The sequence below is a fragment of the Schistocerca cancellata genome, chromosome 11 (genome assembly GCF_023864275.1).
Source record: "Schistocerca cancellata isolate TAMUIC-IGC-003103 chromosome 11, iqSchCanc2.1, whole genome shotgun sequence".
Lineage (NCBI taxonomy): Eukaryota > Metazoa > Arthropoda > Insecta > Orthoptera > Acrididae > Schistocerca > Schistocerca cancellata.
In genome coordinates this window covers 98,220,554-98,292,642 of record NC_064636.1, presented here as the reverse complement: position 1 = coordinate 98,292,642, position 72,089 = coordinate 98,220,554, and the positions used below count along the sequence as shown (strand labels likewise).

At 44.5% G+C, this 72,089-nt stretch overlaps 1 protein-coding gene across 1 annotated transcript; it reads left to right on the top strand.

The window, feature by feature from the left end:
- Positions 1-42,675: 42,675 nt before the first annotated feature.
- On the top strand, positions 42,676-62,994 carry LOC126108259 (speckle-type POZ protein-like). Its single transcript, XM_049913487.1, has 2 exons — positions 42,676-43,241; positions 62,610-62,994. Exons 1-2 carry the CDS (start codon positions 42,676-42,678, stop codon positions 62,992-62,994), a joined length of 951 nt encoding a protein of 316 aa, XP_049769444.1.
- Positions 62,995-72,089: the final 9,095 nt, after the last annotated feature.

The window sequence follows — 72,089 nt, the reverse complement described above, 5'->3', positions numbered from 1 at the left end:
GTAAAATTTTTATTAATTTGTGCTGTGTAAAAGAAGTATTAAAAATACAACAAAGTTTATTTTAAACAGTGTAAGTCCTATAACCAGAGATAGCCCTGCGGCAAGTCGGTGCTAATTATATCCTACGAAATAATTATTTCTTAATTCTGAAACTTGTATAGAGGGAGAGAAATATTAAGTGTTCCTTAAATGAGAATTAATTAAGAAGTGACTTTTTACTAAATAGGCTGCGAGAATTTTAAAAGTGATTTTAATCAGAAATTTTTAGAGTGAACAGTTTGCTACGAACCACAAAGATATTAACAGTGTCAGTCGTATGTTATCTTTAAACTTCAATAGGACGCAGAGAATAAAATATCCGGTCTAGCCGGAACTTTTTCTTGTAATTAGTTAAATCGCATTTTTGGACCCTGCATGTTAGGAAAGATTAGAAAGTTTAACATAACAAAATTATTTAACTGTACCTTAACACAGGTCGTCTTAAATAATCGATGTAGTCCGTTACATAGCGTGTGAATAAACAGTGCATTATTTACGTATCCCACGCAGTGTGTATTAAAAGCTATTTAAAAAATATATAATACGGAACTGTATTGCTCTGGGGCAGATTGTGTATCTTGTCAATGTCTAAATACGACCAGAGACAAATATTTCCAAGACAGCATCGTCGTTACCAAGTGGGTCGTAAGCCAGGGGGCAGGCATAGTACGGGGGCCGCGCAGGCTGGGACCCGGCTGCCGAACGCCACCCCCACTACATGGCCAGTCCGACCCTGATTATGCACATACGTACATTGCTTCTGTCCCTCGTTGCCTTCGGCTATGCATGAGTGTCCCATAGAAGTGCACCAAGATTTCAGTTATTCGAAATGTAGCTACAAACAAAACGATTTCTCAAGTTCTCCAGTACAACGAAGAGGTGCTGGAACTTGAGGGATTATTACACTATGTCATCGCAATTAAGCGGACACCTGGCTGAAAGTGACTTGTAAGTTCGTGGCGCCCTCCATTGGTAATGCTGGCATTCAGTACGGTGTTGGCCCACCCTTAGCCTTGATGAGAGCTACCACTCTTCCAGGCATACTTTCAGTTAGGTGCTGGAACGTTTTTTGGCGAATGGTACCCCATTCTTCACGGAGTGCTCCACTGAAGGGAGGTGTCGATGTCGGTCGGTGAGGCCTGGCACGAAGTCGGCGTTTCAGAACATCCCAAAGCTGCTGTTGGTGCAGGCCAGTCCATTATAGGGATGTTATGGTCGTGTATCCACTCCGCCACAGGCCGTGCATTATGAAAATGTGATCGATCGTGTTGAAAGATGCATTCGCCATCCCCAAATTGCTCTTCAACAGTGGGATGCAAGAAGGTGCTTAAAACATCAATGTAGGCTTGTGATAATGCCCCGAAAAACAAGGGTTGCAAGCCCCCTCCATGAAAAACACGACCACACCGCAACACCACCGCCTCCGAATTTTACTGTTGCCACTACAGACGCTCTCAGATGACGTTCTCCGGGCATTCGCCATACCTACACCCAGCCATCGGATCGTCATGCTGTGTACCATGATTCGTCGCTCCACACAACGTTTCTCCACCGTTCAGTCGTCCAACGTCTACGCTCCTTACACTGAGCGAAGCGTCATTTGGCATTTAATAGTGTGATGTGTGGCTCAGGAGCAGCTGCTCGACCATGAAATCCAAGTTCTCTCACCTCCCGCCTAACTGTCATAGTACTTGCAGAGTTTGGAATCGCTGTGAGATGGCCTGGATTCATGTCTGCCTGTTACAGATTACGATGCTCTTAGTTGGCGGTGTCTGTCAGTCAACAAACGACGTCGGCCTGTATGCTTTTGTGCTGTACGTGTCCGTTCACTTTTCCACTTCACTGTCACATCGGAAACAATGGACCTAGGGATGTTTATGAGTGGGAAAATCTCGCGTACCGACGCATTACACAAGTGACACCGAATCACCTGACCACGTTCGAAGTCCGTTAGTTCCGCGGAGCGCCCCATTCTGCTCTCTCACGATGTCTGATGACTACTGAGGTCGCTGACATGGAGTACCTGGCAGTAGGTGGCAGCACAATGGACCTAATATGAAAAACCGTATGTTCTTGGGGATGTGCAGATACTTTTGTTCACATAGTGTACATCGATCATATATAGTGCGGGAATATGAAAAGATTTTGAAAGGTTGTTGGTTGTGATTAACTACAATGGTGAATATCGATGCAGAAAAAATAAAATCGTTCTCGTCTCTCTGAAATGAAACAAAAGACCCATTTTCTTCCTGTACCGTTTTCGTTGCTTGCAAGACATCGAAGTATGTGAATTATCTTTCATTAGTTCTGCCGATAGTTGGATATAGAGATGGTTTTGCACGAGACTTTTGTTTCCTATTACGTGATTTACATATGCAACCTTATACTAATGGCGTTCGCTTTGTGCTATTAAAACACAATGCAAGCGTCCCTTTAGCGGGACTTATGAAGTCCACAGCCTGGCAAAATCACTGCAGCCGATTTCTTTATTGTGGCCGTCATTCGCTGCTGATGAATATAAAGTGTAGTAGTTTATATGGTGTTTTTCGTTGTTACATACTGCTTATAGACTTAAAACAGCTCACGGAAATTTTTCTGCTGAGCGAGTGTTTTGTAAGTCACCTTTCTCGTGGGTGAATTATCTTTTCTCCTTATTTTTCTCCCACTCAGTCTGGTAACTGTTTTCGCCGCAGACTCTTTTATGTCGTCATTCCATCAGAGATTTATCCGGACGGCGACTCCAGGCTACAGATAAGACTTGGGACAGCGTGCTGGACAGCGGTCAGTCGGTGAGCGCGAGGGGCGCCGTCTGCGTCAGTGTCGTTACTGCCGGTGGGCAACACGTCGCCTCTGCCGCCGACACGCCTCGCTCACAGTCGCGTGAGACTGACTGCTCTGGCCAGTTCACTTAATAGCTGTGCAACAGTTTCAAATGAATTGTGTGTACGATTTTGGTATTTATTCCCCACTCGTAATTCATGTACTTTGTGCCAGTTGTTAACTCCGTTCATTTGTGTTTGTACGACGTTGAGAAGAAAATTCAGGTGAAAGGGGGAGGGTGTGACTGGTTTGGACGCCAGCAAGTAGCGTAGAGTTGTTCCACTGGGACGTCGTACCTCGGTGACGATGCGGGAACACAATCTGAATGGGCATTATTCGTGCACTCACTTCAAAATTTTCGCATCTTGCCCGGAACTAAGGGAAACTGGCCAGCTCGAAGGCCAGTTCCCGTCAATGTTCTGGTAGCACAACCTGAATCGGCGTTATTCGTGCAGTCCACTTCAAATTCTTCTCAGCGCAAGCAGAGCTCTTCTTAGGCGACACTCCTCACAACACAGTGTCAGAGGGCGGTCACGGGTCAAGCCGGAGGGAAGCTGAGGCAGATAAGAAGTGGCCCAGCTGGATAATGACATGAGTGAGGCTCGGGGATTTGCCCAGTTGGAACATAATGACCTAGTGATTTTCTATTAACGGAGTGTGAAGCCTCATCCATCCTGCTCACTTTAATATTTCATAAAGAAGGCCAAATATTATTCTAGAGCACTACTCCTCAGATCTGGACGTCTAAAGACAGCTGGCAGATCAGTTCATACAAATGTTTTGGTAACGGAGTCTGAATGGGAATTACTCGAGCTACCCACTTCAGTACTCCCACAACACGCCCAGAGGTCATCTTAGGCCACGTCGCGTTCAACATGATACCAGAAGGTGGCCTCGCATGTCACTACAGGGGACCTGCGGAAGATAAGGAATGGCTGAACTGAATAACTGCTTAAGGAACGGGTCCCTGTCCAGCTACAAGATTATGACCTAAAAATGTTCTGTACTGTGTGAACGAAACACAAACAAGACTTAATCGTGCTACTCACATTAATGTTCCCTTAAAAATCCCATATGTTATTTTACAGCACTTCCCTCTCAAAATAATACCACAAGGCCACCTTCTATGTGACTCTACGTAGCCTCTGAAAGCTAAGGAATGGCCCTGCTAAATGTGTCCGTAAGTTAGAGAAGTGATTTTGTCTACCTCTTATACTGCGTCTGATAACGTGTAGGAACGGAATCTGAATAAGCGTTATTCAGGCTGCTCACTTCAATGTTACCTTGCAATATCCAAGTAAACATTTACACATTGGCCGGCCGAAGTGGCCGAGCGGTTAAAGGCGATACAGTCTGGAACCGCACGACCGCGACGGTCGCAGGTTCGAATCCTGCCTCGGGCATGGATGTGTGTGATGTCCTTAGGTTAGTTAGGTTTAAGTAGTTCTAAGTTCTAGGGGACTTATGACCACAGCAGTTGAGTCCCATAGTGCTCAGAGCCATTCAAACATTTTACACTACCATTACTTACAACATGATTCAGAAAGGAGATCCAGTATATCACCCCTAGAGAACTGAAGAACACAGGGAAATGATCAGGTGGGTAGCGTAGTAGGGGAGGAAGAATGTGTTCTGCAGCTGGAAAACCGATTCCCACTGATGTCGTAGGAGTGACATCACTCATGCTGTCCACATCAATATTCTCTCAACACATCCAGATCATTCTTGGCCACTTTACTTACAACATGATCCCAGAAAGTGACCTTCCGTTTTACTGCAGATAAGCAGAAGATAAGCTGAAGGGGATGCGGAATGAGTGAGCTCAATCAATTTTTCTCGACTCCTTGTGTTGCCATTGTCCGGTATCTACGCGGGGTCGGCGCGGTTATTCTTGGGGAGCGGCCTTGTTGATCTGACTGGTGGCCGGATGCCTTTGCTGTCGCCACCTCGTTCTCCCCCCCAAAGGGGCATCTGCGTACCCAGCTGCCTGCACGAGGTGCTACTCACGTTAGAAAGTAAACGAATGTTCCTTACATAGCGTTAACTTGGGTACCGTCCTGGCATTCACCCAGTCGGATGTGGAAAACCGCCTAAAAACTATATCCAGGCTGGCCAGAAAGCCGACCCCCTTCGTTAATCCTCCAGGCTGATTCGAACTGGGGCCAATGCGCACTGCATCCTGGAAGCGGTCACAGCTATTTGGGCAGGCAACGGTTGAGGTGAATAAAACTTACAAAACGCTTTGGGTAACATCCGGCTGGAAGATCACGTCTCGGTAATATTATAGGAATGGAATCTCAATGGGCCATTCTCCACGCTGCAGTTTTCAACGTTCTCCCAACAACCCCAGAAGTTATTAGGTTGGTGCGTCGGTTCGTAGTGTTTTTGTTTTGCATGTTTGTATTCCAGTTGCTATGGGCTTATTTCACGATTTGCAGCTTTTATTTGTAGTTCACTTTTGGTATTCGAATTTACATACTGCCATTTTTTGTAATTTGGAGATAGTGACTGGAGCTGTGGGCGCTACGGAATATAAAGTGGAGTGGAGAAATCGGAACATATCGGACATATTCTTCTGTTTGAGTCCAACAGAAGAGTGAGGGCAGGGGAGGCGGCCAGAAACATTTGCGCCGTGTCTGCGGATGGCGATACCGGACAGAGCGCGCCAATAAAATGGTTGTCTCGCTCCGAGGAGGATCGTTTCGACATTAGTGACACTCCATATCCAGGAAGATCTTCGGGGTTTGATGAAAATAGTTTAAACGCATTAATCCAAATGGTCAATGCCATTGCACTCGAGAACTGGTTGTTTTGACTTTCCTGACTGCTAAACCAGTCATTCCGACAATTGTATTGTTTCCGATTTCTTTGCACATTTTCATAGTCATTTAGTCTTGGTTTCTTTGCGCTTCCTATGTACTGCATTCCGAAACGACTTCTATTGCCGTATTCCTGTCCTTTCCTGAACAGTTTTGTAGTTTCTTCTTTCGTCGCTCATTAGAAATAATTCTTGTATTTCATGCCTTTATACATAAAGAGCCATGATTACGTCTGTCGCCTTTACTTTAGGCACAGAAAGTCTCCAGAGGCACCACCCATATATCAAGTAACAGTTTAGTGTTGTATTTACTAGCGTGGTCCTACTATTTGCTTTATTTGCAAATAGTATTTGTTTTTGGTTTAAGTTAGTATCGAAAACCTTGGATTACTGATTTGTTATGTCACCTTGACAGGGTGTGGGGGGCATGTGGGGCGTGGGGGGCGTGGGGGGCATGGGGGCGTGGGGGCGTGGGGGCCGTGAGGGATGTGGGGAGCGTGGGGGGCGTGGGGGGCATGTGGGGCGTGGGGGGCATGGGGGCGTGGGGGGCGTGGGGGGCGCGGGGGGCGTGGGGGCCGTGTGGGGCGCCGCCCCTGGACTGACCCCCATCCTGATGCCTTCCTCCCGGATTTTGCCCCGACACCGAAATTAACGAGACTGGCTAAGGAGTCCAGAAAGTTACCTGGGTGAGCCCATTCCTGTTCTGAACAAGAAATAAACTTTCTTTTAGTACCTTATAATTGAAAGGCCCCCAAAGAATGGCCACACAGCCTCTGTCCTGTCTAGCTCCCTTCTCCATCGGTACTGAATTAACTTCATCTTTATTTTGAAGTAGCACTGAATTACTGGATACGTGCTATTCAGTTTCGTGTCGTTCGTACATCTTTGTGATATGCTTCTCAGTTTTTTACCACTGTCCAAGATGTTCCTCAGCTTTTATGGTTCTGATGTACAATACTAAGATATGTCTTTACCATGTTATGGTGAATGTGAGACCATGCATGATACACTCAAGCCATTTCGGTATTGTTCTGACGACATTATCAGCACATATCTTCCAGTAGGACAACGCTCTGTTACTGCGCCATTAGGCTCCTCTCCTCCTTTTCTTTTACAGTGGCGCACTGGAACAGCTTCAGTTATGGTATGGTGGCGAACTGAATTGTAAAATAAACAGTGTGTGCCGAGTAGGTGGTTATGGCAGACTCGTGGCTGTAGGGAACGCGTTCCCCGTTCTGCAGCCGACCCGTCGTAAGGGCGGGATTTCTTTGAAAAGGACATGGCCTCACTCGTCACTGCAGCACTGCTTCCTGGGGCGCTCGCGCAGAAACTTTGCGTCTGCTGGACAGGGTAACCGTGCTGAGCTGCCACAGCAGTGTCCGGGGGTCGTCCAACACGGTCTGCCACCTCGTGTACAGCGCGACAGGTGTTGGACCTCAGGGTGGAGGCAGAGTGTCGTTACTCACCACGAGTGTTACACAGCTCCATCCCTCCATGAGGAGCCCGACTTCGTTATCAGCAGCATACTGAACGTTATCCATTTTGTCGTTCATGTTTAGGATAAACTGAAATGTTGAGGAGGAACCCAACCCAGTCTCCTATTGCCTCTGCAACTCTGTAATTACTTTACGTACCAGAAAGACCACGTGCATCACGCCCACTGCCTCATACAGCTCCACTACCGCTGACGTACCTCACCTCACCTCACCTGGCCATGACACACAGGGGCACACTCCTATGTCACGTTGTGTCAAACTGCAGCCCAAGATACCCGCACCCGTTTCGTAACGGAGCAATAAAACGTGCTAGATAATTCACCTGGAAAGTGCCTGGCAGAGGGTTCATAGAACCACATTCACACTAATCCTCTATTACTCGACTCTCGAACAGAGTGCCAAAAAAACTATCACTTATATCTCTCCGTGCGATCTCTGATTTCCCTTATTTTATTGTGATGATCGTTTCTCCCTAAGTAGGTCGGCGTCAACAGAATATTTTCGTATTCGGCGTAGAAAATTGGCGAATGAAATTTCGTGAGAAGGTCTCGCCGCAACGAGAAACACACTTTGTTTTAATGACGTCCACTCCAAATCCTGTGTCACTTGCACGACACTCTTTGCCCTTTCTCTCGGCAGTACAAAACGTGCTTCTCTTCTTTGAACTTTCTCTACGTCCTCCGTTAATCCTACCTGGTAACGGTCCCACACTGTGCACCAGTACTCCAAAAGAGGACGCACAACCGTAGTGTGGGCAGTCTCTTTAGTAGATCTGTTGCATCTTCCAAGTTTTCTGCCAATAAAACACACTCTTTGGTTTGCCTTCCCCGCAGCGTTTTATGTGTGTTCTTTCCAATTTAAGTTGTTCGTAATTGTAATTCCTCCGTATTTAGTTGAATTTACGGCCTTTACATCTCACACTGGAGTCCGTGCTAAATTTCGAGCTTGTGCAAAATATCGCCAATCTTGGCAATTTTGCGTTCGTTTAAATTTGGTCTGCTTTTTTCGTTGTTTCTGCGACAGTCTTCCGAACTGTTTTGCGATCCCAGTTCCGCCTCTTGTTAATTTATTTGCTATAAATTTCTCAATTTCTGTCGACACTATTTATTTGAATCAAGTCAAATGTGGTGGTCATTTGCAGTATTAATTTGAAAGGGTGGAGATTGTCTCTGAGAAAGGCGTCAAGGAAATTTTTATCTGCTGCTTTGAATAGATAAGTTTTCCGTTTATTTTGGGGGATTTCGGAGCTACGACAACCTTCTGTTACCTAATCCGTGTATCGGTTTTGACGCTCATTAATGTAATTATTTGTTGCTAAGAGGTCAAGTGTGTTTTCACAACTGTTTGCCATTCGAATGCGCGTATGAACTAATTGTTCGAAATAATTTTAAGACAACGCGATTAGCACAATATGGGTGATGCTCTGTGTTTACCTCCGGATTTAAACATGTAGTTTCGTCAACATATCGAGGATAAATTGAAGTCACTACCAACTATAGTCGTGTGAGTCGGGTACGTGTTTTCCAGTAGAACACTGCTCCTTTATTCACTTTCCTCGTTAAACATCATGAAGTGCCCAGACGTTGCTCAGCTTGCAGAGCAGTGACAGCACCGACGCACAGTCTTAACCTAAACGTTACTGCCCTCGGGGAACTGTACAGTGAGTAGAATACACCCACTTCTTCTGAGGCCGCCAGCACTTCATTAACTCGGCGTGTTCTCCCAGGTGGACACGCCCAGTTTGTCTCTGGCCGGGTTACACAGCGCCACACTCTTACGCACGCCCCAGTTCTCCTGTGCAGCGACAAGCATCAGCAGTTGGGTACCATGTTTCGGCGAAACGTAAGCTATGGAAACATCTGGTGTTTGATGAGGCAACGGTGAACCGTGGAAAATTAATCCTGCTGTTTCTGCCGCACTTCTCAGAAGTTCAATGGGACATTTTCTTCTGTTCTTCCAGCACAGCAATGCACCTTAATTCATTACTGTGTCACACAGATGCTGAAACCCAGAAGCACTTCAGCGGCATAAACTGCCGACATAGGACATCACGTCGTGGGGAACCGCACACTCTGTTTTTCATTGTTAGCACACCCTCAGAGGAGCCCCTCTCAGAGATCCAAATGCAGAACTAATGTGGAACTATTTGCCGACACAGATATCGGCATGACGCTTTTTCAATTATTCGTTCTTTGTTCGGAGGGCGCCAGTGTCTTATCTCTGCTGACAGTAAAAGCGGTAAGCGGTGCGACATTTGCAGTTTAAAGGCTCGCACTGTTTTCTTGCACACCACTGGACCACCTCTACTGTTCTAGTGCCTCTCGCAAGAGGGGTGTTGGGTGGTGTTTCGTACGCAGCATCTTCGTGTTTCAGAAGACTACCTCAGCAAGATCGCTTCGGATGTGGCCACACCCTGAATTCACGTCATCGTCCTGCAGTGTGTTTTGTGTTAAGAAATGTGTCATATTTCTGCTGTACGTGAACAAGTAAACAAGATATAAAATCCATCAGTATGAAGATCCATAGCGATTAACACTTTGATGTCGGGCCTGACATGTTATCGTTTAGTACTCGAGATACAAGATCAAACTGAAACACAGTTGGGTAATCAGTTATGGCGAGGTGGTGCAGTTGGGAGGGTGCTGTTGACGCAGCCACGTTGCAATAGCAGCGTCGATTCATTTATTCTCATTTCGTGTAAACATCCCCTCGACTCCAGAGCGGCAGAGAGCCTTCGCCACCGCGAGCTGCTGGATGCCTTCCTGGACACAGCCACAGGGCAGAGGGGCGCAGCCTAGGTGGGCACGTAGTGTGCGTACAGGGAGAAAGAACCACCTGGCACTGAACCACGTACACTGTCTTCAGCTCCAAATAAAGGCATTCCTTCCAGTTTTGTCCGATAACGTTCATCATAAAAATTCTGCAACTAGCATCACTCCGTAAACTCCAAAACATGACCGAATAGTTGTTTTCATCTTACAAATACTCAGCCCAGTGGCACGGTAAGGTGAGTAAGCCCCTGGACACAGTAGTTTGGTTTCTGCAGCTCTCAGAAGATGGCGTCAGCACTAAATGTGAAGGCCTTGTCATGCAGAAGACAGTACATTCACGTCACGGGGTAGGAGTCTTCACCTTGTTCGTGGATGTCACGCTCTCAACAGCGAACTTCTGGAAGCGGTTTAGGTCACTTCATGAAGCTGGCGGCATGTCGACCAGAATGATTCCCGTCAAACCAGTAAGGAGACACTCCTCAGTGCTGTGTAGGCCGTGCTCTCCGAAACAACTTTATTTAACGCCGAATAGCATCATCATTTGTTAAGCCACCTTCAAATGTCACAACAAGTGTCATGGCTAAAATTATTTGATGGATATAAACAGTCTTAGAAATAAACCTCGAAAACACAATGTATTCTTTGGGCTAATGAAATCTTCTGTTAGTAAGGATGGCCACGCTTTCGTCTCAAGTTTACATAAATGCTTATATTTCCAGACATATCCTACGACGATTTTTACTGCGGATTTGTTCATACAAAATAGCAATTTGTATGGCGGTAGCATTTGGTACTGTTTCCTCCTGTTTTCCACTGTCAAAAATGTTTCAAATGGCTCTGAGCACAATGGGACTTAACATCTGAGGTAATCACTCCCCTAGAACTTAGAACTAGTTAAACCTAACCTAAGGACATCACACACATCCTTGCCCGAGGCAGGATTCGAACCTGCGACCGTAGCGGTCGCGCGGTTCCAGACTGAAGCGCCTAGAACCGCACGGCCACAGTGCAACTGTGAAATCTTCTAGCGGAGCGTCAGTTTGTCGCTGTGGCCGTACAGCTCACACAGTTCGTAGTTTCTCTCGTAATGCTTACACTCGTACGGTACTGGTCAGATGAGACGTGGCCACTGCAGACTATCGACAAAACGCGAGCGTCATATTTGGCCAGCCCTACTGTCCAGTCTCCAACTCCCTCTCAGCAGGCGTCGGCCACCTGCCACCAGACTTCAGAGTACCCGTGGTACAGCAGCACAGCTGTGCGGCAGTCTGTCGCCGCAGTTCTCCGTTTGTCCATTCAGCACGTCGTGAAACCGCCTGCTCTGGTTCGTAATCTTTAATTCGTCCTACATCTGCTCCCTCCACCTGTTACGTCGCACCCTTGAATCTGTCAAAGTTTTTTTCGATGGCTGAGAAAGGACAGCCTGTTGTGTATGTGTGTTTAGCGACGTATGACTTGTCACAGTTACAGAGCTCCTTGAAGCTTGTCGTGCATGTTTCAAAAGGTTCTCCCAGGCTCTGGAACGTACTCAGCATCGAATTTTAATATTACTGCCATTTAAAAAAAATGTAATATTAAATTTATTGCTTTTACTGGTGGCAAGCTTCTAAAATGATAAAATGGTGCATAGAAAATTTTTACTTGTGGATAACGGAATTATACATTCCACCAACCAGCATCAGGCCGACGAGAACGTAGGCCGACGGCATTGTTTAGAGGCCAGTGATCGATCTAAAAATTAGGCAGTTTGCGTAATTACGCTGCTCGGATACTGATAGGAAAGACTGGTAAAATAGATCTCAGGGACGCTGAAATAAAAATTTTCGGAAATAGTTGCCGACTGAACACAGATTTCTAAAATGTGGCATAATAATTTGATATGTGGAATTAATTATAAAGGAAAGTACAGTCTTAATTAAAACACGGCTTTTGAAATTAAATTAGCGTAATTATTTGCCAAACGCTACAGAGCGACACTTACATTTTCGAAACAGCCGTCGAAAGCATACGAGAGAGAGAGAGAGAGAGAGGGCTCACAGATCCTGCTTTTATGCTCAAATGTGTGTGAAATCTTATGGGACTTAATTGCTAAGGTCATCTGTCCCTAAGCTTACACACTACTTAACCTAAATGATCCTAAGGACAAACACACACACCCATGCCCGGGGGAGGACTCGAACCTCCTCCGGGACCAGCCGCACAGTCCACGGTTGCAGCGCCTGAGACCGTTCGGCTAATCCCGCGCGGCCCTGCTTTTATGTGATCCAAAAACCAATTACGGTGAGTGCCTTCAACTTGCTTTACAGTTTCGATAGATAAACATTTCTCTGGAACTTTGTCTACCAGAACAGCAAAAAAAATACATTCCTTACATTAAATCGTGACCATTTTTTTTTCCTTTCCACATTTACTTACACAGAAAAAATAAATTCTTAGTGTATTTTAGCCTTAATTAAAAAATTGGGGCATAGTCTATTAAATATTCCAAAAAGCAACATTTCAGAAAGCTCAACATCAAGTCTGGTATACCCGTCATTCATTAAAGTTGTTGCTTCTGTAAGATATTCGATCGAAAGGCCACCTTAACCATACATGACTTAAGATTATCAGCAGTGTTCTGCGATATGTTTTTTTCCGAATCCCGGAATCGTAAGCAGGTTAACTTCGCGACACGAATGACGCTCCCCTCCCTTCCCTTCTCTGCCTTCACTGCACGCCGCCCGCAGTGGAGTGCGCCTCCCGCAGCCGCTGCCTCTCGCCGCCCTCCAGGTTACACTCGCCCCCATCTTGCTGTGCCCGTCGACCACGGCTATACAGTCATCCCAGCACTAAAGGCACTAAAAATTGTCTCCCTGTGGCAGAATTCTTTAGGCTTCACTACGTTCACTACAGTTGTCGCTGTTCTCCACACACTGAAGCCCCGGCCACTATCTTGCTCTCCAGTGTTTAGACGACACAGCCAGCGACATTACTAATCTCGTCCTGGACTGGAAATTCTCTCTCCAGTGCGACGCGCCGCATTACTTAACGACATTATGTTGTCATCGGCCGCATGTAATAACAACGTATTTTCGTTCACATAACTAATTTATTCATTAGGCTGAATCTAAGTGCAAATAACTTTCCTCCATCCCATAAACTCACATCTGTATAACCCTCAATATATTGGACCACATGGACAATCCCCTCATTTAAATTTGTAATCAGCTATTACAAGCAATTCATTAAAATTTATAACTACCTCTAGCACCTCGGCAAATCTGGTGGTTTCACACAAGTTCGAGAAAGTTTACTTTTTTAATTTCATTCCTTTCTGTGTGAAGCAAGTATTACGTCCCACGGTAGGGCTTCAGTTATGTTCATGAGTATTATTTCATAGCATCCACTGTTATAAAACCTTCTCAGGGTCGGAAAGTAAAACTTGTACGTCGCTAACGTCAGATCAAGAAATACCGTACCGTTATTGCCACACAATCATCGCAATGCAACCTCACTTAGTGGTGCACAGACTGTTATACGGTAATGTAGTCTTGTTTACTGCGTGGCGCACTGCAGTTACCACAATATTAGCTCTGCATTGCTCCATAATGACCTACAGACCACATTTAGATCTTTCTTTTTCTCTTGTTGGTCATCACATCCTGCGCTGGAAGGACCCGGGTGATTCCCCGCAAGCCTGGGATAAGGGTAGGTGCGATACTATGGGATAATAATAACATGAGCAAAATATTAACTTTCAGTGGTTTATATGTATTATTAGGTAAATTTAGTTCAAACTACTTGTATCAACTCAAAAGCTAGCCAATGAAAAATAATTTCTTTAAAAGAGCAGAAGTTTCACCTAAGCTGTCAACAACTCGATCCTGAAAGATTCGATTCCCATTATCCTTGATTAGATCTAATTCTGTGTTTCAAATAATCAACGAATCCAACACTTCTTGCCCCAGTAAAGACCTAAATCTTGTCTTAAAGCGCTTCGGTGCACTGAAAATCGACTTTCAGAAGTCACTTGCGTCAACGAAATTGTCAGCATTACACAGTAAAGCAACGTACAGGTTGGACAACGTACCGCTGTGCTGTGTCATACTGTGGCAAAAGTTTACATGCACGTCGTACGCAACTTCGCCAGGCGTCAGAACCTCTTCGGGAAAAGCAAATGGCGTCCTTTCCAGTTTGGTCCAAGCCTTGTTCCTCTGAGAATATGAACCATTGTTGCAAGGGCGGAACGTGTTGACCCCAAAGAGTTTGTGAGGGTTCATTAAAACTTTTGGCGAAATATTATAATTCTTTTCACAGAAATTCTCGATCGGCATTTGCAGCTGATGCGAGAGACTTTAATGCGGCATTAGGAAACCCATTTTTGTTAATTTCATCGAAGTTTTTTGGGTACAAAAATGCGAGCGTCTTCATTAAATGTTAGTTGCAACTGAACTTTGCATCTGATTTAACTAAATCTGCGTTAATGATGACTCTGTAGACGGAAACGGAATAGAATCTCTTTGGGTCCGCAGACAGTAATGCCACTTCGTCCTGGCATAACTCACCGTGGTTTCTGATTTTTTAAGATATTCTTCGTAATGGCAGCGTGCGCCGTTTGTCGATATCAATATTTTTGGCTTGCATTAATCCTTGAACTTGGGATCTAAACAGTGTTGGAGCTCTGGAAACGTCGTCAATAATACCTAATTGGGTTCTTTAAACTTATCTCCAAACATTTGATAAGACCCCAAGCTTTAAGATAGTGTACTGTTGCGGTTTGAGGATACTGGCTTACCGGGGTTCGTATGTGAAAAATTTTGTTGAATGTAAAGGTTGTCAGGATGGTTTCCGATTTCAAAAATGAATCCATCAGTGCCTACGCTTGCAACGACGTCTTTAACTAGAACTCCATTCTCGAAGATATGACACTTAAAAGTTTTTTGATCAACGCGACGTGTCGAGTTTTCTCCGCAATAGTGGTCAAGGCTCTGTATTGAGCCGACAGTCCCATTTTCCGATGTTCTGTAATCGTCTCAGTTTTTGTTGACCAGTTGTTAATTCCAAAATTTTGTCCAGCCATACAGATGTGCGCTTAAATAATTGGTGCATAAATAGACTGGTAGACTCCAAGGACCGAAACACACTCTTTGCTTCAGCGCAGCTTTCAGTCACGCCTCCCAGCACTAAATTTAAAACATGCGCGTAACAAGGCGCGAAAATTAATTCCGGTACTGCTCCCTTCAGTGCCGCTGGAGACCAGCATACTTGGCGCCATGTTTCCAGGGCCATCAAAAGATACGCTAATTAGATCTGGCAAATGTAAGCCCAACTGGGCTGATTCGTAAGTTACAAGAACTCGGTAAGCTTCTGCTATCGATTTCCAAACAGGAACCACACTGATGTCCCGTTCTTGTGCGACTGAATTATTAACACAGCGCACGCAGGTTACAGACTGATCAACAACGCCAACGTCTTGGCAAGAACCCGCATTGAAGCCGAAAGATTTTGCTGTCTGGATTTCCTTCACGATCTATTCTTTAACTTGAAGTGGATATATATTTATTAATTTATTTATAATGAGTTTTGACCAAATGGTAATAAGACTATCTCTACCCTTACCTTTTGCTGACTTTTTTTTTTAACTTTCAATAACTGCGTCCAGTATGTGGTCTTTTGCCACTGGATCTTAGTTCAATAACACGACGACTACATTTAGAAAGTCACAAAGAAATTGCAGATATTGTCTGCGAGTGGGCATTGATGAACATCAACGTGGAATATTGTAAATTTGTGCCTGACCGAGATTCGAACCCAAGTCTCCTGCTTGCCAGGACATATCGTCCATAAGAACAGACACCACATGTACGCAGTTAAGGCGAAAACGGCCATTGATCATTTCGAATGCACACCCGGCTCGAACGAAATCTGCAAAATGAGTAGCTCCTCTCGCAATTTCCGTCAGTTGTAGGTGACATTTTTTAATCTGCCTTTATTGCTTTTTTAGTAATTGAATTAAACATTTAGGTGCAATATTATTATTCATACACAAAATGATCTCTAAGAGTAGCAAGCAAAGGAATAAAAGAATGTTGTGCTGTAGATTGTTTCGGTATATACTGTCTACTACACGACATTGTTAGCTCTCTTTTGTTTCTCGCTTGCTGATTGCTGCTTTCGTTGCTAATTTAAGGTTACTGATTTCATTTCTGGCGTTTTCACTGAAACTGCAGTTAAAGTTTTATTTATTTGTGCTGTGTAAAGAAAGTATTAAAAATACAACGAAGTTTATTTTAAACAGTGTAAGTCCTTTAACCAGAGATATTCCTGGTCAAGTCGGCGATAACTACATCCTACGAAATAATTACTTCTCGAGGCTGAAACTGTTTATGACCAGCGCTGCCCTGCACTGTCTAACACTGCCCTCCAGCAAGACGGCTGCCGCCCTTTTATAGTCCCGCTTCGATCCTCCGTGAAAAGTTCAACTTGTACATCACGTAACGAGTTTCGCACTCTCGCCAGCCTAACTTACGTCTTTTGATACTTAAATAACGCTGCAGATCTGACTACGTCATTCTCATCCTCTTCGTGCCGTCAAATATTACAACAATTGCAGATACATACGCCTGTGCAGTTAGGAAGAGCGAATGTTCCTTCGGAGATGCACGTACGTCGAAAAGAACGTTGCACCGTTCTCCTCGAAAACACAGCCGCTGCAGGATCGCATTCACACGCCAACACCAGTCAGCGACTTTCGATTATAACGTGCCTCTCCCCTGCTGTATGGGAAACTTATGTAACGTGTCTACCAGCACAGGTTGTGGCGCAGGAACGACGACGTGTGATACGGAAGTTCGGGTGTGGCCGTGGGCAGCGCACGGGCGGCCAAAGCGGCGGCGCTGGTGTAAAGCTGGGGACCCGGGTTCGAGTCCCGGCGCTGCAGATATCCTCACTGTCGTCAGTCTATTACACAGCTCACGAGTGTTCCGTACCGGCAGCTGCGAGTACACTCCGCGTATCTCATTGCGCCTCCGCTGTGGCCGTTCGTCTGCAGTCGCGCGCATCTCCGAAGGAATGTCGCGTCACACGTCTCAACAGCACTGTGGTGTCGAACCTTGTGTTTCAGGAAGAGAACGAGGTAATCGAAGCAGCACCGCGAATTACAACAGCTTAACGAATACAGCCACATAGTAATCAGCAAAATATAACAAAATCAAAAGCGTAACATTCTGTGCGTTGGCAGGGTCAGTATATGCGGTGCGTATTTGGCATTCTAAACTAAACATGCACAAATATGTCAGAGCAATATCTTAAAACTACGTCGAACAGCATATTTACGAATTAAAGACATAATAAACAGACCACTTTCGCGTCTCAGATTGAAGTAGTCTTTTGAAGTACTCCACAATTCGTACTCGTTCATCGATTCAGTTAAACTGAATGCACATTTCCACACCACACCATGATATCAAGTGCCACCCCCATCTTCGGTGAAATAATCCATAGAATTGATTTCAGTAAAATTTCACATAATAAGCACACGTACGAATAAAACCTTCAGCAACTTCTACCCATATACGGACTGGCTACCAGCTTCTCACCAGTGAATCTTTCAAACGCATGTGCTTCTTATTTGCGCCAGCATTCAATACCTGCAACGGTCGTTACCCCAATCTTCATCCTTCCACAAACGTAGCAGCGGGCCTTGACTTTTCGTGGTGTTTCTTCAACGGACATATCATTTCTTTTGTATCTGAAAAACCTTAAGGATTCCTTTTAACTCCTAGGTAGGCATGTTTTTTTTTTGGCTCTTGAGGGTAGATGGAGCTCCAGTAATCGCAAACTCAGAGGTTTTCAGAATTCTTAGTGACACCTGGACGTGGAAAACTGTATGTGATCTGGCCACTGATTCCTGCTGTGTTCAATATCTGGAAAAAAAATGAGGGCCATCTTCTGGTTCTTCTGGAAACGGAATAACTGCTGGCTAAATGGACAACTGTGTCCACGGCACCTTTGGCGGAATTATAATAGGTTGTTAAGTCCGACTTCTGTGTGTTTCTAGATCGACAGTTTCATCATTATACATTGTTGATAGCACCAAAACGCATTCCCCATTCTTTAGTGCATGGGATACAACAGCAATAACATTTCGAAATCCAAAAGCAGAGACCCGGACAGCTTTTCAATGTACTGAGCTGACTGTATACGCAATAGCTTCCCACGTCACCTCTCTAAAAGGTTTTTGCGTCACAGAAAGCGAACATCTTCAGGTCACACTTGGCGGGCAAGTTCGGCCAGTACTGAATGAACCCAGAGTTTTCTCTGAACTTCACTTAGACGATATGATTCTTTGCAGTTCTTCACAAACTGGTCGACAACAAATCGAAGTGCTGCTAGTTCGCCAGAAAATTTTCTGCCATTTCCCGTTCCATTGTCATCAAATCTGGTGCAGGTCACAATAAATAGAAGAAATCGTGTAACTCATACAAGCTCGAAATATTTCTATTCCAGTGCCACAAGTGGCCCGTAGCTCGACCAAGTGTTGCGTTTTTGCCTGTGTTCAGCACTTGGCTCGTTTAAAGTACAACAAATACGACGCTCTTCCCAGGACTTCCCACGCATTTACCTAGTACACGTCACATCTCTGGAGTGTTTGTACGTGACTTGTATCAGCTCTCTGTGGCAATGAAAACAAGTGCTCGCTAACTTTATCGAGCCATCGATCAAGTATGTCGAGTACCAGGAAGGTGGAATTTTATCTTACGGGACCTTTGCTCGCGCCACAAGGACAGCAGTACGTGGAAAAGTGTCCCGAAGCTTCTGTGCGCTGTAAACTCTTTAGCTGTGTAAGCGTGTTTGATTGTAAATTTTTTTTTTTGTGTAGCAAATGACGTTGAATGAGCATGAGGCGCGATTTTAAACAAATCAAAATCAAAAGAAAAACTAAAATTTTTAAAGTCGTGAATTAAGTCGTTGAAGTGTCAGTACTAGCTCTTTGAAGTTAATATGCCTCCTACGTTCTTTGAAGTTAATATGCCTCCTACGTGTAACTGGAAGAAACGGGAAAAAGAATAACGAGGTAACAAGTGGCCACAGTGGGATTCAAACCGGGGACCGCTCCCTGAGAAGCGACCGCACCTCACAGCCACTGGCCGTTTGCCGCTTCTGTAACCAGCAGCCGGCAGGTCCCTGCTGATAAATGGCGCAGGTGGTTTTATCGGAACCAAAGTCGGGGTCGGAGGTTGCTTAATAGTTCTGATGGAAAGAAGTTTACGTAATTATCACTTATGATTAACGAGGCCCAGTATATGAAATACTCTGGTTATTTATTTGAATATAAATTTGGTTTTATTCTAAGCTATTTATGTAACTGACGACTGTAAGGTATAATGCAAAACAAAAACGAATGGCTTACTGCAAAGTGATAGCATGGCATCTTTAATTCTATTAAGCGTTACAATCTGACATCTTTCGCAAAATTAATGACAGTCAGTTGAGCAATAAGGTAGTCAATATCTTTTGATTTACGGTCATCGTATACTGCTATTCGTTTCTTACCGAAAAATGTAATCAAATTACCAGTTCTTTAGTTTCCCGTAGCGTAGCTGAGCTGGAGGACGGGGAAGCGTGACTTCATGCTTGAGCTGTCTGGTTCTTCACGTCCAGCAGTGTGTACAGATTTTACGTGGCGTGTCAAAGTAGTAGTTGTACTTCCTGTAGCTGAATAGATTCTTTGGAGAATTTTACACTTTTTCAGTATTGCCGTGACCTTGACTCGAGTGTTTCCAAATGACACTCGCCGTATAGTTGGCCGCTGCGCTCACTTTGCAGCCTGGGCAGCGGCTGCCGAGCCGCAGGCAGCCTGGCACACAGGGTGCAGCTGAGCGACATGGGTGAGGGGGAGGGGGAGGTGGGGGGCCGTGGGGGGCCGCCCCCTGCGCGCCCCACGGGGGGACTCTCCTGGCCCACAGCCGCCACCCCTCAGCTCTCAGCTGGGCCGCTCACAGTTCCCACTCGCCGAACGCTCTTCTCCGTTGCAGGCGGTACGCACACACTGGGACGGGTATATATATATATATATACGGTGTTACGAAAAGGTACGGCCAAACTTTCGGGAAACATTCCTCACACACAAAGAAAGAAAATATGTTATGTGGACATGTGTCCGGAAACGCTTACTTTCCATGTTAGAGCTCATTTTATTACCTCTCTCCAAATTACATTAATCGATCAATGGAAACACTCAGCAACAGAACGTACCAGCGTGACATCAAACACTTTGTTACAGGAAATGTTCAAAATGTTCTCCGTTAGCGAGGATACGTGCATCCACCCTCTGTCGCAAGGAATCCCTGATGCGCCGACGCAGCCCTGGAGAATGGCGTATTGTATCACAGCCGTCCACAATACGAGCACCAAGAGTCTCTACATTTGGTACCGGGGTTGCGTAGACGAGAGCTTTGAAATGCCGCCATAAATGAAAGTCGAGAGGGTTGAGGTCAGGAGAGCGTGGAGGCCACGGAATTGGTCCGCCTCTACCAATCCGTCGGTCACCGAATCTGTTGTTCAGAAGCGTACGAACACTTCGACTGAAGTGTGCAGGAGCTCCATCGTGCATGAACCACATGTTGTGTCGTACTTGTAAAGGCACATGTTCTAGCAGCACAGGTAGAGTATCCCGTATGAAATCGTGATAACGTGCTCCATTGAGCGTAGGTGGAAGAACATTGGGCCCAATCGAGACATCACCAACAATGCCTGCCCAAACGTTCACAGAAAATCTGTGTCGATGACGTGGTTGCACAATTGCGTGCGGATTCTCGTCAGCCCACACATGTTGATTGTAAATTTTCACAATTTGATCACGTCGGAATGAAGCCCCATCCGTAAAGAGAACAATTGCACTGAAATGAGGATTGACACATTTTTGGATGAACCATTCGCAGAAGTGTACCCGTGGAGGCCAATCAGCTGCTGATAGTGCCTGCGCACTCTGTACATGGTACGGAAACAATTGGTTCTCCCGTAGCACTCTCCATACAGTGACGTGGTCGACGTTACCTTGTACAGCAGCAACTTCTCTGACGCTGGCATTAGGGTTATCGTCACCTGCACGAAGAATTGCCTCGTCCATTGCAGGTGTCCTCGTCTTTCCAGGTTTTCCCCAGTCGCGAGTCGTAGGCTTGAATGTTCCGTGCTCCCTACGACGCCGATCAATTGCTTCGAACGTCTTCCTGTCGGGACACCTTCGTTCTGGAAATCTCTCTCGATACAAACGTACCGCGCCACAGCTATTGCCCCGTGCTAATCCATACATCAAATGGGCATCTGCCAACTCCGCATTTGTAAACATTGCACTGACTTCAAAACCACGTTCGTAATGAACACTAACCTGTTGATGCTACGTACTGATGTGCTCGGTGCTAGTACAGTAGAGCAATGAGTCGCATGTCAACACAAGCACCGAAGTCAACATTACCTTCCTTCAATTGGGACAACTGGCGGTGAATCGAGGAAGTAGAGTACATACTGACGAAACTAAAATGAGCTCTAACATGGAAATTAAGCGTTTCCGGACACATGTCCATATAATATCTTTTCTTTATTTGTGTGTGAGGAATGTTTCCTGAAAGTTTGGCCGTACCTTTTTGTAACACCCTATATATATATATATATATATATATATATATATATATATATATATATATATATATATATATATATATATATACATTTCTGAGAACGCATGATGTTACAGCTTGATTACTTTTAAATACCACATTAATGCAATAAATTCTCAAAATGATGTCCGTCAACCTCAATGCATTTGGCAATACGTGTAATGACATTCCTCGCAACAGCGAGCAGTTCCCCTTCCGTAATGTTCGCACATGCATTGACAATGCCCTGACACATGTTGCCAGACGTTTTCGGTGGATCACGATAGCAAATGTCCTTCAGCTTCCCCCATAGAAAGAAATCCGGGGACGTCAGATCCGGTGAACGTGCGGGCTATGGTATTGTGCTTCGACGACCAATCCACCTGTCATGAAATATGCTATTCAGTACCGCTTCAACCGCACGCGAGTTATGTGCCGGACGTACATCAAGTTGGAAGTACATCGCCATTCTGTCACACAGTGAAACATCTTGTAGTAACATCGGTAGAACATTACATAGGAAATCAGCATACCATGCACCATTTAGATTGCCATCGATAAAAAGGGGGCCAATTATCCTTCCTCCCATAATGACGCACCATACATTAACCCGCCAAGGTCACTGATGTTCCACTTGTCGCAGCCATCGTGGAATTTCCGTTGCCCAGTAGTGCATATTATGCCGGTTTACGTTACCGCTGTTGGTGAACGACGCTTCGTCGCTAAACAGAACGCGTGCAAAAAATCTGTCATCGTCCCGTAATTTCTGTTGTCCCCAGTGGCAGAACTGTACACGACGTTCAAAGTCGTCACCATGCCATTCCTGGTGCATAGAAATATGGTACGGGTGCAATCGATGTTGATGTAGCATTCTAACGCCGACGTTTTTGAGATTCCCGATTCTCGCGCAATTTGTCTGCTATTGATGTGCGGATTAGCCGCGACAGCAGCTAAAACAACTACTTGGGCATCATCATTTGTTCCAGGTGATGGTTCACGTTTCACACGTGGCTGAACACTTCCTGTTTCCTTAAATATGTAAGTAGGCTGTTTATGTTTTGTTTATGTAAGTAGGCTGTTTAGATTTTCTTATTGGCAACGTTACGTAGCGCTCTGTATGAAAATCACTGGCTGTGCTGTGTGCAGCCTGTGGCTAGTTTGCATTGTTGTCTGCCATTGTAGTGTTAGGCAGCGGCAGCTGGATGTGAACAGTTGCGCAGTTGGAGGTGAGCCGCCAGCAGTGGTGGATGTGGGGAGAGAGATGGCGGAGTTTTGTAATTTGTCATGAACTGCTATATATATTATGAATATTAAGGTAAATACATTGTTTGTTCTCTGTTAATATCTTTCATTTGCTAACTATCCCTATCAGTAGTTAGTGCCTTCAGTAGTTTGAATCTTTTATTTAGCTGGCAGTAGTGTTGCTCGCTGTATTGCAGTAGTTCCAGTAACGAAGATTTTTGTGAGGTAAGTGATTTGTGAAAGGTATAGGTTAAAGTTAGTCAGGGCCATTGTTTTGTAGGGATTATTGAAAGTCAGATTGCGTTACGCTAAAAATATTGTGTGTCACTTTAGTGAATGTTTGAGTACGTTCAGTTTTGCTCAGCTGTTTGAAAAGCAAATAGTGTAAGAGGTTTATCAGCACAGTCGTGTATAATTGTTCTAAGGGGACGTTTCATAAATAACGTAACTATCCGGTGAAATGGTCCGGACACTTGGATGATGTCGTCCAGGATACCGAGCAGCATACATAGCACACGCCTGTTGGGCATTTTGCTCACAATAGCCATACATCAACACCGTATTACCCTTTTCCGCAATTCGTAAACGGTCAATTTTGACAAGTGTAATGTATGACGAACCAAATAACGTCCGCACTGGCGGAATGTTACGTGATACCACGTACTTATACGTTTGTGACTATTAGAGCGCCACCTGAGCGAAAAAAGTGGTCCAAGTAAAACATTCATATTTCTTTACGTACTACACGAAGATGTAATAAAAAAGGGGGTTCCTATTTTAAAAAACGCAGTTGATATCCGTTTGACCTATGGCAGCGCCATCTAGCGGGCCAACCATAGCACCAACTGGTTTCCGCCTTCAAACTAGACGAGTTTCCTTCTTTGTAGCTTTTTCGTTTGATGCATATTTCGTGAGATATTTGGCGCGGTCACTATCATTGGACCACCCTGTATACTTACGCGAAATTTCTCGAAATGCTCTAATCTGTAATAAATGTACAGCCCGCTGAGGTACGTTTGTATTTGACAGTTGTTGCATGATATATACAAGTGTGTGCTGCCTCGCACGGCTGTTTCATTCGGCGCGCCGCGTCGAAAGCATCGAAACCCAGACTCGCGGCCTGTGCAGTTACTGTGAAGACGTCAGAAAAGAAGACAAAAACCCTCTGTCCGGGTTTTCGCGACTGGATTTTGAGACGTGAAGACTTCAGTACCCACAGTCAATGTCGCAAACAGGACGCTGGTGCGACCTTCACTTGAGTCCTGTTGGAGGCTTTGGGATCCGTACCAGGTCGGACTGAAAGAAGACATGGAAGCAATTCAGAGGCGGGCTGCTAGGTTTGTTACCGCTAGGTTCGAACTACACGTGTTACGGAGATGCTCCGGGGACACAAGTGGGAATCCCAGGAGGGAAAGCGACGTTATTTCGAGAAATACTATTTGGAGAATCGGTATTTGAAGCTGACTGCCTATCGATTCTGGAGCCACCAGTACACACTGCACGTAAGGGCAACAAAGATAAATTACGAGACGTCAGGGCTCACACGGAGGCATACAGGCAGTCGTGTTTCCCTCGCTCTCTTTGCGAGTGGAACTGGAAAGGAAACGACAAGTAGTGGCCTCTCGATCACTTCGAGGAGCGAATTTAAAGTTATTAGAAAAAATGGCTCAAATGGCTGTGAGCACCATGGGACTTAACTTCTGAGGTCATCATTCCCCTAGAACTTAGAACTAGTTAAACCTAACTAACCTAAGGACATCACACACGTCCATGCCCGAGGCAGGATTCGAACTTGCGACCTTAGCGGTCTCGCGGTTCCAGACTGTAGCGCCTAGAACCACTCGGCCAGTCCGGCCGCGTGTTCAGTCTCGCACCTGCAACGTGGGAACGGCCAGTGAAAGCCTTCCGACATTTCGCATTCCTAGAAACGAGAGGTGCTCTAGGGTTGCGATACGTGGGTGGGATGGCATGTGACAATAAATTGGTAAATACTTAAGATTTCGAACTTTATGTATAAATAATGTAGAACGTTTTCACATTAAGAGAGACACATTCTTTGCAGGTCGCAGAGACCTTGATCTCAAGCTGATAGGCCGGCACTCATCTGGAAACGTGAGTGGGCACCTGGCAGTCAACACTCCAGACCTGTGATAAGCTGATAAGCGAGTCGCCGTTATCGGATGTCGACACTTCCGCAATGGGGCCGGTAATCTGCGATTCTGCGCCGTTCGGAAATAGTGAGGGACCAACTGGAGAGAAACGACTCCATTTCGGGCGGTTTGGGAGACGGAGCAGCTGAGGGGTGTGTGCGTGCAGGAGGGCTGCGTGTGGAGCAGCCTGGCTTTGGGGGGTGGCAGGGGGTGGGATATGGGGGAGGGGGACTGGGGGCGGGGGGAGGCTCTGCAGGGGGGTCTGCAGTCTGACGTGGAGACCCTCCGACGGGACTAAATCCCTCTCTGAGACACGGCAAACGTCAACAGAGTAACAGTCACGTGAGACATCGTCCCCTTGTACCACACACGACGGGTGGCTAATGACACACGAAGGTCAACGTGTACACCTTGTTACACTACAGAACTGTATTAGCTAGGGTAGCTCATTGTAGGTTGTTTGTTATCAGAAAGTAATACGGTGTATCCTCTCAGGCATGGGCCTGGCTCAGAGAATTTTCGACTTGCTGAACACAGCACGATGTGCTGAAGGCGAAAACTCTATAGAAACTATAGTGTCCACGGGTCCTCCCCGAGAAGGCACAATAGGTTGCTGATATCCTCGACACACTAAACACTCTAGCGGAGAACACCGGCTGCATTCTCAGACGATGAAGTGACCTACAGGAAAGGGCAACTTCAGGATGACTGCAAGGAAACCTGGAACAAATCTGACGGTATTTTTTTGCTTCATTTGCAAACAGAAACCTCTCTTTACATAGGTATCAATGCAATAATAATATCTAGTAGTTAGATAAAGAGTGTCATGTTAGCCTGTTGATGAATTCCACGTTTGCATGAGATGCGATAGTATGTGTAGAGATACGTTATAAAACTACGCGTACATCACTAGTTGGCAAGCCACGTGACTCCATGCGCTGGAGAGAGTTTCTGGGCGCGCGAACTGACCCGCCCCTCCCCTCTTCCAGTCGCGGATGACGCATGGGAAGAGCGGTCGTGGCTGAGACACGCACTGGATCTGATTTCCAGAATTTTCGCGCGCGCTGATATCGCGAGATGTACGTGACAGGCAGTGAGGCGTTGTCCGACTCTTCGCAGAAACTACTCTCTCGACATGTCAGTAGTAAACCTCTGCAAGATCGACAACACCTCTCCTGTAGCGTCTGCCCCTGGAGTCTGCTGTTGATATCTGTAGCTCTCTGGCGCCGACTAAACGATCAGGTGACGAAACACACCGCTGTTCGTTGCATACTCTCTCTCTCGTCTCTCAGACCTACCTCGTAAGCGTAGCAGACTAACAACACTCAACAATGGGCCAAACAAGCGCCTTATAAGCCTGGTTCTTCGTGTATGCGTTACACTTCCTTAAGATTCTTCCTCTCAATCTGGCGTCTGCTGTTCAAAAGATGTTCAAATTTGTGTGAAATCTTATGTGACTTAACTGCTAAAGTCATCAGTCGCTAAGCTTACACTCTACTTAACCTAAATTATCCTAAGGCCAAACACACACACCCATGCCCGAGGGAGGACTCGAACCTCCGCCGGGGCCAGCTGCACAGTCCTTGACTGCAACGCCTCAGACCGCTCGGCTAATCCCGCGCGGCTTGGCGTCTGCTTTTCCTGCTATTTGTTTCGTGAGGTCGTTCCAAAAAAAATGGTTCAAATGGCTCTGAGCACTATGGGACTTAACATCTATGGTCATCAGTCCCCTAGAACTTCGAACAACATAAACCTAACTAACCTAAAGACATCACACACATCCGTGCCCGAGGCAAGATTCGAACCTGCGACTGTAGCCGTCGCGCGGTTCCAGACTGTAGCGCCTAGAACCGCTCGGCCACCAAGGCCACTATGGAGTACTATACGCCGATTTTTTTTATCACAGTGTATATATATATATATATATATATATATATATATATATATATGTAGTGTTGTTATTGTTGGAGGATTCTCTTCAGAAGTGGAAAACGTTGAGCAAATAACTCGATCAATTATTCTTTGAGTTCTTCTTGTTCTTCCAATATGCATTCATTCTTTCCGAAAAGACGTGTTTACGCTCATCCGATCCCTTTGGTCTGTATTATTTTTCTTTTGGTTCCTCTGATGTAACTTCCTGTTTGTCTTCTTTGTGTCTGAAAGTGTCTCTTTCTTGAAGTCAGCTAGTCTTATGTTTCCATTATTTAGGTCCTTTGGAATTTCATCTAGCCAAGGTGCGGAATTCTTGTGTGGATACATAATCTATTATTCTCTTCGTCAATCGATTTTCTGGTAGTTGGCTGAGATGACCAAAAAATTTCATTCGCCTTCTGCTAATATCATTTTCGATGTTTGAAAACTTTTCTGTTGTATTAATCGATTGTAGCATGTAACCGCCTTTGTTACGTCTTCCTGGTAGAATTTTGCTGATTATCTTTCTCTTTTCTTTTCTGATGTCCTCAAGTTGTTGTTTCCTGTTAAGAGTTAGTGTTTCGCTTGCATAGCGGATTGCTGGTTTTATGACAGTATTGTAGTGTCGAATTTTTCTCCCTCTTGGCATTGATTTTTAGTTGCAGAGGTTTTGGATTAACCCTAATCCTTTTTTAATTTTGTTGAGGCGATGTTGATGTGAACTGTTTCAACACCTGTCAGTTCAATGAATTCTCTAAGGTATTTAAAATGTCGGGCTCTCTTAATTTTACAGAATTTTGTTTTCATGCTTGCAATTTCTGTTTTTCAACAAAAGAATTCAGTTTTCTCAAATGAAACTTGTAAACCTACTTTTTCTGCACATTCTTTGAGTATTTCCAGCTGTTTCACTGCACTCTGCTCATTCTCTGTTAGTGTTGCCAGCTATTCCGCAGATGCGAGATCTGGTATGTAGACATTGTCCTTGGCAACGCCCAGTCGTATTGGCTTCGAAACCCCACATTTCTTGAGTTCTTTCTCGCATTCTTCCATAACTTTGTCCAGAACTACGTTGAACACCTGTTTGAATGTCGAAGGGTTCTGAGATCTCCCCCATATACGTTACTTTAGATTTCGTGCCAATGAGTGCTTGTTTTATGATTTCTCGTGTTTTGGGATCTAATCGCCTCTCTTGTAAAATCTGGAGTAGTGAGGGCGTGTCTCCTGAATTGTATGCTGTTTGAAATGTACAAATGTGCTTACTACACTTTTTGTCTGAGACCTCGCTTTTTGAGTATGGTTTTGAGGTTGAAAATTTGCTCCAGACATGATCTGTTTGATCTGAATCCTGCTTGATATTCTGCTACTTTGGGTTGTAATTGCTGTTGTGTTCTGTTCAAGAGACAAAGGATCGACACTTGCTTGCAGGGAGTGGCCATTGACCCTCAAGATAAGCAGATGTAATTTATTACGCATAAATAGGCATAATGGCTGACTACTGCATGATTGTAGGATTGCAGAACGACCAGTGCAAGCAATTACATCCATAAAATATCTACATGTATGTGTACAGAGCGATCTGAAACTAATTGCAGGTAAACTTAAAAGCCATACAAGATAATTGGAAGGACTGCTTGGAAGTGTAGTCCACCCACAAAAGAGGCAGCTCACAAAACACTCGTTCGACCAATACTTGACTATTGCTCGTCAGTCTGGCATCCGGAGCAGATAGGATTGATAGAGGAATTAACGGAGATCCAAAGAAGAGCAGCGCGTTCCGTTACGCAAGCTTCACGGAGACGCTCAGGCAGGTGTGCTGGCAGACGCTGCAAGAGACGCACTCCACAGCACTGTGTGGTTTACTGTTGAAGTCTCTAGAATGTACAAACAGTCATCTCGCAAAAGACTGTGAAGGCAGAATTGGAGAGAGTCGAACACGCATGGAGGCCTACTCACAGCCATTCCTCCCTTGAAGCATTCTCGAGTGGAACAGGAAGAGGGGAATGGTCAGTGATTGACAATGTATCGTCCACCAGGTACCATAAGGTTGCTCTGAGGCTGGGACGCCACCACCTGGCAGCCACTGCGGCGGCCTCTGGCTCACAGCTGAAGCACCGTGGAGGCACGTGCTCCACCTGTCGCCTGAGCTGGGTTCAGCTTGCTGGCCAGCCGCAGTTGAGTAGAGCGACTGCTGACGGCAGAGGTGGCAGCTCCGTGTACTGAATGTGGCGCCCTGTACACCGCAAATCACCTACAAAATTTAATCGTGTATCCTCGTTATTACGCAGTAGATCCACAAGAAGTGTCCTTAATCGCTGTTCTTCCAGCTGTAGAAATTCCATCAGCAGGCAGTGTCAAAGTATTCAATCTTATGTAAAAAAAAAAAAAAACTATAATATATTTGAGGAGTCCGTTTCGTGGCATGATACTCACTGGAATCAGACAGAACTGACTCACAATCATTTGTGATACAATCGCGGCCATTCTACATCTAGCCTCCGGCCGGAATGGCTGAGCGGTTCTAGACGCTACAGTCAGGAACTGCGCGACTCCTCCGGTCGCAGGTTCGAATCCTGCCTCGGGCATGGATGTGTGTGATGTCCTTAGGTCGGTTAGGTTTAAGTAGTCCTAAGTTCTAGTGGACTGATGACCACAGAAGTTAAGTCCCATACTGCTCAGAGCCATTTGAAACATTTTCTACATCGAGTGCCAAAAGGTTCTGTTTGACGTCGTTCAAACTGAAACAGAAACAAAATTTTCAATCTCGAGGATGTCGAGTTTAATACAGTTATCGAGTGTATTGCGACATATCACACCCCGTGGGAATGGAACGTGCCTCTGTGATCCGAAGGGCGGATTGCGCAAGCGTGCTCACGCGGCAGATAAGCCGGCCGGCGTGACGTCACGCGGCAGGTGTATAAAGAGCGGCTGCCGCCAGCTGCGCTGCCTCGCCTCGCGTCGCTCTGCTCCGCTCCGCCTGCAGGGTGAGTAGCGCTGCTGCTGCCGCCTGCCAGCCGGTCGCGCGTCTGCAAAAATGTCCAAATGTGTATCAAATCTTACGGGACTTAACGGCTACGGTCGTCAGTCCATAAGCTTACACTCTACTTCACCTAAATCATCCTAAGGACAAACACACACACCCACGCCCGAGGGAGAATTCGAACATCCGCCGGCACCAGCCGCACAGTCCACGACTGCAGCGTCTTAGACCGATCGGCTAACCCCGCGCGGCGGTGCGCCTGCCGGTGTGCGGACATTTGCCACGAGTTTACCTGCTCCGAAGGTTTTGGTCCCTTGTCTCCCCCTCCTCCTCCTCCCCATCGCTTACTGACCCTTTCCGCTGGTTTACTTTCCACAGAACCAGAATCTGTTGGTAATTTCCGCCACATTTCTAGAGAGAGTTTCGTTGTGCAAACTATTAAATGCATCTCGCATTGAAATAGACACCAAATTTCGAGCCTCAGCAAAACTTCGCGAATCTGGGTGATTTTGCGTTCGTTTAAATTATGCTTGCCTTTTTCGGTGCTCCTGGAGCAGCATTCTGTCGTGTTTTGTGTACCATGTGGGATCAATTCCGTCTCTTATTAATTTATTTGGTATGAATCTCTCGACTGCTGTTGATACTATTTTTTTCAACTTCAGCCATATATGGTCTTCACTTACATAGTTTGGAAGGATTGGAGACTGTCTCTAAGAAGTCAACCGAATGTTTAGTTGCTTTTATAAATAGATATATCTCGCGTTTAGTTTTGGTGAATTTCTTTGTTACGGAATTGAGCCTCGCTACGACAGTGTGTTCACTAATTCCTGTATCCGTCGTGATGCTCGGGATTATTTGTGGCTAAGAGTTCAAGTGTGTTTTCGTAACCATTTATAATTTGAATGGCCTCGTGAACTAATTGTTCAAAATAATTTTAAAAAAGCATTTAGAACAATTACGGAAGTTGTTTTATATCTACAATGTGGTCTGGAAATGTATTTTTGTCAACATACGGAAGGTAGATTGAAGTCACTGCCAACTATAATTGTATGATATGAGTAGCGTACCTGTTTGTGGTGAGACTCAAGTTTTCTTTGAACTCTTCAGAAACTGTTTCATCTGAGACCGGCGGTCAGTAAAAGGAGCCAGTTACTAATTTATTCCGATTGTCGAATATAACCTCTGTCAATACTAAGTCACAGGAACTACCTGCTTCAATGTCGCTTGTGAGCTGGAACACATATTACATTATTTTTCCTTAAGTTGTGCTTCTTGTTTCTGTTGTAGTGGAGATCATTACCATTACAGCTTTTCCCTCGAAAACCTAGGATGCTTCTCTGTGACCCTGTAAATACGAGAGCTAAAGAATGTAGAACAACAATGTACGTTACAAGCATAGCGTTCTGTATTACTTCATTTCCTTCAAAAATGGTTCAAATGGCTCTGAGCACTATGGGACTTAACATCTGAGGTCATCAGTCCCCTAGAACTTAGAACTACTTAAACCTAACCAACCTGAGGACATCACACACATCCATGCCCGAGGCAGGATTCGAACCTGCGACCGTAGCGGTCTCGCGGTTCCAGATTGACGCACCTAGAACCGCTCGGCCACATCGGCCGGCTCATTTCCTTATTTCTAACATTTTAAAAATGTACGTCGGCTTTAGATGACATGCCAATCATAGATGTTCTTATCTCTATTTAGTGAACGTATTTTCAGTCATGTTTTGAACTTTGTCCCGCTACACTTTATTAACTAATGTTTCACCGCAAGGGATATCGCATTTTAAATTAATATGGAGTATGTCGTTCTTCTTTTCCCACATTCACATACCCATTTCTTCTTTACTTATTGTCTTTTGGGCATGCAGTTGTAATAATTAAAGTAGGCACAAATGCAGTGATCAAAAAGAAATGATTAGCATAAATTCGCATTCGCTTTACATCGTTCCTTTCTTGTTGCTCCCCTGCCGATGGACTGTTTCTATCGCGATCAGTAAGCGTGAAAGGAAGCTACCGTACGGGCGAGGGATCTATATTTATACTTGGCAGAAGTAATTACATACTGACATTATCCTCGGTATTGCTTTCGTTTCCCAAAAGTTATAAATATTCCGATTTCGTAAAAGAAGCTCTGTATTTGGCCAAGATGTCGAAGAAGAAGGTCCCTTAGGGCCTGGTTGTATCGAGTAAGATGTGGAGACGGCGGTTTGAAAGCGGACAGAAGAAGTGCGAGGAAGGGCGTCCCTTACCTGAGGGATCGCTACCTGGCGAAGGGGCGAGTGTGGCAAATGGCCGGCATTCGCGCCAGCCAGCGCCACGCTGGAGCCCTCCACACGGGAGAGTACGGCCAACCTGCCGGCCGCCGCCATTTTAGGCCTACTGCGCAAGGGCAGCCCTGTGGACGGAACTGTAAAATTCGCCTGAAGACGACAGTGCGTCAAGTGAACAAATACCTATCGTAATTAATCGTTACATCCTTGATAACTCGGCGTCTACTGTCAAAATTAGTGAAAATTTGCTACTCTTTCACTGACAAGGGAACCTCCCCATCGCAACCCCCCTCAGATTTAGTTATAAGTTGGCACAGTGGATAGGCCTTGAAAAACTGAACACACATCAATCGAGAAAACAGGAAGAAGTTTTGTGGAACTATGAAAAAAATAAGCAAAATATACAAACTGAGTAGTCCATTGGCAAGATAGGCAACATCAAGGATATCGTGGGCTCAGGCGCGCAGTGGTCCCGTGGTTAGCGTGAGCAGATGCGGAACGAGAGGTCCTTGGTTCAAGTACTCCCTCGAGTGCAAACTTTAATTTTTTATTTTCAGACAATTATCAGAGTTCAGGCACTCACATATAATGAACTTCGCTCTCCAAAATTCCAGGACATGTTCAGATTTGCTTGGACATATGCGGGATTTGACGGTCTACACACGGGAAAATTTGAAAACGTTAAAATCATATGTTTTGACAGAGCACAGGGAAAACTGTGCGACTGTGAAAGTGTTGCATTCATTTGTTGCAGTTTATGTGACAAACTCTTATGTTTTCATCACTTTTTTGGAGGTGATTATCACATCCACATGAAAACCTAAATCGGCCAAGGTATAAGAATCTTTTTACCCATTCGCCAAGTGTGCAAGTTAGGTGGGTCGACAACATATTCCTGTCATGTGACGCACAAGCCGTCACCAGTGTCGTATAGAATATTTCAGAGGTGTTTTCCTGTGGAGGAATCGGTTGACCTATGACCTTGCGATCAAATGTTTTCTGTTCCCATTGGAGAGGCACGTCCTTTCGTCTACTAATCGCACGGTTTTGCGGTGCGGTCGCAAAACACAGACACTAAACTTATTACAGTGAACAGAGACGTCAATGAACGAACGGACAGATCATAACTTTGCGAAAATAAAGAAAGTAAACTTTTCACTCGAGAGAAGACTTGAACTAAGAACCTCTCGTTCCGCAGCTCCTCACGCTAACCACAGGACCACGGCGCTCGTGGGTTCGCATTATCCTTGATGTTGCCAACCTTGCCCATGGACTACTCAGTTTGTATATTTTGCTTGTTTTTCTCATAGTTCCACACAACTTCTTCCTGTTTTCTCGATTGATCTGTGTTCAGTTTTTCAAGGCCTATCCACTGTGCCAAATTATAACTAAATCTGAGGGGGGTGCTATGGGGAGGTTCCCTTGTGAGATATAGACGCTTATAAATATAGTTAGCAGTAATTTTTTTCTCACGCTGACCTTTGTGAAAAGTATTACATGCTTAAACGATAGAGTCCAGTCAACGTCTTTGAGGTACACACATGACTTACAGTACATATTAAATTACAAATGCATATTTCGATTTGCATATTTCCTTTTTTAATGCTTGTTTGTTACAAATGATGGTAGTTATTTGTAATTAAAAATAAATAAACACAAAATTACAAATTACCGGTGCATCAATTTAGCTAAAACATGTGAAAGACAATAAATTTCATCCTCTTAAAATACCTTTGCTGCATTTCTCATACCAATACTTCTACTACCGCACTTTGCTGTGGCTTCCTTCTGTACCTGGCAGTTATATTTCCTCAGAAGAACGTAAATTCGAGTCTTCAAAAATTCATCTACAGCTCTGTCCACAACACCGTGAGAAGAAGGAATATTCTGAATGAGTTCCTCGAATGACTTCTGTGCAACTGCCTCCAGTGCTTGGAGGGATAATTTAGCTTTCAGGAACAGTTTTTCATCCACACGAAAGACTTTATCTGTCATCTCAATAATGCGAAATATTTCTTGGGAAATGCATTCCAAGCTGTCTTGAGCTGTATAATTTTTTACTTCAGTGAGTCTTCGTACTGCTTCACATTCAGACTTCTCCTTTGGTGAAAGTGATTCTCGGCACGCTTCACAAAGGAAATACTTCTTCTGCACTTGCTTTGTTGTTCTGCCTGCTAAATAATGTAGAGACTGTGCTTCCTCAGGTGGCACTTCTTCAACATCGCTTACGTCTGAATTCGCACTTGCAAGCAAGCCTGCATCGTCTGTGCCTTCTGCTTCGTCGTACGTCCGTCTGTGTTCCAAGTAGTCGACAAGAAATTCACCATCTTCTGTCTGATAATTTCCACGGCGACTGGGACGAAAGTACTGTGACACAGCAATAAGCCGCAGTATCATCTTGAAACTGAGACAATCTGGAACAGGATTACTGGCTCGAACCATACTGAAAAGGTTTTCCAGAGCATCCTGTGACAGCCTGCACAACAGAACACACTGGAAACCTTTTTCGTTCAGAAGATAATCCTGGACATTAGTAGCTGTGCACGTTGCTAAAATAACTCCAGATTTTACAGGTTTCCAAAAACCCTGTTTCCAATCTTCAAATTTTCAGACAGCGAGATGACACTCTTAAGGAACTGTACAACATCATTGTGTATGTCCTCAACGGTTCTACTCACGGCAGTTTTCCTGTTCCTTGAGGTCATTAATTTAAACCAACGGAAAATTGTGGCTATGAAAAACGCCGTTGATGTGGCAGAATCTTCAAGTACATGTTCCTCTATTGCATAACGTAACACTGCTGCAACGCTGTCATTTAAAAGTGCGTAAGCAGGACCAACCTTAATTTTATCATAATGCCCTGGCCTTATGACATTATTTTTTAAATCCCAAGCAATATTTAATTTCTTTTCCTTGTCAAACTCGTACAGTTTCTTGATAGGCTCTATCGAGACTACCGGTCCCGTCAAATTATTGTCTGCAATTGCTTGCCGTGGTAGGATAATGTGGTCGGAATTAGTTAGGTGTTCCTCACATTCTTCAAGATATGAGCTACGTGAGGCATGAAGTACAGATTCCGCTCTGGAGAAAATGGATGTTGGCAGAAATTCTTTGTTTCATTATGACGGCCAGCAATAATACCACATTCACCCCACAGTGCCTGATTTTGTCCACCCATATCTGATACAATAACTTCTACCATCAGACCAATCACTTCACACTTCACAATTAATTGCCACAGGAAAGATTAAGTTCTTTACCTGAAATTGAGTTCCTGGTGAAATGGTAACCAATTATTTGTTTCCATCGGGTACTTAGACCACCAAGCGTAAATACCAAGACGTGACAAGCATGTTTTTCATACGAACCATTAGCTGCTGGAAGTGTTGGATAGCCAATTACGAATTTCGATGAAATGTCGTAATTTAGGCCTGGCGTGAGACTCATCTCATCCATCATTATTGCAACATGTCTTTCAAAAGGATTCGTGGTGTCTACCTTCACTTTAAGAGTGGATACAAAATCGTCCAAAATACCTGGACTGAATGCCAGAGACTCAAGTTTCCTTTGTAGAGTTCGTTCGCTTGGTAATGGTTGTCCCAGTTCTCTTACCGCATTATATCCAACGCTTCCACAAGCTAATCGAATTATGAAAGCCTTCTTAATAGCTTCCGGTGGCCACTTTGTCCCTCGCATAGTTTTTTTCTGCAGTGCCGAGATATGATCGTCGTTTAAAAAAGGTTTCACAGATGCCGCCATTGTATCAATTTTACCATTCGCGCTGTGTAGTTGCTTCTGCAATAAGTGGACTTTCCTTTTCAAACTTTGTACTTCCGTTTCAGTGTCATTCTCAGGAGGTAATCCGACGTCAGAACTGTGAACATCCGGCAAAACTTCTTCAGGAAGTACGCAAACTTGCTCATTGCCTGAAAAGAAATAGTATTAACAATAATAACAAAAAAATGTTTTGTCGAACGACAACGCGAGAAATTTAAGTTTCATAAAAAGTTAGTAGTGAATAAGATAGATAAGTCTGTCTTTAGTTACATATATATATTTAAACAGTACCTGGCTGTCTCTGTGTAGTGTAAGTGCACTCAGGTTCCCTTTGCACACCCCTGTCCTTTGGTGGCTTTCGTCCCTTAATTTGAGGACGATGGCTAAATATAGTGGGTACCGCATTAGGTTTCAGTTTTTAACACCATCCTTACGATTTGCTTCAAACTGATCAGGTGTGAAGTGAAGCTAAAAATGACAATCCAAATTACACTGTTAAGTAAAGTTCAAAACTAATACCTGTAAAGAAGTAAAGATGGCACTATGAATAACTAACAAAATAAACCTTTTCAAATTTCGTATACATGAAGTACATCCGTATTTGAAGATTTGATTTTCAGCTTCTGCCTCTTATTCAATGGTGATCGTAGGCATTATTGTAAAAATGATGTGGGTGTAGCTTTATTAATACTATCAATAACTTTGTTAATGCATTTAGAGCTATTTCTACATAAATACTACTACAAAAATGTATAAAGTGAAAAAAAAGTTTTTTTGGTTTTCAGGTGGAACTGAACCCAGGACCCACATATCATAAATCAAATGCTATACCGACTTTTTCTTATTAAATCTCTTTTTTCTTTTGTTCGTCTTCGTTCGGTGCATCTGTTCGGGGCGGACGTCCTAAAACACCCGTTTATGTTCGTCTCTGATCCATCAACTCAGTTTTTTCTTATTACAGAGGGGAACTAACACTCCGACCGAACACACTGAGTTACCACGCCGGCGGCTGAGGTATACTTGCACTCTTCCATTGTGCTTTGTAATATGTAATTCACATAATTATCTGCTGCAAAGATAAGTTTCCTTATCTCACACAATTTAGCTGTTTCGTATGGAAATGTATCTTTTCTTCCAATACGGTGTAGCCACAGTTCGCGTCTTTTCGCATTCCTTTCGCGCCCTGTGGAATGCGGAAAAGCTTGCTACCTCGGACTGGCTTCGTATAACAATTTACAGCACAGGATTGCGGCATTTTCACTATAGAACAGTGGAAAATGCCACCTTAAGATCTTAATTTAATACACAAAGAGTATATATATTTCCAACACCTGTAAATACTAAAATATCGGCAAGTTAATTCAGATTTGCCACTTACGCTCACATATTGCTTAGGCTCAAAATGGCTGCCTCCCTCCGCTCGCCTCAGCCGACCAATAGCAGCCGCCGATTGTTGGCAATCCGCACATAAGAGGTTGGTGGCGCTCTCTCGCATACCCAAGGTGGCTTCTACCAACTCCCCCTGCCTGATGATGCCTTCCTCCCCTCCATCTACCCCTCCTACCAACTTTGAAAATCCCCATCCTCCCCCCACCCCCGCACGCCGGGGTGGCCGAGCGGTTCTAGGCGCTTCAGTCCGGAACCCCGATACTGTTACGGTCGCAGGTTCGAATCCTCCGTCGGGCATGGATGTGTGTGATGTCCTTAGGTTAATTAGGTTTAAGTAGTTCTAAGTTCTAGGGGACTGATGGCCTCAGGTGTTAAGTCCCAAAGTGCTCAGAACCCACTCCCCCCCCGTGCTTTTTCCCCAAGGGCACACTCTCTCCCTTCCTCCCTCCCTCCCTCCTCTCCCCCGGGCCACCCCTACCTCCCTACCTTGTTTCCTCCCCCTCCCATCTCCTCTGCCACTGGCATCTACACCCTCCCCTCTCCCTCCTCCCCCGCCTTTTCCCCTTTTTGGCAGCTCCCCAGACCCGTACACGTATAGAGAACTTTCGCAGGCCGGAGATCGTTGCCTAGTGTTTGTGCGTGCTGTCATGTTCGTGTTCCAGTGTTTCATCGTTTGTGCTCCATACTTCGCGTGTGTCATCTCTGTCTTCTCTGTGCGTGTCCAGGTTTCTGAACATTTTTATTTTGAACACTGTGGCCGTCTACGGCTCCGTGTGTTTTAATTTTGTATGCCTACTTTTTTATATCCACCATGTCTGTTCTGCAATTGTCTCCTTTTGTATCATTAGTCATATGTGTGGCCGAAGAGCGGCGTAGTATGCCGCTGCTAGCCTACCTGTATCAGGTGTCAAAATAACAATAAAGGAAAAAAAAACACTCTCATACAGGGCTCTACCCCACGCTCACGAGGGCGGCTCGCCTGCCCGTCGACACCGACTCCCTCCACATGTGTAGTCTGTGCGGCGCTCGGCCGCAAGTGAAAGTGACGTAAATGGGGGCTGCAACACATCAAGCGTTTAGCAAACGTTAGGTTTTATGGCACGGGTCAGACGATGAGTAAGTCATTTATGTCAGCAAAATTCCCAGAAAGCAATTGGCGCACTAGAAAGAGATCAGAGCGATAATCCGAAGGTCCTGGTGTCGAGTCTCTACTTGCAGTGTTTTTAGTTTTGTTGATTTTGTATGTCACTTACACTGCAAATAGACCGCGATAATACTCCAGACATTGTATTTATTAATACCTTAATGAGATGCATGAAAACGAATGGGAAAGTAAAATTTGAGATTGCGAATATTAATGCTAGCCAATAGGTAATGCTTCTGAATTTTTTTATCTGAAAACTCTTAAAACACTTTAAGTAAATCAAAACTTTATTAACATTCTACATATCTATATGCATGTGTACGTATCTGTTAATCAACACGGCCACCCTGGTGAGGAACACATTTCTCCCAACAAGAGACCAGTTTCTCGATGCCGTCACTGTCGAATGTTTGACTTTCTTGACAAACCCACAAACTCACTTCTCCACGCACTGCCTCACCACTACCAGAGTCCGCAGCTCGTGGTCTAGTGGCTAGCGTTGCTGCCTCTGGATCACGGGGACCCGGGCTCGATTCCCGACCGGGTTGGGAATTTCCTCTGCCTGGGGGCTTTGTGTTCGTGCTGTCCTCGTCACTTCATAATCAACATCATTCGTGACAGTGGCTGAGTAAAGGAATTGGACTGTGTGAAATATTGGGACTTTGCACGGGCGCTGATGACCGAGCAGTTGAGGGCCCAACACAGCCCAACCTCAACACCAGACACCACTATCAGAGCAAACATCTTGACGCCGTTTCTTTAAATTTCGCCAACAGCTGAAAATCGGATGGCGCCAAGTCGGGTCTGTACGGAGTGAACTCGTGGCATAGCTCGTGTGAGGTCTGGCGTCGCCACTCTGAAGGAGAGCTCGCTCCACGTGTGGGCAGACTCTTCTGCAGTCAGACACTGAACCACAGCACACCGCCTCTCACGCACTGACATAGCTAGGTTGCACTGCAAGTCAGAGCCCTCTAGCGCCAGAGGCTTGTAACATTCAGTGATTATAAAGAATCCGCCTCGATTGCAAACAGAAACCGGATTCTATTTGCCATCGAGGCGCATTCTTTATAATCATTATATTATTCACGATTGCTGACGCGCTGCAGTGTTAAAAGTTCGAAAGTTGTCACATTCCTCAGCGAGGCGGGAAAGTCGACCGAGCAACATCTTTGTCGTGTCATACCTTATCTGACGTTGAGAACAGATGAAAAAATTTGGAGGTGTTGCTTTTCAGCACGGTCTCATAAATTTCCTGGAATTGATTGTAAGGCATGCGCGAGAAATTTGTATATAAAATTACATACCTTTATCGTTTTACAGTTGGCGATTTATACGGGCTGGGGTGATATTAATCAGTGATAGTCTCAGCGTCTTACATATGCTGCAAACACAGAACTTTTTCAATTGCATAATTGTTATAAGGATTCCCGAGAAAAACAAGCTTGATTTAGGTACTGTGCCTTCCACACATTGTCGAAATAAGTCTGGACTGTAGAATGAGTCACACTGTAGAACAGTCGAAAAGTGACACCAAATCGATAAGACGGCTCACAATCACTCTGTCAGTTTACCCACTTGCAAACATTCCAGTGTTCCAGATACATGTGTGGGTTCTCTTGATGTAATCACAATACTAGATCGAAGCATTAACTGTGCAAGTGTGGAAAAAAAAGAAAATGTCGGACATAAGCAAACCCCTCAGGTAGCATGACTTTGGCTCTGTGAAGGAAGTCACACGAGATGGACAGCAAAGTTATAAACTGGTACAATACCTGCTAGTCATCTCTCAGAACTACTTTCGTTTGTGTATTATGTCTATGTGACACAACTATCTTAATTGGAAATTAGTGCAACATGGCATTAAACGCCAAGGTCCCGTGCTAATAGAGCTAATGGTACCTCCAGTAAACTAAACCACACATTCTAACGTCCAGTCGACGAACTGGGTCCTGCGTTACATCAGTAGTGTTCCTGAACAGGCATAGCCCGTCACTGGAAACTGTGAGATACTGAGTCAGAAAATTATTATCAGTCACAAGTTTGCAAGTTCCTTATGAGTGTCTTGAAGAGCATGTGATCTGACACTGAGACAGAAACAGTTTCCTATGTTTATAATTTTTTTGCTGTTATGTTAATTACCCACATGGAGAACAAGGAGTAAAATTTTGCAAGATGAAAGCAGCGTCCATTTAATATATATATATATATATATATATATATATATATATATGTGTGTGTGTGTGTGTGTGTGTGTGTGTGTGTGTGTGTGTGTGTGTGTGTGTGTGTAATGTGCAGTCCAGAGATTGTTTGACAGTTGATCTCCAGTCTCCATGTCTCTCTCATTCCAACTGCTGTGTTTCTCTGGTCCTTTCCCCATGGACAGATTCACCAGTTATGGTTTCCAGGAGCCCTTTATGTCTCAACAGATAACAGAACTAACATTCCTGCTGAGATTCTGTTTTGTCTGCAGCTATAGGAGGTGGTTACCAGGTCGACGTTTTAAACCAAAGGCACAAAGACATGCGGTTGTGTGGTTAAAATTCACACACTTTTCTTTCCAGTGATCGTGTAGTCAAGTTGGCAGAACTACAGACGTAAGGTATTTATCATCATTCCCTGTCAAGTTGACATTTGTTCATCTACCTGAACAAATCTGCAAATTGACAGCCTCATAGCTTCTTGTACCCTGATGACGTGGTGCCTCTGTGAGGCTTTGACGGCAGTCTTCCTGTATTGGTCGCACCTCCTCTGTCTAGTTTTCCGCGTGCGTCGACGTTTAAACAGTCGCGGATGAACACTGTCGGCTGTGTTCAGGACATGGGCGCTTCTGGCGGCCCCTGCTTGTGTACGTGGCGGCTGCTGTTCTCCAGTCTGGAGGTACTCGGCTGTCACTGGTGTGGTGTGTGTGTGTGTGCGTGTGTGTGGTCCATGTAACAGCCACCAGCCCCGCACTTTTTTATAATTCCAGACTGAGTTTCTTAAAATGTTGCTTGACCTTTTTGAGGAAATAAAGTTACTATTTCCGCTAGACAACTACCTTAAATGTTCAGTACTTTCTCTCTTTTTAAGTCATTCTTCTTTCTGTGGATGAAAATTCAAATGTCTGTTTTAAGATTCGTGGACAGTTTTGCTCGTTCACTTGTACAACACATAAAAGTATACAGCCAATCTTTCACATTCATTGCTCCCACACCGAGAAGATCAGCAGGAACATTGTCGGTACCTGGCTCATGTCGATTCTCCACTTCTACAGAACTATTCTGAATTGCTGTTTTAAAATTGATTCTTCAGCGACTGTTACTAATGAAACAACGTGAATCCAATAAGCAGATAGTGATATCCCATTTTATTCGAAGGTCCAGTCTCGGCATCTAATGCACACAGTCTACACAGTCAATGTAAGGACGAACTGAGAAATTCTTCAGTGAAAATTAGACCTCGTTGTCCAGGAACTGTATCATCGAGTGGTTATCTACTATTATCAGTACCATCTGCAATGTGGAGGTTCAGTGACTTGCTACAAAATGATAGTATACGTGTTAGTTGAAGGGAAAGAATATTCTCTGCAGCTGGCTCTGACATATCGTGCTGGGTGTGGTCGTCAGATGTTGTCCTGTTGGACTATTTGAGAAGTGTTGAGAGTGAGTTGCAGGCTGAGTAGGCCTGCTTCCCATAGGCAATGTTTCCCAGAAGCACCCTCCAGGTTGTAGTAGACCTGTGTGAAACAACTCCTGCAAGGCTACATGCACAATTATTGGTTAAATGACGAATAATATAGATTCCAGCCATAAAATAATGTTGTTTCCTTGAAGGAAAGAAGTGAACAGAATATCTCGTTGAATAAAGTACTGCTATAGTTCTTTACAACCTTCTTAGTATTTTGGTAGATGTCCATTTCTAACGATTGCCGGTTCAAGTAAAATCACTGTGTAGAAAAAATCATGCAAATGAAGCCTCCCCCCCCCCCTTATGGAGCTTGTCGCGCAAATAAAATGTGCTGAAAGAAAGCCATAACTATTTAGAAACGTATTATTAAAGGTTTGTGGCTATTCAGCAATGTAATCAGTCTGACACAGCAAGGATGTGACGATACTGCCACTGGCTGGTGATGGACCACTTTTTATGAACCGTCACTCGAGACCGGTGTGCCTGTCTCTTGCAGAAGTATCGATAGTCACCTGTAAGCTGAAAGGGCTGCCCGGTGATGCAGTGTTTCAGAATCGTCCGCAATGGAAGCAGTTAAGGACATCACGGAGACGGCGGCCGTGGACCTGGGGGACCTACTGGACGCCGGGGACGGCGCCGTGGTGACGCTGACGGCAGGTGACACTCGGCTGGTGGCGCACAGGGCCGTCCTGGCGGACAGGAGCCCTGTGTTCGCCGCCATGTTCGCCCACGACACCCTCGAGGCCAGCAGCGGCGCGGTGAGCATCCCGGACGTGGGGGGCCCGGTGCTGAGGCAGCTCGTCTCCTACCTGTACACCCTGCGGGCCCCCCAGCTGCCCAGCACGGCCCCCCAGCTGCTGGCTGCAGCGGATAAATACGGGGTGTCGCGGCTGAAGGAGGAGTGCGAGCGGCAGGTGGCCGCTCAGCTGACCGTCGAGACCGCGGCGGCCGCGGCCGTCCTCGCAGTCCGCCACTCCTGCAGTGACCTCAGGCGAGCCGCCATCGAATTTATTAAGAATCGTACCCATGAGGTGATGGCCACTCAGGGGTGGACAGATGCGATGCTTCATCAACCAAAAGACTTGGTCAAAGTGAGCCGGTTGCTGTACGATCCACCACCACAAAGCAGGTAAGGGCGAGACAACCCACTCATACGTGTCCCTCAGTTCTGGATGTGTGTGTGAGTGCGTGTGCGTGTGCGTGTGTGTGTGTGTGTGTGTGTGTGTGTGTGTGTGTGTGTGTGTTTCCATGACTATAATTTTTGCCGCTGAATTTCCTTAGATGTGTCACCGCTGTAAGATACACAATCATAGATCGTCATTTCCTGCTAGCTCACGATGCTATCATTGTCCTCTTGTAGCAGGTTAGCTGAATCCCTAAGCTGAGTCCACTTCATTAACAGGTATGTTTTCTAGCAAAAATCATCAGACAACCAATTTCTAGACATTTATCTGTCGAACTGCACGTGTAGGAAAAGTGGTTCTTTAGGTTTTGGCATCAAGTGTCAGGAGAATAGGATACATTCACTGTGTGAGCGCAGCATGACGCATTCTGCTGTGCACACAAAGCTGTACTGCCCAACCCAGCCTCAAACACAGTGATGTGCGTAGTTTGCAGCCGGCAGCCCTTAGGGTCGCTGTAAGGCTGTTCGTATAGAGCAGCGTTTAAAGTTGTTCAGTGCCTCTGTGGCTGATGCCAATGAGACACCTCTGAATAGTGTCACGCTGCATGAAGACGACGACCGAGTACGTCACTTCTGGCCGTCACCTCGAGCGAGGAAGCGTACTGCACAACGGTTCGACGAGGGTGGCAACATATTTACAGTTTTCGACAGCTGATGTTGATCTGCGGAATTTTCTTCGTGTAGAAAAGCAGATTATCAGAGTATTCACTATTCACACCTCACTACTACAGCTTTGTCTCTGTTACATAGTTTGTCTGTCACCTTTTTCTGTGTGCAAGCCATGCCAGCAAGTATCCCAACATAATTCTTCGTTCTCTCCAAATCCAAACAGTACATAAAGGATTTTAATTGCTTTAAGGGAATGTTGTTGTTGTTGTTGTCGTTGTTGTTGTGGTCTTCAGTCCTGAGAATGATCCGATGCAGCTCTCCATGCTACTCTATCCTATGCAAGCTTCTTCATCTCCCGGTACTTAGTGCAGCCTACATCCTTCTTAATCTGCTTAGTGTATTCATCTCTTGGTCTCCCTCTTCGATTTTTACCCTCCATGCTGCCCTCCAATACTAAATTTGTGATCCCTCGATGCCTCAGAACATGTCCTACCAACCGATCCCCTCTTCTGGTCAAGTTGTGCCACAAGCTCCTCTTCTCCCCAATTCTATTCAATACCTCCTCATTACTTACGTGATCTACCCATCTAATCTTCAGCATTCTTCTGTAGCACCACATTTCCAAAGCTTCTATTCTCTTCTTGTCTAAACTATTTATCGTCCATGTTTCACTTCCATACATTGCTACACTCCATACAAATACTTTCAGAAACGACTTCCTGACATTTAAATCTATACTCGATGTTAACAAATTTTTCTTCTTCAGAAACGCTTTCCTTGCCATTGCCAGTCTACATTTTATATCCTCTCTACTTCGACCATCGTCAGTTATTTTGCTCCCCAAATAGCAAAACTCCTTTACTACTTTAAGTGTCTCCTTTCCTAATCTAATTCCCTCAGCATCACCCGACTTAATTCGACTACACTCCATTATCCTCGTTTTGCTTTTGTTGATGTTCATCTTATACCCTCCTTTCAAGACACTGTCCATTCCCTTCAACTGCTCTTCCAAGTCCTTTGCTGTCATTCATAGGCAGTCATTCATAGACAGTCATTATTGTGATCAGACACTGGGCCCATTTTTATTCTGGAATTATCGTTCTTTCACTGCAATTTCAAAAGTAATTTATTTTTTACCATGAGGTGGTATTAAGCTACAAAGCAGCTTTGTTTATCCAATACAATAGGTTTTTTGAGGAGGTCATTCGTTATTATTCTGTTATTATTCACACCATTGATCTTGGCAAAGACGAGGCATGTCGTCAGTAAATGCAGCACAGGGGATCCCCCTGGATAAATTCCGTGTGGAAAAATTTACCAAAGGCTGTAGGGGATCGGAAAGAGGCCCAAAAAAGTATCACTCAACTGCGTAAGGAAGTGCATACTTTTTCCTCGTGTTGCAGTCAACATTGATGAATATAGCCTGAAAGGGCATTATTAATTGAAACAAGTAGAGTCATGTATAAGGTCGTAGAGATTTTGTTTGATGTGTTGTCATACAGGCTGCTATAAGTACATTTATCAGTCGTCATTCCTTATTTGAAGTTATAAACTGTTTTTGCAGTGATGTATTGAGTGTTGTACATTTAAAGGTTACAAGGATGATTGTTTCAACATTCAAAAACGGTGCATTAAACATTTTGTGAGTGTATGTGGTTTTTGCAGTGATGTATTGAATGTTGTACATTTGAAGGTTACAAGGATGATTGTTTCAACATTAAAAAACGGTGCATTAAACATTTTGTGTGTGTATGTGGTAAGTGCAGCGAAGAATTCACATCAGGAAACAGTTTCCTCATTTCGAATAGTATTCCTCTGATGTGACAGTTTACCAGTACGGTCCAATCGATTACTGGCAAATGTAATGAAATACGACCGCTTAACCTTCGTGCAATACTTGAATTCAATAGGAAATGTTGAGGAAGAAAAAAAGGATTAACTTAGGGTCAAACGTGCCATCGACTGCAAGACCATTAGAGTCAAAGCAGAATCTACAGCTCCCAAATGCGGGGAAGGAAATCTACAGTTCCCTTTCAAAGGAAAGGTCTCAGCATTTGCGTTCATCGATTTAAGGAAATAAAGCAGAACGCAAATCAGGATGGTCAGGTGGACATTTCAACCACTGGGTTTTAACATCATAAAAGGAAATTTTGTGGCCCTGAGAAAAAATGTACAATCAAAGGTTAATCTGTGTCCTCAGAATGTAACATCACGCATATGGTGTGACGAAAGTGTTCTGTAGTAAGAAATCCTTCCAAGCAGTATGCCCATAGTAATTAGCATCTTTCGTAATCGTGGCTGGCTGCAAAGACTTTCATCGAGTCATTTCAACTGCTAGTATGTGCACATCAAACTAAAAGAGAAAAGTAATTGTGGTTTTATCGTCTGCGTATCTCTTGTCATCAAAGACGGTTGGTGTTGGTTTCGACTTGACCACATACGAAAGTTTTCAAGGCATCATTTCAGGTTAAAACATGTCACTCCTAGCACCTGTCGGAACAGAATTCGACAATCAACGTCTCCTTGTTTGCAGTAAGCAACGATGCTGCGAGCAGGCTTACATTCCCGCCCCTCACGGAACTTTTCGTCGCGTTATTTCCAGTTCAGACATGTGCACATGTCGCTACAGGTCAACTGAGGAGATGTTTAACATGTGTTTGTGGCTAGAAAACAATGATACGTACTTGATTCAAATCCCAGTAAAGGAACAAAATTATTTGCCTCACCGTTTCAGGTTGTCATCTCGCTAACAACGATAAATTTGGATATATAACGTGTTATTGTGCCTAGTTAACAATCGTATTAAGTGCTGGGTTCAAATTGACATCCAACCCAAAACTAAGTGAAACTTCAAGATTTCAGCGTTTAGATACGTGCACGCTAGCTTACCTGTGACTGAAACGATATCTAAGACCTTTGGTATTTAGTTAACAGAGACAACGGTTGTTCGATTTGAGTCCTGGATGTCAGTGTGAACAAACGTTTTCGTCACGTAATTTCAAGGTGAAAGTTAGTTTCTAAAATGTCATTTATTGCAGTAAACTTGAGTTTACAGGTGCTGAAGACTGTCATCTAATAATAACACTTTTTCTGGTATTGACGTTATTGAGATATTAGTCTGATTGTGGACTGACGGCCTTGCAGATCAGTTTTCTCAAGTGGTCTCTTGCAGTAACCATTTTGAACAGTGAAACGCCCATACCAGAAAAGAGAGCAGAGGGACGGCAAGACAATAACACTAAGTGGGTGCATACAAATCAGGTGGAGTGGAATTCAGGCCGTTTGGATAATTTGAAGGGTGACAGTACATGAACTGACCTGTCCAGTAATTCTGTATGTATCTTAATCCTGCACTTGATTTTGAACTACCTGTTGTATGGTGTTGTCATCAACTGGTGTAGGGAGCTCAGTCGTGCATCTGAATGTCATTAACTCAACGGCAATTCATCTGTATAAACTGGACCGCTATCGCAGCATTCGGCACCTGCCGTCTGCCAGCTGCCAGTGTGTGCACGGTCCCTCAGCAGGGCTGGCTGTAGTGAGCCACCCCCACATCCTCACATGGATATGCCAGCCAGCTCACACTCTGCTCTCTCTGTATGTGCAGCACACCAGCCGCCACTATCGCCACCACCGCCACTATCGCCACCACCGCCACCACCACCACTGCCAACGCACCCCGCCAGACACCTGCTGCAGCTGCACTTCCCACATCTCCTCCACCTGGAGAAGCCACTGTCTCTCACATGCGGTGAGTTCCCTCACTACACACACATGCACGCACACATTAGCACTACATTGTACAGAAGGTAGAAAAACAGAGAAAGGAAATGTAAAGGATCAGTCTACATTCAGTGAGGGTCAGCAAAATGAAATGGAAAGAAAATCATAACATATGGTCAGATGAATAATGGGGCAGTATCCACAGAATGAGGAAGTTGTATTATGAGAGAAAGGTCAATTAAAAATGGTTTGGTAGGGAAAGCAGTGATCTGTTGTGAACATTTCAGTGATATGTTCCCATCAGAACCAGTAAACCAATCCAACAATAACTCTGGCATGTAAGGCGACGTCACAAACGGAAAATCCAGTCACAGAGAGGGATTATGAGAGCACTTGATGCGTAACACTGTATTTAAAGAGACATAAACATCTAAAAATCATGGTGTATTGGAATTCTGTAGCAGGGGACAAGTAAAGGCAGATTTATTTATGAGACAATTTAGGGTTGTTGGTAGAAACAAAAGGGGAGAAAGGATCCTAGACCCCTGGATTAAACTTGTGCTAGTAACAAGAATTACTCTGTTCAAGAATCAAAACAAAAGCAATAGTTGGCAGAGGTGGTCTCTTAAGCCTAAGCTCCTCAGGGTTTGGACCAACATGATTGTACCATTTTATTTTGCTGTAACAGGTAGTCAAAGTAACAACAGACATGCAAAGCAGAAACTGTCTACTGTAGATCATATTTCTGTCTGTCAACACACTTAGAGGGCTGAGATCCCATCATTTATTTCTGGGAAGAGGGGGTGCAGGGTCGGACTCTTCACCACAGAGCAGCATTTTCATCCAAAGTCTCCAGTTATTTGTTGGATGTAGTACAATCTTTGTCTTTGTCTACAGTTTTTACTCTCTGCTGCTTCCACCAGTACCATGGCAGTTATTCCCTGATGTCTTCAGATATATCCCACTTTCCACAGTTCCTTTCTTATCAATTCACCTAATTCTCAACATCCTTTTATTGCATCCCAATTTGAATGCTCCAAGTCACTTCTCTTCCTGTTATCTCCCATAATCCATTATTCATTTTCATACAATACTGTGCTCCAAATGTACATTTTGAGATATTCTATCACAAAATTGAGGCCTATCTTTGGCAGCAGTAGCGTTGTTTTGCCTGGAATGATCTGTTTTCCTCTGTTACATTACTTCATATAACAATCTCGCTCTGTCCCTCAGTGTACATTGGCTTCCCAGGTAGCAGAATCACCCAAATTAATTTACTTTATGGTCCCTAATTTTGACGTTAAGTTTGACACTGATGTTATTACTGTTACTCCCCAATATTTCCGTCTTTCTTTAGTTTAAATCATAATTCTGTGCTCATCCAACTGTTTATTGCATTCAACCACTTGGGTACTTCTTTCTCACTTTCAGTGAACATGGTAATAACACTAGTGAATGTTATCAATGAAATGCCTTCACCCTCAATTTTAATTAAATTTCTGGAAGTTTATTAAATTACGCGAACGATTCCTTGATGTTCAAACTGAACCCTTGGCGATACTAATTCGGTCCCTGTTTTGCACCTTTTTAATGACAGTATTTCTTGCTTCAGTTTTTGCTGTTCCGTGTTGATTATTGTACATATCGTAATTTATATAATCTGCTAGTATTCTATATCTCTCTCGTATTTTTTGAGATTTCACACATGTCGCATTACTTTACATTGTCAATCTTTTTAAAGGTGGCCTAATGCAATGAAGGCTGCGTGACTTTCTTTAAACTTTGCTTCCCTTTTGAAGTGTAAGATTAGATCTATCTCTCTGGTGCTTTTACCTTTGTTACATCCAAACTTACTTTCTTGTACATATTAATCGTGTCAGCAATTACGATTCATAAGCTATTTAGGTCATTGTGCGAAATCGTTCGCATTTAGTGGTCCTTACACGCATGTGGAGTGTGTAGATGATATTTTTCTGTAAATTTGTTGCTATGTCTATAGTCCCATAGATTCTATAGATGAATTTGAATAGTTGAAACTTCCTGGCAGATTAAAACTGCGTGCCCGACCGAGACTCGAACTCGGCACCTTTGCCTTTCGCGTGCAAGTGCTCTACCATCTGAGCTTCCGAAGCACGACTCACGCCCGGTACTCACAGCTTCACTTCTGCCATTCTGGAATTTGAATAGTCGTTTCATTGCAGCCTCCTGCAAGCATCATATAAACTGCAAGGGAATGTTATTTAACCATTCGCTTTGTTTTTGCACAAATCGTCCAGAGCTTTGTTAAACTCTGTGTCTAATGACCAGTCCGCTATGTTTTCCAGCTCGACTTTCAGTTTCCCTTCCATCATGTCATTCAATAGTCCCTCCCTCATGGAGGTGCTCATTGTACTTTTGTCAGCCATCCCTTTCTCTCCCCCCTCCCACCCTCTCTCTCTCTTTCTTTCCTCCCCCCCCTCCGCCCCCTGCACTTAGCAGCAGAATTCTTTTCTAACTCTTACGCCCAACCCTGCAGATGTCAGACACTCAGATCAGTACCAAAAGTTGTAGGTCGATAGCTTATCAACAAAAACTGTGATTTAGTTCGTGCTGTCTGCTGTTGTCCAGCAGAGAGTACATAAACGTTAATTAAAAGTAACACCAGGACTACAGAGCACTTCACAAGCCTAACTGTGAGTATGTAACGTATGTTGCTTTCATGTGGAAGTTGATAGAGCCTAAGATTCCTGTATCAAAGATCATGGGTTCACAACCCAACGACCCTAAATTTTATACCGTATTATGTGTGAAAGTGCTATATGGGACGACGCGCTTTTTTTTTGGGTCATCAGTCTTCTAACTGGTTTGATGCGGTCCATCACTAATTCCTCTCTTGTGCCAACAACCTCTTCATGACAGAGTAGCACTTGCAATCCATGTCCTCAATTATTCGCTGTATGTATCCCAATCTCTGTCTTTCTCTGCAGTCCTTGGCCTCTGTAACTCCCTCTGCTACCATGGAAGTCATTCGCAGATTTCTTAGCAGATGTGCTATCATTCTGCCCCTTCACGTTGTCAGTGTTTTCCATATATTCCTTTCCTCTCCGATTCTACACAGAATGAGTTCATTCCTTACCTCGTCAGTCCACACAATTTTCAACATTCGCCAGTAGCACCACAGCTCAAATGCTTAGATTCTCTATTCCAGTTTTCCCACAGTCCATGTTTCACTACCATACAGTCCTGTACTCCATATGTACATTCTTAGAAATTTCTTCCGCAAATTAAGGCCTATGTTTTATATCAATAGAATTCTCTTGGTCAGGGCTAGTCTGCTTTTGATGTCCTCCTTCGTCCATCCGTCTTTGGTTATTTTGCTGCCCAGGTAGCAGAGTTCTTTAACTTCATCTGCTTCATGACCATCAATTCTGATGCTAATTCAGTTTCACTCAGGATAGGAAAGTCAGCAGCATATCATATCCTTGATATCCTTTCATCTTGAATTTTAATTCCACTCCTAATCTTTTCCTTTATTTCATTCCTTCTTCTTTGTACAGATTGAACAGTAGGGTGGAAGACTACATCCCCACCTTACACCCTTTTTAATCCAAGCACTTTGCTCTTGGTCGTTCACTCTTATTATTCCTTCTTGGCTCTTGTACATATTGTATACCACACATCTCTAGCTATAGCTTAGCCCTATTTTTCTCAGAATTTCGAACACTTTGCACCACTTTACATTGTTGAACACTTTGTCCAAGTCATCAAATCCTATGAACGTGTCTTGATTTTTCTTTAGTCTTGCTTCCATTATCAACCAGAATGTCAAAATTTCCTCTCTAGTGCCTCTACCTTTTCTAAAGCCAAACTAATTGTCATCTAGCACATCCTCAATTTTCTTTTCCATTCTTCTGTATACTATTCTTGTCAGGAACTTGGATGCATGAGCTGCTGAGCTGATTGTGCGGTAATTCTCGCACTTGTCAGCTCTAACAGTCTTTGTATTGGGTTGATGGTATTTTTCCGAAGTCCTAAGACACATACATTCTACGCACCGACGTAAATAGTCGTTTTGTTGCCATTTCTCCCAATGATTTTAGAAATTATGATGGAATTTTACCAATATGATCTGCCTTATTGGATCTTAAGCCTTCCAAAGCTCGCTTATATTGTGATTCTAATACTGGACGTGCTCATGACATGTAAAATGGCTGTTTGGAGTTCACAGCAATGTTCTCTTGGTAGTCCGCTTTCGGTTCGTTTCACTGAAAGCAGTAAAGCTGTAGAGTGCTTTAGTAGTTTTACAGAATATACAACCAGAACAGAAAAATAAAGAAAGAATTGCATCGCACACGTGGAAATAACAGCAATAACAATAATCAATAATAGACAACATAACAAGATCAATGATAAGTACATGATGTTCAACTAACGAAGCAAAAGAAGCAGACTGTCAAAAGAACATTGTTTCAAACTCCGAAAAGTCTTTGTACATGTCAGGAAAATCTCGTTCCATGTAACAGCTTCGCCCCAACACAGTTAAAAAAAATGTTGTCACCAGTGGGATTTGAACGTTATACCTTCTCATCCACGCGAGATCTAGGATGCAGTTACTCACCGATGCGCTCTTCCCGTGCTTGGCAGCTCGCGTGATACTTTTAACTGCCGTTTACACGTGCCCTGTTTCGGTTCATACTCCATCGACATAACAGCTTTTGGCACCGATCTGAGAGCCTGACATCTGGACGGATGGGTGTTGGTGTTGTCATCCCTGCATTTAATTTCACAGAAGGATCTTTAGGCTTTTCTATGTGCTGAATGTGTGCATCCTACGATCACTTTTTATTTATTTATCCTGAAACTTACTGCTGTCATTCTACTTCGTCGTCCCTCGAAATTAGAGTTACATTTCTTAGCGGCCTGTAATACTTTATTCCTGGCTTTCCCTGACTATTGTAGTACTTCTTTCTTTCATCAATCATTTTATGTATTTTTTCCGTTTGCTAAGATTTCTTTAGAGTTGCCTTCCTTGCTCCAACATTTGTCTGTTCAATTTTCGTGTTTCGCATTGTCAGAGACACCAGCTGCTGTTCACCTGAAATTCCAGCTGAGACATTCATTATCGCGTTATCTACAGTCTCACAGAAGTTGAAGAACCCATTTCATTCGTCAGCTCTTCAGTATCCCATTTATCTGCACATTGATTGCTCCTAACAGTTCTTTTCAGTTTGTTCACCACCATAACTAAGTGACCCTAGGTCTGCTCGTGCGTACCTCTTACAGTTCATTGGATTCTCTATCTGGGAATGATATAATACATCTGGAATCTTCCAATACTTCCAGGTCTGTCTTATACACCAAATATACACCACCACCTTCCTCCTTAACCTCCTTGATAGCCAGAGACGCTGAGGCGCTGAAGCAGTCATACAAATACCACAGAACAGAGAGTGTAGACTTGCAGTAATTCCGCCACACATAGTAGGGGGTCTCTCAGACAGGGAGCGGTGTGGACAGAACCAGCTTCGAACTGATGAGCAAGTCCCACAGAGGACTGTTCAGTAATGACTGCGCATGGTAAGCCAGATGTCTTGAAATTTTTTCTGGAGCTGCTGTCCTACAAGTCATACATATTTCAAAAGTGGTTGTTAAATAAGGAAATTGAGAAGTAGCTCAAAGTGTTAATCACGATATTTTTCAAATTTTGGAAGTGCCACCTGTCCTTAACATTTGACTGTCTGTTACCATTATAACAGCTACAAAGACAGGCAGACGTACAAATGTCTCTACCTGAAGCACATACTTTGGTCTCTACTGGTCTCAGATGCCAGACTTCAGGGATTGGTACCCAACCAGTCCTATGACGTTTATTATATATAGTAAAACGACAATATCTAAAAGGGTGCACATGAAATGCGAGGTAGTCAAGTTATGTGGGTCACGTACAAAGAGGCACAATCCAGTTCAGATCATTCGGATACTTTTGAGAATGATAGTACCAGAGCTGGCCCGTACAGTGGGTCTGTAATTAAGTTTCGTGTAAGTGTCAGGCACTGTATGTACATTTTCTTCATGCTTGGTTTTGAACTTCCTGTTGTGTGGTATGGTCAGCAACTGCTGTGGGGAACTCAGGTGGTGCAACTGAATGTGATTACCGCACTGGTAATTCATTTGTATTTACTGGACCGCTACTCCTGTTGTCAGCGTGTGTTCCGCGTGAGTGTATGAGTGTGTGCGTGCGCTGCAGTGGGCCATCCCCAGGACCCCACGAGGACACGCCTGCTCACACTGTGCCTCTCTCTCTCTCTGTGTGTGCAGCCCACCAGCCGCTGCACAGCTGAGGCCCGCCACCACCTCCGCCACCACCTCCGCCGCCACCACCACCGCCACCGCCGCCGCCGCTGCCACCACCTCCACCACCACCACCACCGCCACCGCCGCCGCCGCCGCCACCACTGCCGCCACCACCTCCGCCACCACCACCACCGCCACCGCCGCCGCCGCTGCCACCACCTCCACCACCACCACCACCGCCACCGCCGCCGCCGCCGCCACCACTGCCGCCACCACCTCCGCCACCACCACCACCGCCACCGCCGCTGCCGCCGCCACCACTGCCGGCACAACCCGCCAGACTCCTGCTGCTGCTGCTGCTGCTGCTGCTGCACCGCCCACGACTCCTGCGCCTGATGACGCCACTGTCTCTCGCTTTCGGTGAGTTCTCACCATACACACACACACACACACACACACACACACACACACACACACACACACACACACGACCATTCTGTCGTAGATAAGATTTAAATACCGAAAAGCAAAGTGTAAGTGCAGAGTCTAGAGTTAATGACGGTAAGCAAAGCGAACTGGGAATAAAATCAGAACAATACAGTCACATGAATAATGGGGCTGTATCGAAATGATAGGAGGTTGTATCGTGAGAGAGAGAGAGAGTCATTTAGAATAGGTTGGTAGGGAAAATAGTGAGTTATTGTTAACAGTTCAGTGATTTATTCTCACGCAGCGAATGTCAGCGATAATTCAGGCACATACGCCGACGTCGTACACAGAAAATCTGGTGGCAGGGAGCCACTGTGATTGCACTGAATGTGTGACTCTCTATGTCAAAAGAGGTAAACGTCCAGCACTCTTGGCATATTGGAATGGTCTAGCAGGGGTCAGATAAACACATGTTTGTGAGACCATTTGGGGTGGTTGGCAGCACTGAGACAGGACAAAAAGAAAAACAATTATTTGCCATAAAATTTCCGCTAATAACAACAAATATGCTCGTCAAGCAGCAAAGAGAAGCAAATGTGGGCAGAGCGTCAGCTCATCAGGGTGTGGACGACTTTGGTCGACCCGCCGCAGTGTGGAGTAACAGCCAGTCCCAGTAACAACACACATGCGAAGCAGAAACTCTGCCTGCTGTTGACCATGTTTCTGTCTGTGTGACCAACGAGTTTAGAGTGCTGTGAGCACCCAGAGTCCACACTTACTTGTGCTGTGCGCTCCTATCTCTGTCCTGCCCTACAGGTTTTACCCTCTACAGCTACCTCTAGCACCATGGCACTTGTTCTCTGATGACTTCACATGCAACCTATTACGCTGACCCTTGTACATGTCACGGTTTTCCACATATTGTTATCCTCACCTATTCTGGAGGGACGTTTCAGGGTTCCTCTGGTATGAGTTCACCTAATTTCAACATCCTTTAATAGCACCGATTTAGGATGCTTCGATTTACTTCTCGTTTTTTCTCGTAATCCATGATTCATTTTCATACGGTACTTTGTTACAAACATACATTCACAGGTTTCTTCCCCAGTTAAGGACTATCTTTTGTACCAGTAGCCTTGTTTTGCTAGGAATGTCCTGTTTTCGTGTGCTAGACAACTTTTTATAACAACCTAGCCTTGTCCCTAAGTGTAAATACGCTTCGCACATAGCAGAATCCCTGCAATTTGTCAGCTTTGTGGTCCTTAATTCTGATGTAAACTTTGCCATCAATGTTATGTCCGCCACTCCCCAATACTTTCCTCTTTCTTTTGTTCATTAATCCTAATTCAGTGATCATTCGACTATTTATTACATTCACCAACTCCAGTGATTCTTTCTCACTTTCAGTGAAAGAAATATCGCCAGGAAATTTTATCAATGAAATGCTATTTACCCTCAGTTTTAATTAAATTCCTGGAAGTTTCTTCAGTTCCACCAACGATTCTTTAGTGTTCAGACTGAATATTTGTGGAGACTACCAGCATCGCTGTCTTTCACCATCTTTAATCAAAGCACCAATCCTTCCTGATTACTGTACATATCCTGTGTTATCTGCTGTTCCCTATGTCTTATACCTATTTTTTTCAAAGTTTCGTACACTTTCACTATTTCACATTGTCAAACGTCATTTACAGATCTACAGATCCAATAAAGATCTGCATTTTTCTTACACATTCCTTCCACTATCAGGTCGAAGGTCTGATAGGCCTCTCTCGATCCTTTACTCCAAATTTAGCGTCCTCGAACAGATCCTCAGTCTTACCTTCGATTCTTCTACGTGTTATAATTATTCTTGTTAGTAATTTGGATTAATCAGCTGTTTAGCTCACTGGGCGAAAGCTGTCGCAATATCGACCCTTGCTCGCCTCTGTAGTGTCTGGATGGGGTGTTTCTGGCAGTCTGTTGTTATGACTCCCGTCTCATGGATCCTACAGACAAAATTGAATTGTCATTTGATTTTCACCTTCCCAAACGCTCATGTAAGTTCCGAGGGAACGTTAACTAACCATTCCACCTTGTTTGTGCGCAAGTTTTCCAGAGCTTTGTGAAATTATGAGTGTAATGGCCAGTCCCACACGTTTTCCAATTCGGCTTCAATCTCTTCTTCTGTCACGTTATCTGTTAGTTCCTCCCACTCAAAGAGGTCTTTAACGTACTATGTTCTGCCACCTGCTCTCTCTTGCGCGTTTAAAACACTCTTTGTGTAGTCATCCTTGCATTTAATTTCACAGAAGGTTGTTCCGACTTTTGCATGTGCTGAATGCGTCCTTCCTATGTTCCTTTTCTTTTCGATTTCTTCTAATTCTTCCTGCAGTCATCCTACTTTTACTTCCCTCAAATTTCCGACTGATTTCATTTCAACACTGTGACCTCAGACTTAGTTCCTGGAGTGGCAGAGAATCGTCCTGACGCATTTACTTGATATTTTCCTGTCGTTACCATTGAACATTCTGAATGGTCGTAACATAAGGGATGGTATAGATTAGAAGATTTATGTTTCCGAGTGCAGAAAGCTCGTTCCAAGCTGAAACTACAGCCACTTTAACCTTTTACACCGAAAATTATCCAACTTGACCCCTACGGGGTCAAGGAGCGAGCTACATGTGATGGTTCTCCGATAGCTCGGGGGTGAAGCATTAACCCTTCAAAGGGCTGACTGTGTTAGATGTAGGCTGAAATCTCGCTGGAAAGAATTTTTTATTTCTTCTGTAGCAAAGTTATCCTCACGCAGACCCACAAGCAGTTAAGAAGTTCTTAGAAAACGTCTCCACATAAGTTTTTTTCCTAAATTGATTCAGTGCACTGTAGGTCTAAAAGTGAAAAAACTTATGGATTTGGAAACGTAGTTGCTGTTGTTTCGTCTTCTCCAGAGAGAATTTCTAGTTTTTTTTTTTTTTTTTAAATGCAGAAACAAGTGTAGTCACTCAATTGGGGCACTGAATAACTTGTTAACTTGAGTTCGTTATGTGTGTGCACCCACTGCTACTTTTCCACACATACTTTCGTGGTAGTCCTGTGACACAACTTCATTGTGACTGTGGGATGAGCATTGTCAAAGCCTCCTTTTGTGCAGGAAGGGCACAATATCTCGCCTACTCACGAATATTTATGGGCATTTGTGCTATGGGAACATTGTTTTACTCTAGAATATTTTTCTTGTAAGGTTAACATGGTAAGTTGCAATACGTTCGCGTTACTACAGCGTACACCTCATTGTTTTCTTTTCTATGTTTACTGAACTCTACAGCTAAATGTAAGAAATAGCATTAGGAATGTAGTCTCCCAAATTATCTAACGTTATCGAACTTGCATAGTATTCATTAGACTGTTTCATTTGCTTAACACATTTTCAATGCTTTTTCTTTGGTCATTGATGAGATTTCCTTGTACTGTGTGTTTTTCTGATTGGAAGCATTCTGTTATTCGCGCCTTATGAAAAATCTTTTGTAATCGGTGTTACACTGTCTTTGGTGATGCCAAGGAACGTATCTATAATGGAGAGCGCTGTAAGTGAATAGTATTAAAAATAAAGTTATTAAGTTATAATGTAAATAGTGTCTACATCTACATCTACATCGATACTCCGCAAGCCACACGACGGTGTGTGGCAGAGGGTACCTTGAGTACCTCTATCGGTTCTCCCTTCTATTCCAGTCTCGTATTGTTCGTGGAAAGAAGGGTTGTCGGTATGCCTCTGTGTGGGCTCTAATCTCTCCGATTTTATCCTCACGGTCTCTTCACGAGATATATGTAGGAGGGAGCAATATACAGCTTCACTCCCTCGGTGAAGGTTATGTTCTCGAAACTCCAACAAAAGCCCGTACCGAGCTACTGAGCGTCTCTCTTGCAGAGTCTTCCACTGGAGTTTACCTGTCATCTCCGTAACGCTTTCGCGATTACTAAATGATCCTGTAATGAAGCGCGCTGCTCTCCGTTGGATCTTCTCTATGTCATGTATCAACCCTATCTGGTACGGATCCCACACTGCTGAGCAGTATTCAAGCAGTGGGCGGACAAATATACTGTCCCCTACTTCCTTTGTTTTCGGACTGCATTTCCTTAGGATTCGTCCAATGAATCTCAGTCTGGCATCTGCTTTAGTGGCGACTAATTTCATATGGTCATTCTATTTTAAATCACTCCTAATGCCTACTCCCAGATAATTTATGGAATTATCTGCTTCCAGTTGCTGACCTGCTATATTGTAGGTAAATAATATGGGATCTTTCTTTCTATGTAGTCGCAGCACATTACACTTGTCTACCTTGAGGTTAAATTGCCATTCCCTGCACCATGCGTCAATTCGTTGTGCTAAAAAAAGCGAATCACTCCTGGTGAATGAGCTGCATCTCTACAGCACAAGTTTTACCCATGCCACGTGAAACAGCAGCAAGATTTCTGTCAGCTACACAGACGGCCCTCACGCCGCACTTACCAGACGAAATTACTCCCACTGTCTCGAATCCACCCACAGATGTACGGCACGTCGCCAATGGCTTTTATCATTTTGAACAATTTTGATTCCAACTCAGTTATACTCAAACCAGAGTTGGCCGTCGAATATGGTAAAAGTCAGGAACATGTACGTGGAATTAATGAGAAGCAAAAGCGGAAACGTGACTGTACAAAAGTAGCCGCACTACGGTTGGAGGGCCATCTGGACAAACATCGGCACCCCTCACCTACCAACGAGTGTGAAAACTACTCGGTAGAGGGCAGTAAACAGGAAAGTAGCAACCAAAGCGAAACTTGAGGCAGTCCACCTGGGTGGTCGGCAGCACGTGAGAGAACTACGACCTGACAGCAGGCGAGGTTCGTACGCGCTCAAGTGAAGGGCATCTGGTGAGTTATCAGACAATTGTTAGCCACAGTAACACGAACTCTACTCCCAATTCCTTGCCTTGCAGTTTTTTTGAATCGTAGCGACGTGCCGTGTGAATGAAGGAATGCTGTAAACTGGCTAAGAGGACAGACAACGTACCACCTGCCAGCAGAGGGATACGAGACGGGCGGGCGCTGGGTGGGTCGCCGCACGCACGCCGGGCACAAGCGGGCCGCGGGGCGGCGCGTGCGTCGCTGAGGCGGGGAACTGCGAGAGGAACTCCGCAACATGTTTCAGTACATACAGTTACGTGGAGCAGTGTGCAAAGTGAATAGAAAAAGGCGTGAACGCGAGAACATCATAATGTATCGTCCTTAAGCTCTTTTGTGTTAAACGGTGTTTCTTACTGCCTTATTTATTTTTAAGGAAACAGAAATCTAATTTGAAATACGTAGGTCAGAAGCACTCTATTTTGTGTTGAAGGAAACTCGGAGGAAAAGCTGGTCCTCACGACAGAACACGTGGTACTTTTTAGTAGACTTTATTTCACTTCGTTCCGTATGTCGAAACTCCTTTTAGCCAGAAGCGACTGCGCTGATTTCTGCTGTTCTGCGTTACACTCATCGTCACCCGCTGTATCAGGAATCGCAGCACGGAGCTTCCGGCGCGTGCAGTACTCAGGCATGGCAGAAGACCAACTTTCCAAACGAGCCTCGGGAACCGAGGCATTGGGCGAGTTACAAGATCTTGCAAAATAAATCGGAAAGCAAACCATCATGAACACAGAGCTTGGAAGGCGTCGCTCTCAGCAGAGTTAGTTTGTGTGCAAACATGGTCTTTCAGATGAAGTGCTAAAAATGAAAAAAAATTAGAAATAAAAAAATAAAAAAATTATGCGCGAAAATAGCGCAGCGACTCGGTGACAGGTATGGGGGAGGCGTCGTGCCAGACCTCGGAATGGTTAAAAAATTAAATGAAAGGAAAGGGGTTAAGGGCGCGAGTTTCTAGTCTGCATGTACTGGATTCGAATACCGCAACTCGCATGAATTTTAATTCGTGGTAATAGTTGCTAGTTAATAAAAAGTTGAAATGATTCTTGCTACATATGATGAAGGTCTGGGTTCGTTTCTCACATCCGGCAATCATTTTTACCAAGCATAAGCAGCATCTGTCCAACCTCCGGTAGCCTGGAGGAGAGTCGCTACAGGTTGGGCCCTGACAGAGGCGGAAGTCACGCCGGGTCGAAACTCTGTCACCAGTCACCTTTCTTAAGCGATACTTTTTTAAATCAATGAGCCAATTGCTGCACAAGGCCGCAGCGCGCTTGACTCTTACTGTATTCGAGCCTGAGACGTGGAAAATATTGACGATGGACTGGAATTCGAACTCAGATCTTCCTTTTCGCCACGTTTGATCACTTTCATATGATGCATTTCCACTGCTTCATTGTCTCCACTTGTCTGCAAAGTCATAAAGACATTCACAAGAGACACATCCCTGGGTTCGAACCCTGGCATGTCACTTTAAGTTGCAGCATGAGCACAGCAAAATACATGTGAGAAATTATTCTGATTTTACCGATTCTCTGGGCTTTGTTAACAATAATGGTGGTACTGGTTTCGAGTCCCAAGTCAGACGGGCAGCTTTTCGTCCTGTCGTGTCAGTTTCAAACATGCCACTCCCGGCTACTGGTGAAAGAGAATAGTACAGTCGAGGTATCTTTGTATGTAGTCAACAACGATGTGTCCAGGGTTCGATTCCTAGTCAGCAGAAAATTTTCATCATTGAATTTAAAATTATGACATGTCCACATTTCGCTGCTCATGAACTAAATCAATATATCACGTCTACGCGTGACTAGAAGTCAGTGTCGATAGGTGTTGGTTTCTAATGCCCATTACACAAAACACTTTCGTCTCCTGGTTTCAGTTTGTTATCTCATTGTAGGTTAAAAATGACGGTTTATGACGTTTCATTGTGCTTAGTTAACCATCCGATCAAGTGCTGCGTTCGAATATCCGGGAAACACGAAACTTCATGGGAGATCATTTCAAGTTTCAACTTGCACACTGTTTGTTACTTGTGACTGAAACCATACTTGAGATGTTTCTTCTTTATTTGTTAGATTGCATTCCCGGATAGTAGCGCAGTAAGAAAACTTTCATCGTGTCATTTAAAGGAGGATGCTGCTTTCTGAGGTTTCATTTATTACAATAAATTTGAATATGCAAGCGTAATGGCTGTGTAATGTCCAATAACACGATTCCTGGTATTTGCATTATCGAAGTGTCAGTTTGCATGTAAACCGATAATCACACAGAGCAGTTTTCTCTTGTGGGCTCATGGAGTGGACATTTTGTACAGGCAAAGACTTACCGAAAACAGAGCAGAGGAACAATGTTACGAGGACTGATTACAAATCAGGCGAAACACAATTCAGATCGTTCCATAAAGTTTCTGGCGTGCAGCCGCATAAATTCAGCCTCTTCTCCTAATATTTCGGCCGAACACCGTCCCGCCATCTCCAGAGTGAGCTGTGGTGACTGACGCTGCCGCACTTGGTCCGTCCTTTTAAACCCGAGGACCGAACCACTGAATTTACGCGGCTGCACGCCAGAAACTTCATGGAACAGTCCTTACGCCGCAAAAACATCAAGATGGACGACAACTGAGATCGTTCAGATGATTTTGAGCATGATAGCACATGTTAAATACATGTGTGTATGCTATGAGGCCATAAAGTCTGACACACACACACACACACACACACACACACACACACACACACACAGTTTTTTATGGGGTGGTGTTGCCGAGTTGGTGTTTATCTCTCATATGTTTTGAATAAATTGTTGTCTATGTGTCAGAAAGTTTCAGTGTTTGGTGAGGCTGAATGAAGAAAACTGCCGGTAAGTGCAGTGAAATTCTTTTGCCTGCATAGCAGGAAAGTGTCTCTTTGAAGACCAGGAGATGGGATTCTTCTTGTGTGTGACGTCTGGCAGTGAAGCTGCAGACAGAGACCAGTATCAGCTGCAAGAAGCCTGTTCTGTAGTGGAGGTGAGTGAGTGGTTAGGTGTAGCGTCCCGAGAGCAGAGGAGCTGACTCGCAGGAATGAGTGTGACAAAATGTGGTAATGAAATTCTTTCAGAGGTTGTATAATGCTATTTGTAATGGAAGATGAATGAAGATTTTCTTATGAGGGGGATAGAACAGAAGTACTGAATTTAATTCATGCACACAATTGCGCACTGTTTTGTACTGTGGGAGGGGGGGAATACGGTAGGTTTGTTTCAGGACAGATTTGTATTCGCAACAGTTGTTTCCTCGTGTGGCTGTTTTCCTCATTCTGTGTGTTGTGTGTTTGTAGCAGAGAGTGGCAGTTTGTGTGTTTTGTGCAGGAGCCTCTCTGCAGAGGAGAGGGCCAGGAGGCTGGTCCAGGCGGCTGTAGGGGGGGCAGTGGGGGAGCTGAGGGCACTGATCGCCGCAGGGGCCGACGTGGGGGCGAGGGGCGACTGGAGGGATTTCACCGCTCTGCACTGGGCAGCGTACAGGGGAGACGTCGAGGTGGTGAGGCTGCTGCTGGAGGCGGGGGCGGCGGTGGACGCCAGGGATGGCGGTGGGTCTAGGCCGCTGCACTGGGCGGCACTCAATGGCCGCGCAGAAGTAGCGGCTGCGCTGCTCGTCGCGGGGGCCGACAGGGGGGCCACAACTCGTGGTGGGCGGACAGCGCTGGACATCGCCAGGCAGAACAACCAGAGGCGGCTGGTGGAGATGCTGTCATGAGGCAGACAGTCCAGCGAACTCTGTGCAAAAAAACAGGAACTGAAAGAATCTGTAGGAGAGCAATATTCATAATTTTTTAAATAAAGATCCAAAGAACTCAATCCTATTGTGACTCACTAATTTCAGCCCTCCTCGAGTAGCACACAGCACACAAATACTCTAAGGAACGTTGTAGCAAAACCCAGACAACGCCAGATAACAGCAAAATAATTCAGGTAACAACGTACAATCCTTCTCTCAAGAAAAATGTCTCGAGTACACTTCCAGACTAAACTTGGCAAAAGTCAACAGTTCACTGTGAACAAACACAACTGCTCTATAATATCTGATCGCTGAAAAGTATTTCACAGCAGTCTGCAAGGTGCTGCATCAGACTATTCTAATTTGCAACATACCGAGATTAACGCTGTATCACTTCTATCACCAGAATTTTCGCTCCTGATGTCACACTCAATTTACTTATCCACATTCAGCAAACATTCTACTCTACCGTACCTGTTGTGTTTAATAACAATGACATATTAGTAGCAGTATTCACACTACATAATGCGACCATCATCTGCAACCATACAGTCAGTCCACATTTAACTAAACACAATCAGACCACAACATGACACGCATACAAAATGTGAAGGAAATCTTCTCTATCTGGTACTGTTGTCTCTACTTGACGTAAAACGTTGCAACGAGCAAAGTAATTCTAGTTGTATTGGAGACAGAACACCGAGGCCCGAGTTTCAGCACACGAAAGCAGTTTCGCAACGACGCACACGAGTCTCCACACTCATCGGTCACAACGCGACAGCTGAGACGGTGACGCAAGTCGTGCAACTACAGGTAATAAAATTACACTTACTTTGACTCGTACAATACATCGAGTAAATAAGTGTAGTGGAGAGTGCACGCCTGTCAACTCAGTTGCTGTCACCTCACTTCATTCCCTGCGGCCGCAGCTGACGCAGCTCGCCGCTCCCTGCCAGTCCGTGGCTCCTGCCACAACTGTCAGCGGCCTCTCTGCTTGTGAGGCGCCAGCAGGCAAACGGCAGAACAGTCCGTGAGGCCGTCACTCAAAACTTCACTCACAAAGGGTACTGACAAGGCGCAGAAGAAATGCTCGGACACAACATTGCCTTCACGAATCTTTTCAACAGTAAAATTTCTTCTCCGAGACCGTCGCTATTAACGTCTACACTGTAGCAAGATTCGTCGTTTCCCACAAGCTCTTCGACCGGAGAATCGTGTTCGCTTACGTAGTTCCACGGGAAACGGAATGTGTCCGTGTTGCGTGTGGCTGCACGCGGTACAGTCAAGTTCCCTACAGCTGTGTAATAACGTGGCAAACATTTAGCTGAAAACTGTTCCTCGAGCTATGGTTTAAATCGTCCCCTGCTCCTTCATCAACAAAGCGTTTTCTTCTGCCTTGCCGTTTCTCTCCGTCATCAATCATTACATTCACTTCAGGTGATATTCCAATATTTTCTGCTACTTTGCAACTTCCTGCGTAAATAGTATCCCAACATTTATCAGCTGATTTAATTCTTCAGCGTGACTCTTATTAATACTACTTGAAACATATGTTTCTGCGGTTTGAAGTACAACTTTACGTATGTTTATTGCAGCCAATAATTTTTAATACTTCTGAATGCTCCTTAGTCCAATGTGTTGCTCCCGCAGTCCAAGTTATTAGCAAGTTCAACCGCCCATTGTAATCCTGGCAAATTCTCGGCAAATGGATGCATGGCACCTCTCGTTGGCGATATTTTCTTTTAAAACTTTCCATAGCTGCCACTTTCATTTTAAATGAGTTTCTTAGAAACAGCAGTTGTACTGGAGACAGAGGAGAAACGTCATGCAGAAATATCGCAGTTAACTCGAGTGCTTCTTTTTGCCGCGTCTTCCCCACATGTGGCACATGTAAGCTGACGTTTCGTTGCTCTGTGTGCAACAATGACTTCCACATCAGACGGAATCTGATATTAAACGCTCTTTGTGGAGGTAACAGAGGGCCATGTTGTGCATCTCGCCGAAAGTTCGGCACGCGCCTGACGCCCTCCACCTGGTGCTGCCTGCTACTGCGGCTCACTGGAACGCCACAGCACGCTACAGCAGAGGGGAAACAGCCCAGAACTCCGTCCCCTTTCCTCGCATCGTCAAACACGCCGCAATTCACTGCTCATATCGCTCAATAACCGGACGCCAAATAGTCTGAAACGTGTTCCTGTTTAAACTCGTGTATGTAAACGTCTGGTTGGTATCTGAGAAACTGGTAAAATTTATGTTGATATGTAAATAGGTTAATCTCAGAGCAGGGCAGCAAAACTGTTTTAAAATTAAATTTTGATCGGAAGTATGTGAAGCACACGCTACACGATGCGAAATCCAGACTGGCCACCACGTCAAACAACTCGCCTGCGAGAGAGCATGGCGTTTTCAATTAAACTTACAAATGCTATTTGATTGCAAAACAAATGACTCAGGTTAAAATGTTGGCCCTGAATGTTGTTAATCTTTATCTTAAGCCTTGCAAACAATCACTGTACCAGCAGTTTTATGGCAAGTTCAGAGCAAATAAACATAAAATTTTACACATCCGACTTTATGTTCAAACTCTTTGGAAATTCACAAGGTAACACATTTCTCAAATTATTTAGCCATTTGAAACCTCTGAACTGATGAAATGATGTATTTTCTCAGATATATCCTGACAATTACACTATGTGACACTGGGCATGAACTTTGATGGTAATTAAATTTGCTGGCTTACCTGTGCAACCTATTTACTATTTACTATTAAGATAATGATAGAAATGTCGAAAACCAAATTCCATTTATCGTACCTGCTAGCTATATGCAATGCAAGGCGGTACCTTATCACGTTTCATAATTGCGTTTCTGCAGCACACAACACGCAGGTAAGCAAACACATTCATCAAGCTAAAGAATGAAAAAAGAGGAATTGAACTTAACGACTGATAAATGAGGAAAATGAGCAAGCATAATTATGTTTCATTAAGCCACAACAGCAATACACCCTTTCATAAAGTTCTCACAACTACACATGTCAGCACACTCCCTGGTGCGACTCGTTTACATACTACGAGTAAAATACTTAAAACAACTCACCATCCGCCATGATTGTTTACATCGTTTCATATTTGAAATGTTTGCTGGTATGTGTTTTGGGGTGATTTCTACCTTTTGTATTTTTACTGATACATCTGTGGTTGACAGCCTCCAGCTGTTCCAGCACAATATGTCTCCAGAACTGAGTCTGAATGCAGTGCTCGACGACCCACACCCTACAAGAGAAAATAATTACGAAATATTATCAGCCCTGTATATGTTTACTTACAGCTGCTCAGTAAAGGCTGATATTAGGAAAAATATTTTGTTTTTCTCGCATCTCCAGTTATAGAACAGTTCTTACAGGTGGCGACAATCTCTAGGAGACTACAGAACAATCAGGTGAAGAAAGGTTCAGCCGTAATTTCGAAAATGTAATTCAAATGACGCAACGGATATCTAATTGTGCAAAAAATGTCTTAGAGCTGAAGTGGAAAAATAAACATAATCGGTGTTGAGCGCACCGCCATCGAAGAAAATGGAAAAATCTACAAAGTAATGGAACTAAATAACTACAAATATTCCAAAGTTTAGTTTTAGACCTCTTTCCTTTGGCAGATTCTTAAAATACAACGTTCTATGTATGTCTGTTTTCACCTCTGCAACTGAATGTAGCCCAGTCAACTAGTTGTTGTCCCGTAACGAAACTGCGGAAGATCTTTTAATGACGTGTTTTGGCCTACTAAATAATAATTTCGTGGTTGCTGCCTCGTAGCAGACTGGCTTCACAACGAGACATCCAGAAAGCCTCAAAATTTTCACTCTCTTCTCACATTTTCGTTCGTTTCACGAAGACTATGCATTTCTCGGAGTTGAAAACCCTGAACAAAATTACAGTAGCCAAACTCTTCTACAAAACGCACCAATCAGGTCTGATTTTGTGACAATAGAGCGCGCTGAAGAACGGCGACTGCCGAAAATTCGGAACGCTCCTTTAACAGCCTTCGTCTGTTGTTCTCTGCTATTCCGGCACACTGCAACGGTACGGCGCGCTTCAGCAGAGGGGAAACAGCCCAGAACTCCATCTGCGTTCTTTCCAACACCAAACACAACGGCATTCACCGCATACATCTGGTGACGAAAGTAACGTCATATCTTTTGAAACGTGTTCGTATTCATTCAAACTCGTCGTTTTAAGTGTGTGGCTGGTACCTGAGAAATTGTTGAAAGTTATTTTGATATCGAAATACGTAAATCTCAATACAGTGCAGCAGAACTGTTAAAAATTATATTTTGAACGGAAGTATGTAAAGGACACGCTGTACGATGCGAAACCCAGGCTAGCCAGTACGTGAAACAATTCGCCTGCGAGAGAGCAATCCCTTTTCAATGTAATTTGTATAGCCCACTTGACTACAAAACAAATGACTCAGATTAAAATTTTGGCCCTGAATACTGTCGATCTTTATCTTTACACTTGCAAGCAATGACTGTACCAGAACTGCTCCTGTATTTATAGGGCAAATCAACTTAGAATTTAACGCATCTGACTTTGTTTCAAAACTGCATGAAAATTCACAAGATAACATCTTTCTGAAACAATTTACCGATCTGAAACGTCTGAAATGATGATACCTTCACAGATTAATTCTGGTGTATGACGGAGGATACTCTAAGTACGACAGCTCTTTTAGCCCTGTCCTGTTCCAGTCGCGAATGTGTTGTAGTCTCATCAAAAAGTTTGAAATCGACTGAAAAACTTTACGCCCACAAGAGTAAACAGCTTTCATAAGTTTTATCTCAAAGTATCAGTTCCACTTACGATTAGCAGAAGTACCGAGCGCATCCTTCACGTACTTCCGTTCAAAATTTAATTTTTATACAGTTGTGTTGAACTGTATTGAGATTATGAAACTGCATAGTCCTCCTCCTTCCAAAAAGCTGCTTCACAATTGCAGTGGACAAGGTTCATTCTCACACTATGCTTACTGTAACTGAGGAACCAATCGAGAACGGAGCTGAAATTGTGCCGTTTGTATTGACATGCTTCCCATGTATCAATGATTCGGAACGGAGGACTCTAGAATATTCGGTAAGTGAAAGGCCGTGCCAGGTTAGTCATCAGGGACGGTGCGAGAAATATCTTTGGACTACTCGTCTGTTAAGAGCTCTGTCTGGTTTTCCGTCCTTCGGCGACAGACCGACGTCGGGCGGCGGTTGCTCCCAGAATCCACTCAACTCGTGACGTGTTTATCGCAACCGATCCAGCGCCGTCACGCACGCAGCACGCCATAATCTGGAGAACTTGGCCTTGAATTGTTCTCACTGTCTCAACATGGTATTAGTTAACTGCAGGAGCGTCCACGGAAAGTTCTCAGGACTAATCTCGCTTATAAGCAGTAACAATGGTCACACAGCAGTACGGACGGAAAGCTGGGTGAAACGCGAAGTCAGTAGCAACGAGATTCTAAATTCCGGTCGAAACGTAGGTCGTAAAGAGAGGTCGACCGCTGGTGTTTAAAGCAGTGAAGAGTAGGATTACATTAGAGAGATCAGTGGAGATCTCGAATGTAAAATAATTGGTGTCAAGCCAAGCATTAAAGCTGGATCAAACGTGGTGATCGGACGCTTCTGTAGACTCAGCAGCAACAGTGGCGCAACAGTTTGAGGGGAACCTGGAGAATATTTCGCGTGAATTTGCTGGCCATGTTAAGTTTTAGGTGGAAACTTAATGTTGCCATGTATACAGGGAGACTCAGGTGGCTAAAACTGGTGGTAGGGCCAGAAAATCATAATAAGTTAATCCAAGTGCTTTACCCAAAAACTACCTCGAGCCATTAATCTGAGAACCGACTGGTGAAGATAACGTCTTTGACCTGCCAGTAAGACAGAGACTCGAACTTCTCGAATTCGTTAGGGTAGAACAGGGATCAGTGATCACATGGCCGTTACAGCATCACTGAAGACGACCGTAAACAGGAATACAAAGAAAGGTGGGAAGGTCGCTCTGCTCAGCAAGAGCGACGAGAAACAGGCTTCAGACTGCCTGAGCAGTCAGCAGTAAACTTTCCTCTGCAGCAAAAACAGCGTGGGTGTCAGTGGAAGGAGTTGAAGAGTATCGTACAGTACGCTGTAGGATCACAGCGATGAGTTTAAGGCCACTGATTTCCATACAAGTGCGCCTCGGCGCACGCCAGAACACGAGAGAACAGCACAGAAATGTCAGAGTGAATGTCAACCATGGAACTCGAGCCAAAGAAAGAGTTCTTTGTGGGAAGCGATCGATACCTGTAACATGCTGCGTTACTCTCTACGTGACGAAATCCTGCGTAAACATTCGGTCTGGTGGTTTAGGTAAACACGTTTACGGCACTTTTATCCACGTACAAGCAGCTTCAGGGGGCGACATTTGCGCTGCGGGGAAACTCGTAGGTGGGGGCGTGACGCGGTATGTGGGCAGGGAATGCGGCCGAGGGCCGCGCATGCGCAGAAGCAGCGGGCAGGGCGGGAGAAGGCGGTAGGGGCGCTGCAAGCAGAGAGAGGGGGAGAGTGAGAGAGAGAGAGAGAAGACCGGCCACGCGACGGGGAGGCCGAAACTAAATCGGGATTGTCACTTACTGTTGGCATAAAAATTTACAACACTGTTTAGCGATACGAGCTCCAGTTGCACTCGACAATTCAAAATTCAGCCGTTGTCGCACACACCAGCGTACGGCTGGCAGTTAATGTCACGATATTACAAAGATATTTTCTTCTGCTCTACGAGTAATTTCGCCGTTGTATCTCAGCAGGGTACATCTACCTAATGGCCGTATACAGTGTACTATTTCGATAACAGCTGTTTCACTTATGAGACAAAACGTCGCATTATAAAATTTCTGCTGCAAACGTCAGCCATACGGAATGTCATAACAATAGCAAACTACACAGTTACAAGTATGTGAAATACGGACATGTTTCCATCACTCGAAGTATGTCGGTACAAAATCCCCCTGAGCTAACGCTGTGTCCAGCACACGGCAGGCCAGCTTCCAGCCGAGTACACAGCCAGACCGCCCGACACACACACTGCCTGCCACTGCCGTGAAAGGAAGCAACACCTGTGCTGTGGGCAACAGACCTACAACGAATATGGTTACAACGATACTACAGAAGTTGAGTGCATTTGTCACATTCACAACTTCATTCAGATTTGTGGTCCGGACTTCTAGAAAACTGGCACAGCAAATAGGACACCCCGTTTCCAGTTCTCATTTAAGTGCCGACACGAGGTATTTCTGCATTATGGGCATTTTCCAAAAAGCGTGTGCTTCCAGTTTAGCGGCAGTATCAACTCCTGAATCAAATCGAGGATGAAACACACCAACACACTTACACACGTAATTTCATTGTCGCATCCTACACAATGCAGAAAGGCCATCCTTGCATAAAATATTGCCCGGTTTCGGCCGACAGCTGTGAATTCTGTATGTCTGGAGAGACGCCCACACGGCCGTACTTCTTTAATGCACCGATTCTCGTCCGCCGATCCAAGTTTTGGTTTTTCGCGTCCTCTGCTATTTATACCCAATATTGCGGTAGTAACTGCATTAATCATTTCGCATCACCTCGCACGCTATCTTCCACACCGTTGCCGTGGAATTAAACGCTCTGTGTAGAGGCGACACAGCGCACTCCTGTACCCAGCTGCCGGCTGTAGCGAGGTGTGAGAGGTTACGGCAAAACACACACCGTGTCCTCCAGAACTGAGAGTAGCGCCGTTAGGTCGATCTCACGTCGTACACAATTCGCGCCACGCCCACTGCTTACACGTTTCGTCATTTATCCACAGCCACAGCTACACTACGCCCAGCAAAGAATAAATCTGTACCATCACCTCATGAGCGTAATTCGTGTTAAAAAAATTATTCGTATTCAGTCTCGCCACCCAGGTCATAGGGAGTGCCGTGAATGTTTCGCAGCTTGCTACGGAGGTTTAGGATTGGCGCCAACTGAATGCATCAAAATGAAACACGCATCAAAGGCAAACACCTGTAAGGACTGTGTGAAGAACAAAATTGTTGTCAACCTCTCAGATGAGGGTTTGAATAGTGCGGTGTGTGATTCGTTAGGACTGAAATGCTCGATAAAACAGACTGCCGGTTCTCTGACACGAAGAAATCGTAAGCAGTTACTCTCCTAAAGAAACGGCCAATGATAGTGACGTAGATGACCAACAAATGTTTCCGAAATAAATTTAAGAGTTACAATTTCCATGCCGCAAGTACGGAAAGCGTTGGTGTATGGGATGAAAGAACGTGCTGAGAAGTGTGTGGTAAGGAATGCTTACATACTGGTAGCCCTAGTGGAAAGCAATCCGATGATATCCTTACTGACCGCGAAATACGTCTGTGGAGAAACGAAGGTGCCGAATTACGTGGAATCCGGTCGTTAATAATCGGGACGTTTAATGTACACACTTTGGACCTATTTCTCTGAAGCTACAGAAAAGTCAATCAGTGACAGAACCACCATCTTGCATGACATGGTTTCTGATATTGCTAACGATATAAGGAGTGAAAGAATTTGTAGCTTCACCAAGCTGGACTATCCGCTCCCAAAACATCGCAGAAAATCACACCTAGAAAGATAATAAAGAAGGTACCGAAAAGAAGGTCTTAAAAGTGTATAATTCATATTTAGGTGTTGGTACATTTTGTCTGATATGTAAAGAATAGGACCGCTGTTCACAGTGACTCTACCGTGAACAATGAAACCAGTCTCTGAATTTGCGATAAAAGGACGCTTTCATTGAGAGGCGTGAAGAGGCGGATTTGCAGTCAGTATCTGCACCCACGTTTCTATACAGGGTAATACACATTATCACTCTGGATGGCTCAGATGTTCATTGTTACCTGTGTCAATCGGCTGGAAAGTGCAGGACTTGTGCAAAGGTCAACGTCACCCACACACAAAGTAGCGACAGACTCATCGACATCTGGAAAAATGGCAACACGAGTGTTGTCACAGTTGTAATGCGTCACGCTTTTCTT

Bases quoted from the DNA above. Each gene is read 5' to 3' on its own strand.
- LOC126108259 (XM_049913487.1), top strand. From the start codon at position 42,676: ATGGAAGCAGTTAAGGACATCACGGAGACGGCGGCCGTGGACCTGGGG. The intron at 43,242-62,609 runs GTAAGGGCGAGA...TGTTTTGTGCAG, and splicing joins GATCCACCACCACAAAGCAG to GAGCCTCTCTGCAGAGGAGA.